At 44.6% G+C, this 64,355-nt stretch overlaps 1 protein-coding gene and 2 pseudogenes across 4 annotated transcripts; 1 reads left to right on the top strand and 2 right to left on the bottom strand.

Moving 5' to 3' along the window:
- The first annotated feature begins 8,407 nt into the window (after positions 1-8,407).
- On the top strand, positions 8,408-56,443 carry LOC147639800 (uncharacterized). Of its 3 annotated transcripts, XR_015262003.1 has the most exons (9): positions 8,408-8,712; positions 8,885-9,022; positions 31,569-31,721; positions 43,940-44,050; positions 45,738-45,791; positions 46,006-46,093; positions 55,804-55,940; positions 56,052-56,113; positions 56,348-56,443. XR_015262003.1 is itself a non-coding variant. In XM_086774186.1 (8 exons), exons 1-7 carry the CDS (start codon positions 8,488-8,490, stop codon positions 55,893-55,895), a joined length of 861 nt encoding a protein of 286 aa, XP_086630312.1. In that variant the 5' UTR covers positions 8,408-8,487; the 3' UTR covers positions 55,896-55,919; positions 56,052-56,443. The 3 variants fall into 3 exon arrangements, 2 of the variants coding, with proteins under 2 accessions (XP_086630312.1, XP_086630298.1); XM_086774186.1 differs by having other exon boundaries at positions 55,804-55,919; positions 56,052-56,443; XM_086774172.1 differs by having other exon boundaries at positions 56,052-56,443.
- On the bottom strand, positions 42,545-43,673 carry LOC147639802 (protein translation factor SUI1 homolog pseudogene; annotated as a pseudogene). Its single transcript, XR_015263261.1, has 3 exons — positions 43,652-43,673; positions 42,765-43,057; positions 42,545-42,640 (listed from the first exon to the last, which is right to left on the bottom strand). The product of XR_015263261.1 is annotated as a protein translation factor SUI1 homolog pseudogene (transcript).
- Positions 47,016-49,695, bottom strand: LOC147639801 (uncharacterized; annotated as a pseudogene).
- Positions 56,444-64,355: the final 7,912 nt, after the last annotated feature.

Raw genomic sequence — 64,355 nt, 5'->3', positions numbered from 1 at the left:
AAAAAGGATCTTAATCCTAATATCATAGCTAATCACCCTAATGGCAGGATCCTTTGCAGAAACTCTGGTTAGGGGGAAAAGAATCTCGCTCATTAATATTAATGGGGCTCATAATCACAAGATTAGGAGTGAGATGTGGAATTGGATTGCTAGCATGAATATCCAAAGTCCCTTGCATTCTTTTGGGAGATTTCAATATGGTTGAAAGGCTAGGGGATAGATGTGGGGGAAGCACTATCTTAATGGGTAAGGAAAAAGGGAAATGGGAGGAATTGAGAGGGGATTTGGACTGGCAGACAGTTGGAACCTTGGGGACTCGAGAGATAACCCTCGACATATGTATTTTAGCTTGAAATATATATCTTCTTCCTCCAGAATTGACAGAATATTTTCCAGTCAACAAGCTTCATGGGTCCCTCACACTATGAGGGTCTCCACCACAGATCCCAACACTGTTATTTATGATCATATGCCTTGGAAATGGAGCTGGGCTGCCACTGATGGGGAGGAGCTTGAACTCTCTCAGTTTTCCACCACAAGGAAGCTGAGAGTTAATAATCTTCTCCTTAAGGATGACGTGTTTGTTGAGTATACAGAGCAAGCCATTCGGAGGCTAAAAAGGAGAGGTGTGGTAGAAGGCTCATGGAGGCAATTCGCCAATGAGATGCAAGGCATTATCAGAGCTCTAGGCAAAGTGAGAGATGAGGAAAGGAGGAGTGAAAGAAGGATGTGGGCAGCTCAATTGGAGAGGTTGCAAATTAAAAGACAAACTTGGAAACTCACTGTAGAGGAGACTAGCCTATACTTTAGGTGCCAATCTGGATTAAAACAAGAAGATGATAGATATGCTAGAGAGGAGAATAATTGGGCCAAATGGAAATCCTTCTATAATAATAGGAAAACAAAAAGCTATCTGTTTAAGCTTGTCAAAGGGAATAATGTTAAAGAAGTGGTGGGGAGTGTTTTGGATGAGGATGGACAACCTCTGGATAACATTGCACTATTGGCCAAGAAATGGGTAGATTTCTTGGGTTCTACTCTAAGTCTAAAAGAGGACTGTTCTCAGAGGAGATTCCAAGTGGAAGATAAATTGCTAGGACTAATGTGGACCCTCGTAAGGCTAGGTGATTAGAGAGGGATGTTGATGTTGATGAGGGCTGCTCTCTTAAAATTGGGAAAGGATAAAGCTCCTGGATGGGATGGGCTTTTTGTAAAATTGTTTATTGCCTTCTGGCCATCTCTGAAGGATATTGTGGGGGAAATATGTAGAAAAGCCTTCAAGTCTGGTAACATGGAGAAGGACTTCAAAGAAGGCCTTATGAAACTAATTCCAAAGCAAGTTGCTTGCAACAGATTTGGGCACTAGAGACCTATCACTCTCTTCACATTTGTTTATAAGATTTTGGCCAAGGTTATTGCCCTCAGGATTACCTCGGTGTTATAAGAAGTTATCTCTAAGAAATAACATGGGTTTATTAAGGGTAGATCAATGTATGATAATATTTTTGCAGCCATGTTGGGAAGAGATATTGCCCTCAAAACTCAGCAAAAATGTATTATGTTGAAATTGAACTTGGAAGAGGCATATGATAGGGTGCATTGGTCCTTTGTGGCTAGAGTAATGGGGCTTTGAGGTAAATAGATATGTTAGACAAGGCTGCCTCCTTGCTCCCCTCCTGTTTGCTTTTGCTTTCCACCATCCTCTGGTGTGGTATCTCTTGAAAATGCCTGTATATGTGGAAGAATTACTGGGTTGAAGCTAAGATACAGTGAGTAGTTGATTATACAGTGTTTTGCTAATGATTCTTTGCTGTTTCTGGAAGTTGAGAATAAGAATGTGAGACTTGCCGCCTTAGCCACTATACAAGAATTTGCTGTTGCTTCTAGCTTCATGTGCAATATAAAAAAAATCCAAAATTATAAGTTTGACTGAAGACCATTTTGACTTATAGAGGTGGGGATGTGAGGTGGTTCAGAAGGGACAAATTGTCAAAATGCTGGGTATCCCTTTTGGAGTTGATGTTACAAATAAAAAAATGACAGATTGGGCAGTTAATAGGTTCTTAGAAAAGCTGAGGAAATGGGAGGGGATCAGAGTGTCTTTCCATAATAGGATTGAAATTTGTAATGCTATGCTGAATGCTTACATAGCGTTTCTTTGCCCAATGATGGATTTTGGAAAGTGTCACTGGAAAAGGATAGTGGAACCCATTAAAATTTTTTATGGAGGAATGGAAGAGCTTCTAGAAGGGTCCCAACGTGGTTGGTGTGGGATAAATTATCTGTTCCAAAAGGGGAAGGGGGCAGTGGAATATTACATACGCCCACTCATACATTGGCAAGGGCTGCCTTGATGCTTCCCAAATGTCTTCACTAGGATGAATCTTGGTCTGTGATGGTAAGGGAACTAGTAGAATTGGCACTAGTACATGCTAAAGGTATGTGGTTGGAAGTGGGATGGAAAGACAAGCTGTTCTCATATGCCCCTCTTAAGTTGATAGGCTTCCCCTTCTGTAGGATGTTATGCAAAAGGTGGAAAGATGGCCTAAGTCTTATGGTCTAGGATGGGGGTTATAGAGTGATTGGTAACTCTATGCTTAGTCTTGGGATATGGTGGACTCATATATTCAATCCTCCCTTGGCATTGCTGGATACTAACTCTACAAAGAAGCTGAATAACAGAGGATTAAAGAGATTGAGTGATTGATGGGATTGGTGGATGGAAAGAATTGGGCGAGCTAACTTTGGAGTTCCACTTGTCTACTAGGGAGAAAGACTTGATGGCCTAGGTGCTTGTGCAGATACAAAGTGGATGAGTCATGTTAGATTAAGGATTGGGCTTGGTTTAATGGGGTTAAGTTGACAAATGGCAAAACTAGAGACCTGTACATTGAACTGAGGAAAGGAGAGAGCAATGTTGAACATTGCAATAGGATTTGGGGAGTGAGTTGGAATTCTAACAGCTAGAAAAAGAGGTGGAAGTTGTTGTGGGAGAGCCAAATTCCTTGCAAGTTTTAGGTGTTTTTGTGTAGAGTATGTATGTGGGCTCTACCTATTGGTTCTAAATTGTTACACAAAAACTTTACTAGTGGATTTTTCCCCAGATGTAAATCTACATTGGAAGATGGTAAACATGCCTTCTGGGATTGCCTAGCCACCATCAGAGGTGCATGGAGCAAGATTGGAAAATGGGTTGAGCAATGTTTAGGAATTCAATGTTACTGGGTTGACTGGATCCTTGGGAAATGGGCTTTCAATGATGAAGCTGTAGAGATACTATTTAATATCATCAGAGCTTGTTGCTTGTGGGAGGCTTGATACAATTCTCAAAATACTTATATCATGAAAGTGGAGCTAGATGCATGAGGGAGAAAGATTGCACCCACTTGAAACCTGTGGAGTTTGGACTCTGGACAATATACTAATAATTTTAAATAAAGTTTAGAGTCAATAATAAAAATGTATTCTAATTTTATAATTATATAATCACATTATATATATATATATATACACACACACACAACTAAACTTTCAAAGTCTATTCTATACACGTGTGAAATGCTCAGAAATGTCTCTCTCCCTCTACGTTAGTGCGATAGGCGGCAAAAGGTGGTCGGTTCTTCCCACCACAGGTTTCACCTGCTTTCTTATTAGAGCATTCAGTTACAAAGTAGTTATAAAGTGGCCACGTGGCGGTAGTGCATGTTACATGAATATTAGAAATGTTAATGCATGTCACACCTCTCCCTGGACACGTGTTGTGGAATTATATGTCCCATGGGATTTTGCATGCATGAGAGTATGAGGGTGACTGATACGACGGAAATGCCTGTTCTCCACCTCCGTTTTGCTGTTGGTCTCCACCTCCGCTGTTGTTGTGGCGAGGCCATGAGACGGCTATTGTTGCGGTGGCGGATTCAATGCTGGTGCTTTGGCAAGAAGGACCCGACTACTACTCCTAGGTCGAGGTCGTGGACTGCTTTTGCGGGTGCTACGGCTGGATCGAGGCGCGCTGTGACAAGATCGTTGACTATTGCTTTCGTTTCGCGACTGCTGGAGCGATGGAGGTAGGGATTCCCTACTTAGTCTCGCTGGGCTTTGCTCCATTGCTGAGAGGACTGAATGGTCATCACCATTGCCACCATGAGATGGCTTCATTCGAATGACATGTGTAGTTGCTTGGTTCCTTTATCATCCCTTTGAAGCAAATAAGTATTGGGCCTGATGCGCTGCAATACTGTATATGGTGTCCAATCCATTTGTGCAGTAATAAGGATTCAGAGTTGTTTTGTTTGCGATTGGGATAATATAAATAAACCTTGGCAGTTGCTTTGTACTGCATTGCTTGCCTGCCATCATCATACCATTTTTTCTATTTGGCTTGAGCTGTTTGTAGATTATTCAAAATGGCTTGTTTGAGCATGGGCTGTCTTTGCTGCATGAGGAGGTACCATTCTGCTACATCTCTGAATCTTGGTGCTAATTGAATTTTGGGAAGATCTGGTGGCAATAAGGGATCCCTGTTATACAAAGCTTTAAATGGGCTAACCCTTGTAGATGCTTGAACAGAGCATCGGTATGCATGTAGGACATAGGGTAAATGTTCATCCCAGTCTTGTCGTAATGGATCCACAAAACTTGTGAGCATCTGTTTTATTGTTTTATTCAGTCTCTTTGTAAGACCATTTGTCTGTGGATGATATGGTGATGTGAACTTTTGAGAAATTCCGAAGCACTGTGTCAAAATCTGTATCACTTTAGATTTGAAATTTGTACCCTGATATGAAAGAATTGCCTAAGGTATTGCCCTATCTTGATTCTGGAAGTGGACCCATAATATCCCATTCCACCATTTCAAATGGTTGAGTGACTGTAATTGGTTCCAAAAATCCAGCCGGTTTCACTGTGGGGCTTTTGATTTGCTGACATTTCGCACATTGAGCTAAAAATGCACTTAATTCTTTTCTCAAGCCATGCCAGAAGCATTTTCTCCTTATAAAACTGAGTGTTTTATGAAAACCCAAATGACCGAAAAAGTGATGAGAATGAAAATAATCCATGTAAATATGGTGCAATGCTTTTGGAACAAAAATCTTGGGATTATCACCATTGGCAAAGTATAACACATTGTCTTGTAAAAAATATTTTATGTGTGCTTCTGTGAGCTGCTTTTTCCTAAGGTCTTGAACAATAAATTGTACTTTTGGATCCCTTTGTTGAAGTGCTGCTATTTTGTCTAGCTGAGTAGGCAAGTCATAAAAATTACCTATTTGAGTATTGCATAGTGTTGGGGATACCACTAGCTGTTGATTTTGGTCCTCTCAAACTTCTTGAAAGGCCATCTACAATGTGATTTGTACGTCATGGGCAATAAGTTATTGTGAACTAGTAATCCTGTAGGGCCAAAATCCACCTCATCAGTCTACCTAGGGGTGCTTTTTGTGCAACAGTCCAATGATGGGTTGATGATCAGTTTGAATGGTAACTTATGTGCCATGAACATAAGGGTGTAATTTTTGCATAGACCACACAACAGCCAAAAGCTCCTTTTCTGTTGTTGAATAATTTTGCTCTACAGAGGATAAGCTACGGCTAATGAAACAAATAGGTAACTAGTCACCAGCTTTCTCCTGTAAAAGTACAGCCCCAACACCTGTATTGGAGGCATCAGCTCTTAAAAGAAATGGCTGTGAAAAATCTAGGTATTGCAGCACCATGGAATGCCGGATAAGCTGTTTGAGCTTATTAAAAGCTTCTTGACATTTCTTATCCCAACAAAATTTGACCCCTTTCTTCATGAGGTGTCTAAATGAGGCAGTGATTTCTGCAACCATGGGGACAAAGCAATTGGAGAAAGTTAGCATGCCTGTAAATTGTTGCAACAACTGCTTGACACTGGGTCAGGAAAATTCTGAATGGCCAAAATTTTGTCGGGATCAATTTTAACCCTTGCACTGGAAATAATAAAGCCCAAAATTTTAAGGCGTGTTCTAGCCCACTTACATTTTTTTGGCTATATCTTCAAATTGAATTATTGTTATCTTCTCATGACCTCAAGCAACACTTCCAAATGCTCAGACCAAGTCTTTGTGTGAATTAGAATATCATCTAAATACATAACTAAAAATGATTGGGCAATTAAGTTTGAAAAGACGTTCAGATGCCCATGGAATGTGAGAGGGCCGGATGACTCCTTTTCCCAACATGTCCTGGACTGCAGCTTCAATAACTGCATTCTCCTTGGGTGATCTATGCCTTTGAGCCATTTTTATGGAAAAGTTTTGTTATGTTCTGATCACATGAAATATTGGTGCAGTAATAACATATGCTTTGGAAGAACTAGGAAGAATTGAAGGAAATTGACTCAATAACTGGATAATATTTTGTTTTCTAACAGCATCATTAATCAGTGGTTCTTGTGTTTGTGCACAAGTGATTGTGGAAGCATGTGTGTGTTGAAAGAGAGGAATACGCAAGCAATTAGGAATACGTGATTAGGAAGCATCATTAATCAGTGGTTCATGTGTTTGTGCACAAGTGATTGTGGAAGCATGTGTGTGTTGAAAGAAAGGAATACGCAATTAGGAAGAATGAGAGTTTGTTGGGCAAAATCTAATCTAGCATGCGAAGAAAGAAACCAATCACAACCTAGGGTGACGTCAAATAACTGTTTTGGGAGCACATAACAAGGAACAAAAAATGTAACATGGCTTACTTGAAAGGGCACATTAGCAACTTGATGAGAATTGTACACATGTTGATGATCTCCAAAAAGAACTAAAATTTCAGGGGCTGGTCTAAGAAGAGACTTAATTGTTTAACTAAGGCATGACTAATGGACGAAAATGAACTACCAGAATCTAAAAGGACTTCTACATCGGTGTTATGAATGAGGGCCAAAATAGTAGAAACAATTTTATTTGAGGAATTTGCAAAGGAGGATTGCACCTGCGGGTGGGATCCCTCCATCACCCACTTAAACGTTTTCCGGAACTACCGCAAGGGTGGCATCACCAACTGTGGAAATTTGAGCATTCTGAATTCATGGTTTAGGCCGCTTCGTGCTCCGCAATGTTTTGCCACATGCCCAAACCAATTTTGCAATTGAAACATCACGGTCTTCCTTGAGCATCGTGAGCAGGAAGGTTCTGGCTCCGTTGCACATTATGGACATCAATGTCCATGGGGATTGGGGCATCTGCATCTTAAAAGTTATTCTGGGAGGGTCTTTGGAAGTGGAAGTGTTTATTGTCTTCCACACCTTGCTTCTGGGAGTATGTAATACATCCATCTCTACCCATTGTGCAATCTCTACCAATGCATGTTGAAATGTTTGCGGACCTTGATCATGAACTCTTCTTGTAATATCATGGCGCATCCTTGGCCAAAGGAAAAACAACTTCATAGCTTCCGGCATGTTAGGGTCGGCCCGCAGAAGCAATTGGTTAACCTATACCCCAAACTGTACAACTGGTTCATTTTCCAATTGTATGCAGTCTGCTATTTGTTGTAAAGCTGACTGTGCAACATTGGTATGTGTAAACCCATGAATTAAACTTTGCTTAATGTCAGTCCATTGACTACGGACCAAATCACTTTGTTGTACATACCATGTCGCTGCTATGCCATCTAATATTGTGCGAACTTCATGTGCCTTCTTGTCATCGTCCCACCCATGATAAGAAGCGACATTCTCAAAATGATATAACCATGTTAAAATGTCTTCAGTTTGGTAATCTTGAAAATACTCGTGGTGGCCTAACCCTGTGATCAGTGGTATGTGATTTTTGTTGTTGAAATTGGTGAGTAGTGAGCAGTGAGACTAAAGCTTGATTGGTATTGTTTACTTGCAGCATCAAGGATTGAAAGGCGTGCAGCAACTGATCGTGAGAAGACAAAGGGGTGTATGCCTGCATAGCTTCTGTACTGAAATCGTCCATGAACCTGTCGTCTCCACCACCAACTAATCCTACGGTGTGAAATGCTCAGATATCTCTCTCTCCTTCTATGTAAGTGCGACAGGCGGCAAAAGGTGGTCGGTTCTTCCCACCACGGGTTTCACCCGCTTTCTTATTAGAGCATTCAGTTACAAAGCAGTTACAAAGTGACCATGTGACGGCATCGCATGTTACATGAATATTAAAAATGTTAATGCATGTCACACACCCAACCTTATTTTAAGGACATTTCAATTTTGAATCCTTATAAAATAAAGAAACCTATTAGTTCTTAAACCTTTAAAAAACCATGGCTTACTTTAATCAAATATTTTTTCTATATGCTAGCTTTTGAGAAATACACTACAGGACGGTTTTTTTTCTAGCATTGCTATTGTGAACAAAAAAAAAACCAAAAAAAAAACCTGGGTTATCCCCAATCAAATCGTTTTTCCTCAGTTAAAAAAAAAAAAAAAGCCTTATCAGCGAACTACACATACGCAGTGCCAAACTGTACACACTGGACACTAGACACCGGGAGAGAAACGCCATGGCTCTCTTATACGCTCCCTCTGCAGCAGCAGTCTTAGCCTCTGCCTGTGCAGATGCTTCTCTTCTAGGCTGTTTCCGCCTGGCGCAAGCGAGGGCATCTCGGGTCCCTTATTCAACCGTTGTGCGAGCGCAGCAGTCCGAGCCCCCCCCTCCAGCCGAACGCTTCGATGTCAGCAGCAACTGCGTTCAACCCGTTTTCCGTTCCGCCCCCATCAACCGCAATGTAAAGCTCCCAATACGCTTGCAAGCTTAGCCGCTCGCTGATCTCAGCTCTTAGTTTAATTAGCTTTATCTCTTGGAACACCTTAAGCTTTAACTGGATAGAGCTTCTCTCTGTGTTTGTTTTATAGGTTCTCTCTGTAATTGTTTCTGACAACATTAACCTTCTATGGCAGAAAGTTTCTACAGATGGCAAAGCAAAGATTTTGTTTTTAAGTGAGAGCAATGTTTGCCGCTCGGTGTATGCAGAGGCATTGTTCACTTCCCTTATCAAGGAGAAGGGTCTACAAGATGTGCTTCAATGCAGTTCCAAGGTTGGCCATGCTTTGTTTCTGTAATTGAGGGAGAGAGAATCACAAGAACAGTGTAATTCCTTTCCTTTGTTTTTTTGGCACGTGACTTGATACATGATACCTTCATGGTCGATGTCATGTTCTAAGCATTTGGGACGTGTCATGTTCTAAACATTTGGGACGGTGCACCTTCCTATGATGTGGGGACTCTTTGTTTTTGATGCATGATTGTGGAGAGTTTGAAAAAGGTTTTGGGTGGGTTGGATCAAGAAAGAACCTACTTGACAACGTTGCCACATGTGGGTTCGTGTGAAGCCATTTCTAGTGGTTTTGTACAAGGGGTAACTGTCTATTACTTATTTTCCTCTGGATTAAAATATTAGCCATAGAAGCATGATGGGCTGCTTGATATTTGTTTGGGTCTGGAAGGGAGAAAATGTGAGTTCCTTTCTTTTGCTGTTGCCTTCAGCTGTGGATTAGACATGGGTAGTCATAAGGTTTGTCATGTGGGACTTCTTCTTTGTAGAAAGGGCCTTTTTTTATTCTTTATTTTCCGGTGCCTCCAGCTTTAGGTTCATGTTGACTTCTTCCTTGTTGCAACTGTTAGAATACGCAGCGGAGATGATGACTAAATCTGGAAACACAAGAGCAAGTGCAAAAAATAGACAGCAATGGAGAGAGAGGCGTATAACTCTACTATATATACACAAGAAGATCTTGAATACAATACAAGAATGGCAAGGGGTTGTGGGGCCATTTTATATGGCCCCAATGATGCAGTCGGCCTGTAGAAGGGTAGCCGATAGGCCCTGATCCTCCACGACCAGCCAAGACAGCCAGTCGGCCAGCTGTCAACAGTTGGCCAGTGCATGTGTGAGGTCGTGGACCTGAAGCATCAGTCGGACAGCTCATGGGCCCTCTTGCCAACACTGGGCATCCACCCAAGCCAAGAAAAATAGGGAAAAATATGGGGAGTGAGGAAAAATGAGAACAACACCTACAAGGGCGGGCACACCCACAACAAAGGCCCTGGTGTCTACATAAAGACAGGAGATGACTTCTATCACCCCCTCGCAGCTCTTGGCTGTGAAACCAACCACAGGGAGCTGGGGTGCCGCCTGAGCAAATCCTGAGATAGCGACTTCGTGAAGAGGTTCACCGTACTGTCCTCCGTCGAACAGAACTGTAGCAAGATATCATCAGCAACGATATGTTCACGAACAAAGTGCCTCTGGATGACCGTGGCTTCCTCCAGTGGAAGCCCAATCCTGCCATGCAACCTCACCACCTCACAAGCAGTATCACAAGCAGCCCGGTACTCTGCCTTTGTCGACGACAAGGCAAAAGATGACTGCCTCTTACTATCCCATAAAACTGCTCTTGGACGTGAAGTAGATCTCCTCGTGTCTGGATCTCCTCCCCAATCTGAGTCACTCCAACCGTGGAGTCGGATTCCATCCATCAACCCCCCTCCTGTGTAAAAGAGTCCATGATCCTTCGCATGCCGCAGAAACCACAAGATACGCAATCCTACCTCCCAAAGAGTTATCTGCAACCATGAGCTCAATTGCCTCATTAGGAAGCTCACGTCCAATCTGGTGTCCATCAACCAAATCAATGAACCATTTTGCTTCCGAGTCAAAGAGGCATCACACTGCTCACAAGGATTAACACCTGTTAACGGTAGAAAGCCAAGTCCTATAAACCTGCTGGAGACCACGCAAGGCCTTCTTAAACCTGTAAAACACCCCCTCTGAATCCGGAACCACAAAGTCTGGAGAGTGCGCAACATCCACCTCCTTGTGCAAGTAATCAACTGCCACCTGCCTGGCTTTCCAAGAGGACCCCGTGGAAAGAACATCCTCATCTACAGGAGTTTCTTTGTCCCAAATACTATGAGACATCAGAGCATAAGTTACCTGTTCAGTTTCCTCTTACTAACGAACGCAGGAACCACTAACATCAGTACTGGAAAGTTCCTGCCAACTGCTGCCATCAACTGGCAAGCTATCCTCCATCTGGTCCCAAAAAGCCTGCACCTGTAGCGTATCCACACTTAAGTGGCCATTACCAGACTGCCACTCATTACGAAACTGAGGACCTGGGGGAGAGAGTGCTGAAAGCTTGTAAACTCCATTCTCCACTCCGCCTTTCCAAACTACTAGGCATGTTGCCTTGTGCTCATCAAACTCCATCTGTACGCCAGTCTTGCAAACCTGATGCACTGACAACAGATGAAAACCAAGGGATGGAACATACAATACCTGGGAGGAATGCTTCCCCCCTCTGCCATCGAGAACTATCTCCAACCTGCCCTCACTGTGAACTGGGATAGTGGAAGTATTCCCAGTAAGAATGTGACCAGAATACCTGCAGAGATCCTGTAAATTTGAACGGGAAGGAGTCATGTGCCTAGAAGCACCACTGTCTAGAACCACTCCCGAGTATCCATTGCGGAGAGTCCTCCAACCTCCTCCATGCCTGAAGAAAATGAAACATCGGTGTCCATCACCTCCAAGTGCACAAAAGCCGGAGTCTTCATGATTGCTATTGAGGAATCTTCACCCTTCTCGGTCTTCCGCTTGGCACACTGCCTCCAATAGTGGCCTTTCTCGCCACAATCATTACAAGTCCTCTCTGCCTTTAGTTTCTCGCAATCATCATTACAAGTCCTCTCTGCCTTTAGTTTCTCGCGATTAGCGTCGGACTTCTTCTTAGAAGACTTCTCTGATGAAGCCTTCCCTTTGCCCGTGTTACGGCCTTTTGACCGTTGGCCAGTTAAGGCCTTCGAACCTCCACCCTGAGGAGGGTTCGTGAATCATTCCTCCTGGTCCAAGACCATGGGCACAAGCTCCTTCCATGTGATGGTGCTGAGCTTGCCACTGGTAATCAAAGATGAGTAAAATGCTGAGTACTGAGAGGGCAAATGCAACAGCAACGTTATGGCCATGTCCTCTGACGATATCTCCTTCCCAGCCTGAAGAACTTCCTGCTGAAGAGCCTGCAACTTGTTAATATGCTCCCGCATCGTCGACGACTTTGTAGGGCTCATAACCCGCATCTGTACTTCCAAGGAAATCCTCTTCATGGGCGATACCCTATTGTAAAGAGAAGCCAAATGCTGCCATATACCTCTGGCCAGCGTCATATGCTTTACATGATTGATTACCTGCGGTGTGCATATGAGGAAGATAAATGAACGGAGCCTGGCGTTGACACGATCCCACAACTGTGCCTGTGCCTCCCAGTCCTTTCGGATCGACGGTAACTCCCCTTCCTCTACTTCCGGCCGTGGAACCTAACAACGATGAAATTAGCAAGGCCGTAAGACTCCAGAACAGATTCCATTATAACCTTCCATATGCCGTAGTTGTTCCCGTCCAACTATCGGTCCATCGGGAACGTGGGGAGTGTAGGGATCTTCACATGCCTCTCAGCCATCTCTAACAAATCTGCCAGTGCGGGGATGTAATCTAAAAAAGGGTGGGTGGGTGGGAACAAAGAAGAACTTACACCTGCAAGTGGTTGTCCAGCAAATTAGCCTGTCGTACTCTTGCTTCTCCTCTTCCCGAACAGTCCCTAACAGTCCACCAATTAGCAACACAATAGTCCTCCTCTTGCTCACACAAATCCCAAGAACTATTAAGAGCCTAGGGCTCTGATACCATGTTAGAATACGCAGCGGAGATGATGACTAAATCTGGAAACACAAGAGCAAGTGCAGAAAATAGACAGCAATGGAGAGAGAGGCGTATAACTCTACTATATATACACAAGAAGATCCCGAATACAATACAAGAATGGCAAGGGGTTGTGGGCCATTTTATATGGCCCCAATAATGTAGTCGGCCTGTAGAAGGGCAGCCGACAAGCCCTGATCCTCCACGACTAGCCAAGACAGCCAGTCGGCCAGCTGTCAACAATCGACCAGTGCATGTGTGAGGCATAGTTGTTACGAGGCGCGCCTCTAACGGTTAGAGGCATTCGAGGCGTATGACTGTCTGATCGAGGTGTCCGCAATTTTTTTTTGGTTGCTGGTTTGAGATTGACGGGGGCTTTAAGGGCCCAAGGCAACCCCTCTCACACACACTCTCTCTCACCCTCATTCTCTCCCTCCCTCCCTTAAGCCTTTCTCAAGACCCAAAGTTCAAACTTCAAACTTCAAACACACTAGGATGATGATGTTTTTTATACCCACTTTTGGAGCTCTCTCTATACTCTACCGGTTCATTTCATTTTACTTTGTACCCTTGAATCTTGATGATGTATCCAGATGATGATGATGGACTATTTTGGTCTCATAGGTCATTTTGGCCTTTCTCTCTCTCTCTCTCTCCCAGCCCCTACACGGCAGGGAATTACTCTCCAGAGAGCAGAGACACTTAGAGCCCGCAGGAGACAGAGGACACCTGGCTTTCGGACACCACGCCTATACCAGAGAGAGATGACAGAGATCAGAGCTCAGTTTCACAGAGAGGGTGCGGAGCGACTGGCTCGCTTCAGAGCACACCCAGGCATGTTCTTCAGGGAGCTGTGGACACCCCCTTCACTGATGTATACCATTTTATACCCCCAGTATGGTACAGGATGGAGCTAGCTAGGTTGCATATCATGATTGTATACTCCATGCATATAGCTTTGCATTCTCCTAGTAATAGAGCTCCATCCCCTGCACACCCAGATTCAGCTTTTTTATTCAGTACTTTTTCATTTTGTTGGGATGACAGAGGATACCCCATACAGGTACTCCGATTTGTCTCATAGGCCGAGTTCGGTCTTTTGGAAGACGTTAATAAAATCTTTCTTTCTCTCTCTCTCTCTCTCTCTCTCTCTCTCTCTCTCTCTCTCTCTCAACTTTCACTATATATATTATATCTATCTATCACTAGATATACATATATACATATAACAGACGCCTCTAACATGCCTCTAACGTCTCTAAAAAACACCAGTCTTTCGAGGCGTGTACCATACTCGCCTCGTACCAAACGCCTCTGATGCCTCTAACAACCTTGGTGTGAGGTTGTGGACCTGAAGCATCAGTCGGCCAGCTCATGGGTCCTCATGCCAACACTGGGCATCCACCCAAGCCAAGAAAAGTAGAAAAAAATACTGGGAGTGAGGAAAAATAAGAAGAACACCTACAAGGGCGGGCACACCCACAGCACAGGCCCTGGTGTCTACATAAAGACAGGAGATGACTTCTAACAGCAACTTACAATCAAAATGAAGGGTATATAAAAAGGTGTTCCCTACTCTTGGATATCATAGGAGATAACACATGCAACTATGGAGGATGAAATATTATTATCATGGTGGAGTGTGTAGAAGAGAGATGAAGCAAGGAGAGAGAAAGGTAGAGAGATACTCAAGCCAAGAGAGCAAGTTTGCACAACTTGTCATGAGAATATATTTTAAGTCCTCTTTAAGAATATTATTTTCCCCTCTTGAGTAATTTGGGGACGCCTAGGTTACTCTTGCGTCATGCCGGCTAGGTTAATATCGTGGGTGATACCACTGTAAATATTAATACGTGCGGTATATGACGTATGCTTGGGGCCGTCTATGATTATTTCAGTTAGGTTTGTATGGCAGGGTGATTCCTGGGGTACTTACGCCTGGTAGTCATGAGTTGGTGATGGTTTGTGCTTGTTTAATATTTGTGGGATTAATTTAATTATTAATTGGGCTTATATTTTCGAGGAACACTTCCTTCTCACCCAATTTATGAGGAACCACCTCTTGTTGAAGGAGAGGAAGAAGTGATTCAAAAGTGCCGTGGAAAAGAAGCTGCCACTGCTGCTGTAGCAAAGAAGAAAAGGATTCCATAAAAATGCAGCTAGAGGAGTTGAGGTGGAAGAAAGGCCCTGGAGCCTACCGGTGGAGGAGCGAAGGGGGAGCCGCAAGACGACTGAGGAAGGCACGAGAGCCTCAGAATGGCTGAGGCGGGTGGCTATAATTGGGTAGTCGTGCAAAAGCGAGCCATGATCAGAAGGTAGATGGTGCTCGTCGGCAACATAGCAGCTATAAAACGCGTTTTTTATAAAAAATACTCGACAGGACGTTTTTTTGGATAAAAAACGTCCTTTTGAAAAAAAACGTGAGGTTTTTTTTTTATTAAAAAATTTGCCAGGCTAACGTTTAACGTTATGCCTGGGCTTTTTTGGGATCCGCGTGCGCTCTGTTGCTTCCCGAACCTGCACGTCCAAGTTCCAACCTCACACGGTACAATACTCTCTCTCTCTCTCTCTCTCTCTCTCTCTCTCTCTCTCTCATCTCTGCTCGTTCGCCCCTGCTCGCCGCTTCCCCTCTTGAAAAAAAACGTGAGGTTTTTTTTAAATTAAAAAATTTGCCAGGCTAACGTTTAACGTTATGCGTGGGCTTTTTTGGGATCCGCGTGCGCTCTGTTGCTTCCCGAACCTGCACGCCCAAGTTCCAACCTCACACGGTACGGTACTCTCTCTCTCTCTCTCTCTCTCTCTCTCTCTCTCTCATCTCTGCTCGTTCGCCCCGGCTCGCCGCTCCCCCTCTCTCCCTTCGTTCGCTTCCTCGCTGTGCTGGTTGCCCCCCACTTCCTCGCTGTGTTGGTTGCCCCCCTTTCCCCATCCACCCTTGCTTTCCCCATCCACCCTTGCTCAGGCCCCCAAGGCAGCAACATAACTCTCTCTCTCTCTCTCTCTCTCTCGATTGAAGATTCGCTCTGTCTTGAGTCTTGACTCTTGTATGTGACATGTCTCGACCAAATGTAATTAAACTAGTGTTTTTTATTTTAGAAAAAACGGCGTTTTTTATTTTGGCCCTACGAAAAAGACATAGAATACGCGTATTATACTTTGCCGTATTATACGTCCCGTCCCGTACCTGGCTGCTATGGTCGGCAACGTGCAGACAGGGTTGAAGCAAATGATGTTAGCAATGGCGACCTTTGCTAACGACGTCAGGTTTGCTTGCTGCTGGTAAAGAGAAACATTGTAGGCGAGTGATGAGAAAAACATGGTAGGATGAAGGAGAAGTACTATAGTTGCATTTTTGTGTGTCGTAGAGGCTAAGGCAAGAGGGTCGCAAGGACCGCATGAGAGCCACAACAAGCGGTAGCAAGGGTGGTGAAGGCTAGCATCAACCAGACTTGCCAGGGTGGCACAACAATGGAGCTTGAGGCTAGGCGGTGAAGGGATCAGGATTTGGTTGAGACTTCAGAGCGTCAAGATGAAATCGCAGGTCATGCTCCAAGATGAAAACACAGAGCTGTTTGAGGTTTCGGAGCACACATGGGAGAGTTCTTGATGTAGAAACGCAGCACCATGGGTGCAAGGTAGCCGTGCATGAACAAGCTCTGATACCTTGTTGGATATCATAGGAGATCACACATGTAGCTATGGAGGATGAAATATCATCATCATTGAAGGCACAAGGGGTGTTAGGGTTAGGGTTTGGAGATGCTGCAAGCAGGCGTGGAGAGCAACAGAGAGAGAACACGATTTAGTGTATTCAGCTTGATAAAAAGTGAAGTACAATAGCCACATAATAGTGACCTAAAGAGATGTGTTCACATGTCCGGCCATAAAATGTGCCGGGTGGACCAAAACACCTATAAACTGAATATAAGTGAAACTAAGCTAAACTGGGGGAAAAAACCTCCACTAACTGAAGTAAAAAGTGCCCCAGTAATCTACTGATGATCACTAGCACTCCTTTGGGTGCATACACAGCATAAAACCCAACAAACCCCCCTGGAGTGATATGTGATCACTGTACATCATCCACCAAAAGGAAACAAATTCAAAGCACTACGGAATGCTTCAAATTTCGGACGTGGTAATGCCTTGGTGAAGATGTCTGCCACATTCTGATCTGTAGGACAGTAGATCAGACTGATATCTCCTGCCTGGAGTCTCTCCCGAACAAAATGATAGTGAATCTCAATGTGTTTCGTGCGAGCATGAAACACAGGATTCCTGGCCACAGCAATGGCACTCTGACTATCAGTATAGATAGGTGTAGGCTCCTCCACTGAAATATCCATATCAGTCATGAGACGACGTAGCCAAACACACTCAACAGTAGTAGTGTAGGCTGCTCTGTACTCTGCCTCACAAGACGAAGTGGCCACTGTGGTCTGTTTCTTGCTTAGCCAAGAAATGCATGAAGAGCCAAGAAAGAAACAATTTCCACTAGTGGAATGTCTGGTATCAAAATCACCAGCCCAATCTGAATCACTGTAAGTGTATAACTGCATGTCACCCCCCTCAGGATAAAGCAATCCAAGAGACAAGGTACCCTGCAAATAACGGAATACACGCTTCACAGCTTGCCAATGTGACAACCGCGGGCTGTGCATGAATCTGCTTAACTGAGAGACTGCATACTGAATATCTGGCCTTGTATTACACAAGTAAATGAGGCACCCAACAGCCTGAGCATATGTAGTGGCATCAAAGGAAATACTGTCATCTTGTAGTGACAGTTTCATCCCAGGCTCCATAGGAGTACTAATAGGTTTGCAATCCTGAAATTTAAACTTCTCCAGAAGTTTAGCAACATACCGTGATTGCAACAACCCAATGCCTCTGTTATCCTGCACAAACTGTATGCCCAAATAGTAATGTACAAGCCCCAAGTCAGACATGTCAAATGTCTGTTGCAGTATCTCCTTAAAAGCTACAATTTTGTCATCATTTGATCCCATGAGCAAGAGATCATCCACATAAAGACTGATGACCAGCAGATCTGTCTCTTCTTTCTTTACATACAGAGTGGCTTCTGATGGACTGTTCACAAATCCCTGAGTGAGTAGGAAAGCATCTATTTTTGCATACCAAGCTTGTGGAGCTTGTTTCAAACCATACAAGCCTTTTTCAGCCTGCATACTCTCCCCTCATGACCATGTTCTGCAAATCCCATGGGCTGAAATACATAAACTTCCTCCTCGAGGTCCCCATGTAGGAATGCAGTCTTTATGTCCAACTGGTGAACAACCCAACCACGATGTGCAGGCTTTATGTCCAACTGGTGAACAACCCAACCACGATGTGCAGGCAATGCAATGACACACCTAAGTGTCGACATACGGGATGTAGGAGCAAATGTCTCCTCATAATCAATGCCCTTCTTCTGTGCATAGCCCTTTGCAACTAGACGGGCTTTGTACCTGTCAATGGATCCATCTGCATGTCTTTTCAACTTATAGACCCATTTAGTACCAATTGCTTTCTTGCCTTTGGGCAGATCAACCAAATCCCATGTTTGATTCCTTTTAATAGAATCAAGCTCATCCTGCATGGCTTTGTTCCAATGCACATTATCTCGTGCATCCACAAATGAATCAGGCTCATCATCATCCTGTAAACTGGCTGCCATAACCAGATTCAAATCCATGATGTGTGCATGCTCATTGGTCCGTGTCTCCCTTCGAGTACAACCAGCAAGAGGACCCTCTAAATGGCTGTCCTGTAATGTCCTCAAATACCATCTAGGTATATGTCTGACCTGTGGTGCTTGCTGCCCCATATTTGGTTCAGCTTCTGGCTCATTTTGTTGCTGAATTTCTGCACCACCTACATCATTTGCTGGCTGTCCTGTACCCTCATGAGTTGGATCACCAACTGTGGAATGAAACTCCATAGGTAGTAGACCTTCAAACACATCATTTTCAGCCTGATTTGCCTCATAACCAGCCATGGATATTTCTGATTTTTCATCAAAAATCACATCCTGACTAGTGAATATCTTCCTGGATAGTGGGTCATATAACTGGTAGCCCTTGCTCTCACGGCTATACCCAACAAAGATGCATTTTGTGGCTTTATCATCCAGCTTCCTCCTCAACTCTTTGGGTATGTGTGCATATGCAAGACACCCAAAGATACGAAAATGTGATACAGAAGGCTTGCGGCCATGCCAAGCCTCAAAAGGAGTAATGGAAACCAATGCCTTTGTGGGACATCGATTCAAAATATGACAAGCACACATAACAGCTTCCACCCAAAAGATATGTGGTAGCCTCTTTGCCTTTAGCATACATCTGGCCATCTCCATGAGTGACCGATTCTTCCTTTCTGCAACCCCATTTTGCTGTGGAGTGTAAGGAGTAGTATACTGATGTTTTATACCTCTACTCCCAAGAAAGGAATTCAGCATATGTGACATATATTCCCCCCCTCGGTCAGAACGAAGAGTCTTGACCTTGCATCCTGACTTTGTCTCAGCAAGTGCTACAAAGGCCAAAAATGCATCATATACCTGTGATTTCTGTGTCAAAGGATAGACCCAGCATATACGAGAGAAGTCATCAATAAACGTTGCAAAATAGAAGCAACCACCTAATGACTTCGTCTGCATGGGACCACAAAGATCACTGTGTATAAGCTGCAACTTTGCAGTTGCTCTTAGAGCCTGATCACGTGGGAAGTAAAACCTGTGCATTTTTCCCAAAATACATCCTTCACAAATGTGATCTGGAGGCTTCTCCATGAGAGGTAGATTTGTAAACATGTTATGTCGCTGCATAAGCATAAGACTACCAAAATTTACATGCCCCATGCGAGCATGCCATAACTCCGCATCAACCATAGCAGCTGGAGTAAGAGTGAATGCATTATAAGCAGACTGATCCACTGGCTGAAATGCATCCAACTGATAAAGTCCATGACATAATGTACCAGTAAGCATCAAGGTCAAGGCATTAGCTTTGTCTCTGACCATGCATTTATCATCATCAAAGTGGACTTGCATACCACAATGTGCTAAAGAAGAAATGGACAACAAATTCTTCTTTATCCCTGGTACATATAAGGCATCTGTAAGGTGGAGAATGGAGCCATCAATGGCTGTGAGCTGAATCTCCCCAATGCCACGAACTGGATATGAAGCATTGTTGGCACACTGAACAGTTTTGCTAACAGGGGCAGGGCCAACATGACTAAACAAATCCCTGCGAGATGTGATATGCTTTGAGGCACCACTATCAAAATACCAAGTACATGCATGCTCTGTCATACTGAGTGCCTGTGAAGACCAAGAGGCATCATAGCTGCATGTATAAAAACAGTAATCCCTGTCCTCAACAAAAGAAGCAGTCTCTGGAGGAGCTTTAGAAGCATCATTAACAGACATCCCAGCTTCCTTTGCCTTCTCTTTGGCAATCCTCTTCCTACATTCAGTGATGTAGTGACCTGGCTTCTTACAGTAATGACATTTGCCCTTCTTCTTGGGCTGTCCATCACCTTTCTTGGTATCTTGTGAAGAACCACCATCACCTGAATTTTGATTTGAACTCTTTGGCTGAGTTTTTCCTTTCCCCTTTTGACCTGTAGTAAATGCTTGTTCAGCATTTGTGTTCATATTCATATTCTTCCTCATTTGCTCTTCTTGTAGCAAGAGAGCAACAAGTTCCTGATATTTGAGGGGTTCAACAGCATTCCTCATGCTGAGGTTCAAAGAGGTATGAAAAGCCAAGTAAGATCTTGGCAAAGAGTGCAAGATGGTGGACACAAGCTGTGTCTCAGGAATAATCTCATCCACATTGATGAGTTGCTCTCTCAAATCCTGTAGCTTGTTTAAGTGGCTAGACATATCATCTCCTTCATTCATTTTCTGATTTTCCAGCTCTCTTTTCAAAAATGAGATCCTAGTCTCATTACGAGCAGCATACATCTGCTCCAAAGTCACCCATGCATTCTGTGAAGAGCCAGCTGAACAAATATGAGGTATAATAGACCTCCGTACTGACAATGCAATGAGTGACAAAGCTTGTGCATCCCTGGCATCCCATGTCTTTTGAGCATTTGGAGCTGCCTCTGTGCAATATAAACAGGAGGGAATGTCACATGCCCTTGTCCTCAGAGGCATATGACAATTAATGAACATCATATTATGTAGCAAGAGGCTTTTACAATGGCAAAACGAGCTAGCAAATGGTGTAGAACATGTGCCTGTCAAATAGGTTAGATGGATGATCAAGTGAATAGAGGAGGTCCCTTTATATAGTGATGTTGGGAAGTTGGCCGACTGTCCCTAGGAGCTGGCCGACAGGAGAAAAATGGATAAATACCCAATAAATGGGCACACCCCCAATACACTAAGATGCACAATTTCTAACATCCCCTCTGCAGCTCAGTGTGTGCAAAAAAGTTTGAGGAAGATGCAACCATGGACACTTTAGTATTGCGCAGTACCGGATACAGCTCTGAAAGAGCACCTGCTAACCTGTTTCCTCGAAACAAAATGCCACCACGAACATCAGGGAACTTTGCTTGTCTCTGAATTCCTACACAAGTGTGCAGTAAACTCCAAGAATAAAATGATGAGCTGCTGGACACACCGCACCCATTATCCCCCAATAGTGGACTGCGAACACATCACGTCCCAAAAAAAAACCTCGAACAATGAACTTGGAACTCATCTAGTCCATGATGTCTGCATCACCAAGCAATAGACGTGGGACACATCTAGTCCATAGCTCCAAAATGAACTTGTCTCGCCAGATATTTTTAATGCTTGGAACTCCGACTCACGGATCCCATGCACCAGAAATGGAGCTACTAACAGCCCCCTCTCCTGCCCACAAGCCTCCTCTGGCTGGAAGCACATGGGGGAGAACTAACGGTATAACTATAGAAGCTGATCATCTAGGTCCTTCTTGTATTAGAGTCATCATCCTGTATATGATCATTGCCTGTCTTTGAAAACTTGGTCCTAGCTTGGGTGTACCTTTGGTCTTGCAAGCCTTGGCCAAATGAACCTACTTTCCAGAATAGTAGTGACACCATCCCGTCTGTTGCTCTGGAGCAAGTGCCTGATCGTGTCCACTAGGAGGGAACCTTAGCTGCTCTTGAGAAACAAGGATAGATGAGGGAACCCATATCCATAGCAATAGCACACCTCTACAAGCAAGCCTTTGTGCCACTGATGAACTGAACACTCCACAATCAGTCTCCAACACTTCTCCAACGGAACAAGGTACGAGGAACAAGTAGCCCCCTCTCAAAGCTGAGAGAGAAAGGGGCTGGACAGTAGCAAACAGTCACCCAAAACTTGCCGGAAAATACCCACAAAGGAGGTAGTTCCATCGAAGAAGAGGCAGGCTGAAGATGCCACAGGTCTGTGGCGCTCCACACGCGAAGAAGAGGACCACCAACAGCTGTCCAGAGATCTACTCCAAACGCCAACACCGCAAAAGCACAAAACCAACAGCCTCCTCTCAAGCGAAGGAAAGGCTGAATCACCACGAGCAAGAGAACCTCCACTGCTGCCCAGGGCTGAAAAGGCAGCCCACGCACCACCACCACCAACGGATGATGGAGAAAGCATAGGAGAGAGAGCTGTGGCCACCACAAAAACGCAGCCACCAAAGCTGAAGCACAGCACCCCAGAAGAAAGCAGCCAAAGGAAAAAACGCAGTAGTAGCTAAGTGGTGAGGAAAATGCAGCCCCCTGGAAACTTGCACAAAACGCAGCCCTTTGCTGCATATGTAGCAAAAACGGCAAGCCTTCTTCTGCTCCCAAAACGCTGAACTTCTTGTAGTAAGGAAACTCACCGCTACCGCCTTGAAGTGCCGGTCACCTACGTGACCGATACCATGATAAAGTTGCAAGCAAAGGAGAGAGAGAGACATCAGACAATGAACATCATATTATGTAGCAAGAGGCTTTTACAATAGCAAAACCAGCTAGCAAATGGTGTAGAACATGTGCTTGTCAAATAGGTTAGATGGATGATCAAGTGAATAGAGGAGGCCCCTAGATTCAGCAAGAAACCAGAATTTTTTTTCTCGCGCTCGTGTGGTTGGTTTTCAGACTCCGGTGGACTACCCTTTTCCGAGTGACTACCGTCCCTCGAAGGACGGTTGGTTTTTAGCCTCCGGAAGTCTCTTGCACACATAGTGGATGGTCAGATTGCGCTCCGGAAAGGAAGTGCGTTTTCCTGCTATGGCGAGCTTCGACGACGAGAGAGACCAAGAACCTTGGGACCAAAGTGCACCATGCAGTCCCGCTAGGGCATCAGGCATGAGCGTTATGGAGATGTTCTAACAGATGATGAGAGCAATCGCAGACCAGAGTACCAAGTTGAAAGAGCAGAAGGTGCAGATATTGGCTCTGGAAAAGAGCGCACCCGTTCTCCAGCGCCGCGTTTTCCATCTCCTCGTCCCTCTCCTTCCTTATCTCAGATTCTAGATCCTCTACACAAGGACCCTCTAGAAGGGTCACGGCCGCCACAGCCGAGTTCGATACTTGAGTTGCAGATGCGTGCATTGGAGATCCGACAACGCGAAGACGAAGCCATGAGACGCGTGGAACATGAGTGTTGCCTTGCGGCTTTGGATGCAAGATTGACACCAGCGACTTCCTCGAATCATTTTCCCGAGGAAATGAACTTCAGTAAGTATAATGGCAAACTCGACCCCACAACTCTTTATTCATGGTTGCATCAGTTTGAAGCTTACTTTGCTGCAGTTAGAAAGAATGATACGGATAGAGTGATCTTAGCTAGTTGGTACTTGGAAGGTGAGGCCATTCCTTGGTGGACCAAGTGGGCTCATGCCCACACCAGATTAGGTATGGCAGCTTATGTTTGGGACGAGTTTGTCCGTGACCTTAAGCATCGGTTTTTACCGCCCTATTACCTTGAGTGACTTGAAGACGAGTTCAGGGGAGCGCGTCTGAATGCGCAACCAGTCCTTTAGTTTGCCAATAGAATTTCGACCTTATGTCAATTAGGCTTATCTGATACGGACAAGAAAGGACAATTTTTGTATGGCCTTAACAGGCAAATCCAGTGGGAGCTGCGTATGTTTAGGCCAGCCACTGCACTCTCGCTTGCGCAGAGTTTTGAAATGAAACACAATGGTGGCAAGTCAAAGACTTCCCAGCCAGCTACTCCCAAGGCTACCGCCTCCGGGGGAAAAGGCCAGAACCAGACGGGGTCTCCCCCAGGACAGAGCACGGGAGCCTTTGGCTCCAAGAACTCGAACAATGCGTCTAAGCTTACTCCAGACCAAAAAGCGGAGGCAGGCAAGGCAGGTGGCAAGTTGAGTGTTGAAGAGATTGCTTAGTACAAGGAGGGTAGGTGTTTCTTTTGTCATACAAAAGGACACACTTCTCGAGAGTGTCCTAAGAAGACTACCGCTCCAAAGACTACCACCTCAGCCTCCTCAGCTTCCGTGGTGAGCACACAGACCCCAGTGGCCGTCCCTAGTTCTTCAAATCCCAATGCTTTAGTTGGAGCAATCATTAGCCGAGAGCTCTATGAAGATAAGTAGAAGGGCGTCCATGACCAGGAGTATGAGCGCAATGAATTGCTCAAGACCTTTGGCTACAGAGGTGGCCAGAGAGTCGTTTTGTTTAACAGTGGCAGCACGGAGGACGTGGTCACGGAACAGGCCGCTCAGCGTGCCCGTTTCGTCCTGACTTCGATGGACAAACAAGTTGAGGGTTTTAGCACATGCATAACAACGAGCGTTAAGTATGAAGCTCTAGGTGCTAAATTCGTTATTCAGGGCATAGAGTTTGTGCTTGATGTTATGGTTGCCCCTCTTGTAGGAGCAGACATAATATTGGGCATTTAGTGGTTTCAGAAGTTCCTTCCTAATGTCAAGTGGGACAAAGCACACTTTCCAGATTAATCGGAATATGTCAAACACCCCAGTGACCATTAAGTGTGAGCCATGAATTCCGAACTTTCCACTCATAAGCCACTTGCAGGCTAAACGAGCAATCAAGAAAGGCGCACATTGTGCGATGATATGCATCCAGACTGCCCAGACGGTGGCCAGTGCTTCCGAGAAGTATTTGGCTCTCCATGAAAAGTTCTAGAAGATTTTTCTTAAGGACAATCTCCCTCCCCAACTCCCCACGTTCAGACCAGAGGACCACAAAATCGATCTCCTCCCAGGCTCGGAACCCTCGAGCAAGTTTCCACATCGCCTTTCCAAGGCAATGGAATCGGAGTTGGACCGCCAACTCCAAGAATTGTTGCAATTTGGCTTCATCCGTCCTAGAGTGTCGCCATTTGCAGCACCGATCTTGTTTATCAAGAAAAAAGATGGGTCTTCTCGTTTGTGTGTCTAGTATCGTGCACTCAATAAGCTGACTATCAAGAGTAGATTCCCGATGCCTCGAATAGATTATATTCTTGAGACGTTGAATGGGGCTCGGGTGTTCTCAAAATTTGATTTAAAGAGTGGGTACAACCAGGTGAGGATTGTGGAGGGGGACATCCCCAAGACAGTCTTCCATACGGAATAGGCCCACTATGAATTTGTGGTCATGCTTTTTGGCTTGACGAACGCCCCAGCCACATTCAACCGCATGATGATGCGTGTGTTCTGGGAATTGATTGAAAAGTGTATGTTTATATTTCTGGACGACATACTAGTATTTTCAGCTACGGTTGATCAGCATGACATTGATGTGGAGAAAGTCTTGAAGTTGCTGGAAAGCAATGAGAAGAAGTTGGAATTTTATTTGTTCGAGATTCATTACCTTGGATATATAATTAGTGCAGAAGGCATTCGACTTGATCCGGCTAAGTTGGCTGCGATTGTTAATTGGGAAGTACCTCAGACTGCTTATGACATCAAATCCTTTGTGGGTATATACCAGGCATACTCTACCCACATAGACAAGTTTTCTGACCTCTCGGCAGATCTCACCGATCTGCTAAAGGGTGTCAAGACAAGAAGGCAACAGATTCAAATGACCCCATGGGCGTTGGAGGCATTCAAGAACCTCAAGGTGGCTTTATTAGAAGCGCCTTGTTTATCACTTGCCTCGTGGGACGAGCCATTTCAGGTGATCACCGATGCGAGTAACATCGCAATTGGAGGTGTATTACAACAGAATGGTCATCCAGTAGCTTATATGTCTCGTAAGTTACTGTCCATAGAGAAGAACGCTCAGTTTACGATCGTGAACTCCTTGCAGTAATACATGCCTTGAAACATTGGAAACATTTTCTTTATGGTCGTGACTTTGAGGTTCGCACTGACCATCAGGCATTACGCTGGATTCAGTGTCATGTGCATCCCGCACTTGGATGCCACGTCGACATATCTGTACAGAAGGTGCAGGACCTGGGATGGTAAACTTGTCCCATGTGAGCCCAGTCCGGGATGAGTCAGCTAGGGATCCATCCCAGTCGTCGGAGATCAGGTGTGCATTGTCCTGCACAGGAGTCCAAGGTCAGGTGTGTAGTGTCCTGCACATGAAGCAGTGCCAGTCCGTGCTGTGAGTCTCCCTTTGGAACGATGTCAGTGATTCTGTGTATCTGGTATGGTACTGGATGCCAGATCATAGTGTAGATAGTTAGGGTTTGCTTATAGGAAAGGGGCCAGCCTATAGGGCTACCCCAAGTCTTAGTGTGGGCATGGGGTTGGTGTGAAACCACCCCCATGAGGGCCAGGAAGGCCCTGGCTGAACCCACCAGCCATGGAGGGGCTGTAGGACAGCCGTAAGGGTAGGCTAGGGGAAGCCTACAGGCTATACAGCCAGTTATGGCTGTAAGGGCAAGTATGGGGCAGCCCATATAGGCTGCCCAGTCCCCAAAACAGTCTAAAACAGTGCCCAGCCCTATCCTAAATCAGGCGCCTGATGCTCAGCCAGCCAAGAAGAGATGCGCAGCATTTATAGTATTTTATTCAGCATTAATACTGAATATTCAGTCGTGGGCAAGAATAGAACTGGCCGCTTGGTTTTAGTACTGGCCGACTGCTGTTTATGAGAAGTATAAATAGGAGAGCCACAATCCCATTGTGTTATCTCATCATTCACCAAGTGCCCAAGCAAACCAGGGCTAGGACAGCCAAGAAGTTGCTAAAGCAAAGGGGTGGAGGACTGTAGGTCAAGGGCAGAGATTTCTCAGCCAAGAAAGGTCAAGATTTTTGTATTTTCTTTTCAGATTTACATCATTCTAATAAAGCAAATACACCATCCGTGGTGGGGGCCCTACAGAGGGTATTTGGGACCCAATACTGTGTCCTCTCCATCTCTTCCTTTCTCTCTCTCTATTTTCTGCACATCTTCATTCAGTTTTGTGTGTTAATTCCGTCGTGAAAAGAGTGCTGATTTCTAAGCATTGAAGTTACCAATCTTCTCCGAAGCTTCTGCATGTTACATTCAGACAATGCCAAGTGCACAGTGGAGTGACCGACAACACCGCTGGAGCCAAATATTCCAGCAATTTGGTGGTATGATTGAGTACCTTCCAAGAAAGGCCAATCCAATCACTAATGCTATGAGCAAGAAGGGACAAGTATTCAGCCACTAGACTTGACCTTGTTGGTACTGGACCAGACGACAGGAAGCACACGTATGCAAATGCCGAGGAATTTGGTACACAGTGGGAACATGCATTGGATGCCACAGGACCATGCCACTTTTTGATACGCGATGGTTGGCTTTTCTACAAAGGCCGACTATGTGTTATGAAGTCGTTCAGGGCAGCTCTTCTCCATGACGCCTATGACGCTATTACTGGTGGTCATAGAGAAATTGGAATGGCAATATTATTGGGCAAAGATGAGGCGAGATGTGTTTTCATATGTGCAACAGTCTGATATTTGTCAAAAGGTGAAAGCTCCTCACGGAAAGAAGATAGGGTTCTTACAGCCCTTGCTAATTCTTGAGAGACCTTTTGAAGATATTTCGATGGACTTTGTCACGAATCTGCCTCCCAGTCCGAGTAAGCGTAATACGCAGTGCTTGACTATAGTTGTTGATAGATTTAGCAAATTTGTTATGCTTATTCCTTGAAGGGCCAATGTGACCGCTAAGGATGTTGCCCAGTTGTTCATTCAGCATTGGTACCTGATTGGCGGGATTCCTAGGACCATAGTGTCAGACCGAGATGCCAAGTTTACCAGTCATTTTTGGAGAGCATTGTTTGATAACTTTGGTACTAAATTGAATTTTTCCAGTGCATTCCACCCACAGATGAACGACCAGACAAAGATATACAACCAATTGGCCTTTGATGTGCTAAAGTGTTATGTCCACGATCAGCAAGGTAAGTGGGAATCTTATTTGCCTTTAGTTCAAGCTGTTTTGAATGATTCTTTTTCTTCAGCTATTGGTAGGACTCCATATGAGGCAGCATTTGGAAGACCTTTCCAGTCATTGTTGACCAGAACCTCGTCTTCAGTACCTTAAGCAAACAGAGTGACGGAGTCTTACCAGGAGATTTAAGAGTCAGTAAAAGACAGGTTGGCTAAAGCGCAAGAGGCCTACACTCGACAGGCCAATAAAGACCAAAGGGATATGAAGATTTTGGAAGGGGATTGGGTGTATCTTCGGATTATGAAGCAAAGGTTGAAGCAGGTGGACAAGCAATGTCCAAAGTTGTCATTCAGGAGCTTTGGACCTTTTCCCATCCCAAAAAAGATTAACGAGGTTTCAATGCAGTTGAAGCTACCTCCGAGTTGGACGATGCACGATGTGTTCCATGTCAGTTGGTTAAAACCATATGTAGGTCCGATCTCTTCAGAAGTTAAAGATGAGGCAGAACTAGATATCATTGATGAAGCTGAAGTTATGGTTCCAGAACAGATCCTTTTGCACCGCTTTAAGCATGGCTCACGCTGAAGACAAAGACAGTTCCTCACAAAGCTTCAGGACCGAGGGACCCACGAAGCGATATGTCTTGACAAAGAGTTTTCGACGATTATCCGGTGTTATTGACGGATTATTTGGAGGCTATGCAGCTTCCGTCAAGTTAAGCAGCAGAAGCGGATGTCACGTGCATCCCGCACTTGGATGCCACGTAGACATATGTGTACTGAAGGTGCAGGACGTGGGGTGGAAAACTGGTCCCATGTGAGCCCAGTCCGGGACAAGTCAGCCAGGGTTCCACTTCATCCAAGGTCAGGTGTGCATTGTCCTGCACATGCGTCCAAGGTCAAGTGTGCATTGTCCTGCACATGAAACAGTGCCAGTACGTCTCCCTTTGGAACGATGTCAATGGTTCTGTGTATCTGGTATGATATTGGATGCCAGACCACTGTGTAGACAGTTACGGTTTGCATATAGGAAAGGGGCCAGCCCATAGCGCTACCCCAAGGACAGATGTGGGCATGGGGGAGCTGTAGAACCACCCCCATAGGGGCCGGGAAGGCCTTGGCTGTGCCCACCAGCCATGGGATGGCCATGGAAGGGCTGTAGGACAGCCCTAGGGCTCTTGGACAGGCAGCCGACAGGGTAACTAACCCCTAGAGGGCTGTAGGCTAGGTGTGGGGCAGCCCACACAGGCTGTCCAGCAGAGCCAGAAGCTTATGCGCATGGTGGCCAGCACTTTTTAAGTGATGCACGGCATTTTTAGCATTTAATGCTGAATTTACAGGTTGTGAGGCTTTTATAAACAGCCGACTGGTTTTAATCCAGCCAACCAGCATCAGTAAGGGGTATAAATACCCATTGCATAATTCAGTTCCATTCATCTCATATTTCACCAAGTGCTGAAGCTGATCAAAGGGCCAGGACAACCAAGGATAAGCTAATGCAGAAGGGGTGAAGGTCAAGGGCAGAGGATTCTCCTAAGCCAAGAAGGTTCAGGTTCAGTCTTTTATTTCAGTTTTGCATCATTCTAATAAAAGCAAATACACCATTCGTGGTGGGGGCCCTAGAGAGGGTATTTGGGACCCAATAATGTGTCCTCTTCTCCCTCTCTCTCTCTCTCTCTCTCTCTCTCTTTTTCTGCACATCTACATTCAGTTTTGTGCGTTAATTTTGTCGCGACAAGTGTGCTGTTTTTTTGAGCATTGAAGTTACCAATCTCCCCTGAAGCTTCCGCATGTTAGAATTAGGGTAAGAGTAAACAGAGTGTTGGCCATATATAAGCCCTACTTGAAAAAGGGAACGGAGGCCCATATTGATTGTGGGGACCATGGATGCACACAAGTATGTTAGGCACATGCATACAAGTCCTTGAGGAATTTTCATGTGAGAATTACAGGCTGGGAACAGAAGCAACAACGAATGGACAACAAAGAAGGGGAAGGCTTGAGCATGGACAAGAGTGGAGGTTTATGGCATGTTTTGTAGTGTAAAGGCGGATCCAAACCAACCCCAGCGAGAGGTCCCAGGCCCAGCCTAAAGCTGGGCATGTGAGAAGGTTCATTGAGGGGCAAAAAGGTGGAATGTCCTGGTTTGTGGGTCCCTGTAGTAGGCTGGCAAGATGACCTGCCTGATGGGGGAAAATTCCCTCTCTCCCCCATAAGAGAGGCATATTGCATATTCATTTCTCCAGCTGAAATCAGCGGGAGAGCAATGTCTAGGATCAGCCCCAGAACTCTGCAACTTAGTAGCAGATCTTCGGGGTGTTTATATTTGCAAAGGTACTTGGAGCTTGGAGGTAAAGATTTTGCTCTGGTCTCTGCCGCATTTGCGTAGGGAGCATATGAACTTAGCTAGTATACAGTTTTTTATCCATTGCTTTGTATTTTTCATCCTCATTATGTGTGCTACCACAAATTCAATGGTCCATCTAATTAAATAAGACGAGTTTGGAAAGGAAGCTTCGTTTATTGATAGAATATTTGATTGGGGTTTTAATAATAAGTCAAAGATTTGGAAAACATTTCATCTGCATTCTCCTCTTGGATTGAATATTGGCCAAGGACGATAGCTCCTGAATGCCATAGCCATCATTCTGAAAACCAAGCAGCTTCTGCAGCCTCCCACCAGGCAGCCCCTCAGTGCTTGGCATGGTGGGAATCGCTTTGGAGTGGTGGGTGAGACATGCAAAGAGACCCATTTTATCACATTAGTCAACATTATAATTGCATTATCATATTGTAAACATCATAGTTACTAACATGCAGCCCCTCAGTGCTTGGCATGGTGGGAATCGCTTTGGAGTGGTGGGTGACACATGCAAAGAGACGTTTTTTGACTACAAGAATTTCTCTTGAACCCAAAGGGGATTCGGATATATGTGAAAATGTTCCTAAGCAGCATTCAAAATGACTATGTAAGTCTTTGGAAAGGACTAATGACCATGAATAGGGAAAGTACGGAGGCTTGAAGGTAAGATTTTCAAACTCCAACCTTCAGGGGGGAAGTATGCTACATTCTTCAGGTAGTTTGCTTGGATTAATTGGAGTTGTGCAGTCAATTGTTGGGAACTTGATAAATAATTCCATAAATTTAGGTTTACTTACAGGGATAATATTCTTATGTATGTGCACGCACGAACACTCTCAGACACATTTATGTGTTAGTGATTTTACTCAAAACCACATCCACGTGTCTGGGCCTTGTGGATGATGCATCGGACATCCCCTGACTTCATGCCAGGCCCCACGTGATGAAATGGGCATTGTGTGAAGTTTGAACAGATGTAATACCTTGTTGTGCTGCTGTGTGACCAATCCCTATCCTGAACCTCTAGCAAATATAGCATGTTATTGTCTAGTATGGAGCTTTGTGTTGTTTTTCTCTTGCCATTTAACTCAATACTTCATTTCCAAGGTGTTTAGTAAAGTTGAAAGGCAGGTGGTTTTGTCAGGTTTTCATCTTGTTTTGATGTTTCATTGACGCTTTTCATTTTTTTTCATGCCAATGCATTTTCTTTTGAGCAGGGAACAAGGGATTACAATGTAGGAGAGCGACCAGATGACCGTGTTGTAGAGGTTGCCGAGGACTTTGGCTTGGATATAAAAAACCATATTGCAAGACTTTTTGATTGTGCCAATGATGTTGTGGAGTATGATTTACTTGTGGTCATGGATAAGGTATGTAGTCGAATACCTCATCATTCTTTAATCTTGTATTTCAGTATTCTTTCTACCATTTTTGAGGGTCTTTAACCCCAACGATATATTCTTGGTCTCCTTTGCATTGTTATGGACTCCTTTCTTGGAATCCCTTGGACTCTTAAACGTTGGGAATCAAGGCCTTACCTGCGTATGAACCCACTCTTATGAGTGTGGTAGTGTATTTGTGTGTGAATCACCTCTTAGAGGGGTATGAATAATATCTAGATATTTGTGTGTGCAATGACATAGGCAATAATGTTAGGAGGCGAACCTTTGTAACCTATAAAGGTACTTGTACTTCATTGAATTAATCAAACAACAGTCACTTCATTCAATCGTGTACTTTATTCTCTCGCTAAGAGCATTGTTCTGGTGCTTGACTTAAAGCCACCTTAGATTCATTTACATCATTTGGTATTAGAAGGGGAATGTTAAGCTGGAGGCACAGTTGCGACCTCTCCTCGACTGTGTGTGGTGCTGCCAACAGCCACCTGTACGCCGGAATGTTAAGCTGGAGGCACAGTTGCGGCCTCTCCTCGACTGTGTGTGGTGACTGCACCTAGCTCGTCGACCTACAGGTGCCGAAGAGCACTGCTCTGCGTTGCCCAACTTCAACAAACTGCCGAGAAGCTGCCCTAATCAGTACCGCCTCTGTTTCGTCTTTCTGCCAGTAGACTGTCCACATGCTCTGTTGCAGGTGCTACCCGGCCATTGCAACCCACCTACTGTGCCTGTTGCACATACATCTCACCTGCCAGCCCGTCTATTGCTCTCTGTAGACACTCCTCCCTCGACACTAGGTGAGGTTAAAGAAAGATGTAGAACTGTATGTCTTCCGGAGATCCAAGGTACACGGGTGAAGATGGGAGCCGACCTGATGCGCGATGAAGTAAGGGGGGGAGAGGCTAATGGAGCAAGTGCACGGTGCTGCGACTAGTCTGGGGTACAACCAGAATAAAAAAAATTAGGGATGCTGCAAAAAAATTTGTGTTAAACTGCAAAAATTAGGGGTGTTGCAAAAAGTTTGCATTAAACTGCAGGGAGGGAGGGCTGGAAAAAAGAAAATGCTGGCTGATATTTCGTGTAGAGTGTAGAAGCAAGAGCTTGAGAACCTCAGCGCTCTGAAACCATGAGAGAATGGTTGAAGGCAGCAAGCAGAGGAGAGACTAGGAGGATCCAACACTTCAACAAAATAATGAATGAATTAAATGGCAAAAAGCATGCTCTTATTTACAACACAAATAGCCAAGTCAGCGAGTAGAAACCCACGATTGGGAAAAGTGCCTAAAAATGTGGGAAAAAATATCCATGACTAAGTAAAATACATTAGATAAATATGCTGCATAAATGGTTCAATAAATGGGATAAATGCTGGAGATGAACTGAGTCCAACAACTCTGTCGTCCACTCCGCAATCAACACTAACCAGAAACTCACCTTCAAGGCAACATGCCACACCTCTCCAACTGCTGTACCTTGCTTCCTTATTATCTTGATGTGGACGGGTTTACCCCTGGTCTACGTACACACCTCTCATAAAGCTCAGCAATTTGAGTTTTAGGTTCAGCGGACCACATTCTAGTGGGATTTCATTGTCTCCCCTCTTTTAGGGTGTGACATGATCCTCATGATCTAGTGGTTTTGACAATATGCACCTATTCTCGATGCGGCGGATGGTTGGTCTTTTGTCTCAATACAGCAACATCATGCTGGGGGACGACCTCCCACCCAATCTCCTGCCCAGTAGACCTGAGAACCATCGCATAGAGTTGGGTCTTGGTTCAGAACCTCAAAGCAAGTTCCCCTACCGCCTTTCTAAGGCATTGGAGAGCGAGTTGGAGCAGTAGTTAGTCTAGCTACTCCAGTCCGGATTTATCTGACCGTCCTCCTTACCTTTTGCTGCTCCCATTCTGTTTGTCCAAAAAAGGATAAGTCCGCACGCTTATGTGTAGATTACAGGGCATTCAATAAGCTAACAATGAAGATTAGATTTCCCATGTCCATAATAGAGTACATCCTAGAATGACTCAATGGTGCAAAAATTTTCACTAAGATAGATCTTAAGAGTGGCTACCAGCAAGTTCGGATCTTCGAGACCGACATTCCAAAAACCGCCTTTAGGACGGAGCGTGGCTACTACGAATTTGTGGTGATGCCCTTTGGCCTCACCAATGATCTAGTGACGTTCAACAAAATGATGTCTCGGGTTTTTCGGGATCTCATTGGCAAATGCGTCTTCATTTTCTTAGATGACATTCTCGTCTTCTCAAGGACTGCAGAGGAGCATGAGATGTGGCACAGGTTTTGCAACTCTTGCAAGACAATGAATTGTTTATTAATGCCAAGAAGAGTGAGTTTAGAGTACAAGAAATCCATGACCTGGGTTACATCATCAGTTCATCATGTATTAGCTTCGACCTTGAAAAGGTACAGGCCATTCTCAATTGGGATGTTCCCACTACAGCCCAGGAAATCCGCTCATTTGTGGGTCTTTGTCAGGCCTACAGCACACATGGACAAGTTTTCTGACCTTGCAGCACCTCTCAGTGACTTGCTAAAGGGCGTGAAGACTCGTTGTCAAAAAGTGTCCGTTATGGGCAAGGCTTTAGAGGCATTCCAGGCAATGAAGAAAGTTGCGTCTGAGTCACCAGTTCTGAAGTTGGCATCATGGGACGATCCCTTCGAGGTAATTACTGATGCCAGTAACCTTGCCATTGGAGCTGTTTTCTAGCAAGATGATAGGCCAGTGGCTTATTATAGGTGCAAATTGAATGACGCCGAAAAGAATTATCCAGTGTATGACAAAGAGCCCTTGGGGTGATGACCGCTCTTAAGCATTGGAAGCACTTCCTTTATGGGAGGGACTTTACAGTTAAGACAGATCACCAGGCACTTAAATGGTTGCAAACCATGCCCAGTGCCCAATGGAGTGACAGGCAATCCAGATGGAGTCAATTGTTCCAACAATTTGGGGGAATGATTGAATACGTCTCGGGCAAAAATAATCCCGTTGTCGCGATGCTCTTAGTCGAAAGGGCACTATTCAGACATTGCAAGAGTCCACTGTGCTAGAAATTCAAGGCAAAGACTTGGACAGTATGAAGGCACAATATCCGGATTCGGAAGAGTTCGGGACTCAATATCAGTTGGCCCTCAATTAAGAACAAGGCCACTACTATACAGGATGGTTCGTTGTTTTTCAAGAACCGTCTTTGTGTACTCAAAGACAAGCGCAAGTCCCTTCTCTACGATGTCCATTATTCTCTTGTTGGAGGTCATAGGGGTATCAACAGTACCTTGGAGAAGTTAGAGAGGTCATTCTGTTGGCCTAAGATGCGATGGGATGTGTACCAACATGTCCAATCATGCCAGATATGTCAAAAAGTGAAAGTTTCTCATACCAAACAGGTAGGGTTACTTCAGCCTTTGTCTATTCCTGAGGAACCCTTTCACGACATCAGAATGGACTTCGTAGGCCCTCTTCCCACCTCAGCTGGATCTTGAAACACACGGTGTATGACAATTGTTGACAGATTTAGTAAGTTTTGTATGCTCATTCCATGCAAGTAGACAGCCACAGCTGAGGACATAGCTTGCTTGTTCATTCGGTTTTGGTACCCCATTGGTGGTTTGCAACGGACTATCACATTAGATAGAGATCCAAAGTTTACATTTCATTTTTGGAGAGCATTGTTTGACAATTTTGGGACTAAATTGGAGTTGTCTAGCGCATTCCATCCTCAAACAGATGGCCAAACAGAAATAAACAATCAATTGGCCTTCGACGTTCTCAAATCATACTGCCATGACCAATAGTTGAAATGGGAACAATATCTTCCTTTGGTTCACGCAATCCTAAACGATACTCACTCATTGAGTATTGTCCGGACGTCGTATGAGGCAGCATTTGGTCGCTGGTTCTCATCTCTTTTGACAAGACAAGTGTCACCATCTCTTGAGGCCAATAAAACCACTAAGACATTCTCGAAAATCATGGAGTCAGTTAAGGAGCACCTTGCCAAAGCTCAGGAAGCATATACCCGGCAAGCCAACAAATCCAAGTGAGATGTCAACTTTAAGGAAGGAGATTGGGTATATCTCCGCATCATGAAACAACGGCTAAAGCAAGTGGGCAAGCGTTGTCCTTGATGGTTAGTGTCCAGAGTGTAGCCACACAATAGTGAGGAGAAGAGGAAGAGATGATAATTAACAAGATGATCAACTCAACACTAAAGGGATTGTGAGAGTACAAGATGTAGTGGAAAGCATAAATTCATTATACAAGTAGGTCCTTTTTATAGGAGAGACCTCATTACATATTCTAAGCATATGCTTGATTTGATGCCACCACATATGCTGAATAAGATTCCATTAAATATTCTAAGTATGATGCCACCACATGTGCCAAATATGATGCCACCACATATGCCTTTTAAGAGGTTGCTCCTACCCAAGAGACGAATACATACTAGTGGTTGTTCACACACATTGGAACCGCTTTATGTAAGGCTTACATTTAGTGCTAGTTTACTCAACCACCTAGCACTTGTTTATTCCCACATTAATCACTATTAATATTTACTATTCGCCCCTCCATAATGATAATGTGGCTAGAAAGCCCTATCATCTTGGACTAGGTTTACTTTATCTTTTGGTTGCTGCTTCTTGTCGTCGGAGGTAGAAGAAGTGGAATTTGCAGAGTCTTCATCAGCCTTCAGCTTTGCAAGCCTCTTCGGACACTCTTCGATGTAGTGTCCTGGCTTGTGGCAGTAGTGACACTTTCCTTTCTTCTTCTTGGTGTCACCCTGGGACGAGTCCACTTTGCCTTTGTCCTTGGAGAAGTAGGCTTCGTCTCCTTTGCTTGCATCACCCCTAGATCTGTTCTTCCTTGTTTGCTCCTCTTGGAGAAGTAATCCAACCAACTCCTTGAAGGATACTTGATTGATTGATGATCAGTCAATACTACAAACTTGGAGCCATATAAATAATGTCTCCAAACCTTGAGAGCGTGAATGACAGCATAAAGCTCTTTCTCAAACGTTGGCCAACGAGATTGAGTGTCGTCTAGCTTTCTACTCTCGAAAGCAACAGGTTTTCCATCTTGGAATAGAGCAGCCCCGATTGCATAGTCACTGGCATTAGTCTCAAGAACACAAGGCACTACTAGGATCGGGTAGTGCTAAGATAGATGCTTCCTTGACTTTAACTTTCAAAAGTCTGAAGGCCATATCCAGATCGTTATTCCAAGTGATAGGCTGATTTGACTTACGTCCACAACCTTTCAACAAGTTGGTCATTGGTAGTGTGAGCTGAGAGTACTCCCGCACAGATGTTCGAAGAAAAACAACAAAACCGAGAAAAGAACGAAGTTGTCTCACAGTTTGCGATATAGGCCAAGCCAGAACCTTCTGAACTCGGTCATAGTCAATGCTCAACCCGTCTCTAGTGATCTCGTGTCCCAAGTAAATGATCTGCTCAGCCAAGGCCGGCAGCAGTCTCGAGGCCCGCGAGGGTAGCTTCGTGGTGTTATGGGACGTCACGAGGTAGAGATTGGTCGGTACGTCCAGCTAGTTAGCTCAGCCTGCCTAGCTCTAAGCTTCCCCAAGCCTAGAAGCTAGTCTTGTATACGTATAGCACACGGTAGATACACACTGTGCACATGACAGGCTCTGATACCAAATGATGGTTAGTGTCTAGAGTGCATGCACACAATAGTGAGGAGAAGAGGGAGAGATGATAAATAAAAAGATGATCAACTCAACACTAAAGGGATTGTGAGAGTACAAGATGTAGTGGAAAGCATAAATTCATTATACAAGTAGGTCCTTTTTATAGGAGAGACCTCATTACATATTCTAAGCATATGCTTGATTTGATGCCACCACATATGCTAAATAAGATTCCACTAAATATTCTAAGTATGATGCCACCACATATGCCTTTCAAGAGGCTGCTCCTACACAAGAGATTTATACATACTAGTGGTTGTTCACACATTGGAACCGCTTTATTTAAGGCTTACATTGAGTGTTAGTTTACTCAACCACCTAGCACTTGTTTATTCCCACATTAATCACTATTAATATTTAACCATTCCGAAGTATCGGCCCATTTCCAATCATTCAGAAGTTAAGTGATGTCGCTTTAAAGTTAAAGTTACCGGAAAGTTGGACTACGCACATTGTCTTCATGTTTCTTGGTTGAAGCCATATGTAGGTCCAGCATTGTAGGAGGATATATCAGAAGAGCAACAACCAGATATGATAGACAAAGCTGAAGAGCTAGAGCAAATTCTCCTCCATAGATGGAAGCATGGTTCGGATTGAAGAATACGACAGTTCTACACAAAGTTTAAAGACCGCGGAACCCATGAAGCAGTTTGGCTGGATAAAGAGTTCTTTTAGGAGTACCCCCAGTTGTTGGCGGACTACTTGGAAGGCCTGAACCTGTTGCCAAGTTAAGCAGGAGGGAATGTCACGTGCACCTTACACTGGGGTACACAGTGACACTGGCATGATCATACAAAAGTAGCACCTTTTTTTAGGAATATTTGTTGTACGCTGTGAGCCCATTGTGAGCCCTCAGTCCAGGGACAGTCATGCATGAGCTACGTAGGCCAGTCTCTTTAGTCTTAGAGGTCAGTCAATTGCCAGTCCTCTTAACCCACTTGGAGAATTCATCATACAGGAGCATGTAGGTATCAGCCATAGCCTTAGATGCATTATTAGGCATTGTTAGGATCATCTCACATAGAAGGGGCCAGCCCTAAGGCCAGCTCCAAGGCAGCCCAATGTGGGCTAGCCTTGCAAAGGGTATCCAAACCCTTGCCAAGTAGTCGGCTAGTCCTTTGGTGGCTTAGGTGATTAGTCGGCCACAAGGTTGCTGCCGTACGCACGTACGGATCCGTATAGCACGGTACAGTCGTACGGTACGGTACCGTAATGTACAGATCCGTACGGAATCATTTAAAAAAATAAAAAATATGTGGCGTGTGGCGAGGCGCGTGTGTGGCGATCAAGCGATTGTAGATAAGCGACCAAAATTTGGGCATTTTGTGTGTACTTGCAAAATCAAGTGTCCTGTGTGTACCTGCAAAACTTTGCAGAGCAAATTTCCTCGCTCTCTCTCCCGCCCAGACTTCATCATGCCGCGCAAGACTAACCCGAACTGGGCGATCCACACCAATGTCCTGAGGGTTGTTAACACCCCTTCTCAGCAAGGGTCAGGTACTCGGCTATGGGCATGCAAGTATTGCAGGGAGTAGTACACTAGCACTATAACTCGCGTCATCAAGCACATGACAGGTATCGGGTGCACCAATCAATGTGTTCCATGTGATAAAATACCACAAGCTTTGAGGGACCAATTGATTGCGGAGAATTGTCCTGCAATGGGTGATGCAAGCAGTGTTAGAGGTGGTGAAAGTACGCAAGATGCTCTCCATGATGCTTTTATTGGAGATGTTACAGGTTCAGGTACACTAGATGAGGGTGAAAGTCTTTTAGCTTCAGCCCAATCCACCACAGGCAGGAGGAGGGCACGTATTGCCGATGATGAGGACCTCTTGCCACAAGATGCGAGAGGTACAGGGGAGGCATCAAAGCAATCCACTATGCGTTCTTGTATCTCATCACAAGCTTGGGTAAAGGAGCGGCAAAGGGTGGCAGAAATGGAGATTTGTCGTACTCTTATTGAGTGTAATATATTCTTCAATGTGTTAAGGACAGACCAATGGAAAAGAATGGTGAAAGCAATTGCGCAGGTAGGGCCTACTGAGACGTGGACAGGTCTTGAGTATACGAAGATGTGTACATCCATGTTGGATGAGCAGAAGGCCTTGATAAACAAGGCGCTCACTCCTGTGAAAGCAGGTTGGCAGGAGTTTGGATGCACTATTATTTCAGATGGGTGGGCAGACATTCGCAAGAGGTACATAATCAATATCCTTGTGTCATCTTGCTTGGGCACCTATTTCTTGCGTGCCGTGGATGCAGGGAGAGCAGGGGACAGGATCACAGGGGAGTTCATTTATGGCCACATTCGACAGGCTATCCTTGAGGCTGGGGAGGACAATGTTGTGCAGGTGGTGATCGACAACGCCTCTAACTGCAAGGCAATGGGTCAAATGGTCGAGGCAGAGTTTCCACATATAGTGTGGACTCCATGTGCTGCCCATTGTCTTGATTTACTTATGGAAGACATTGGGAAGCTTGTTTGGGTGGAGCCCATTGTTGTAGATGCTGTAAAGATCACCACCTTCTTCCGCAAGAAGCATCAGGCTCTTGCCATCTTTCGGAGCCATAGCCCTTTGGATATGGTGAGACCCTCCAAGACCAGGTTTGCCTACATATTCTTGGTCTTGGATAGGCTCTACAAGATAAGAGATTCACTATCATCAACAGTTGTGGATCCAAGGTGGCGACAGATGCATCATTCAGAGGATGAGCGTACAAAATACTTGCAGAGGCGGATCCTGGATGATGATTTTTGGCAGCAAGTTCATAGCCTTTCAGTTGCACTTAAGCCCGTGTATGTCCTTCTCCGACTTACAGACATGGAGGGCTCAACTTTGGGGTTGGTCTTTCATTTGTTTATGCAAATGAAAGACCATGTTGCTCAGTGCTCCATGATGACTGCTCAACGGTAAGCAATAGTTCTAATTTCTTCCTCTTTCTTTGATTTTTATGACTTCTCGATTCTCGATTCTCATGACATGTCAAGACTGACATGTGTCACTTAGCACTATAACCTAAGACATGTATTTTCAATCTCTCATTTTCAGCCGAGGTGAGATCTTGGACATTGTAGACAAACGGTGGACATTCATGAGCCGTCCCATCCATGCGATGGCTACCATGCTCCATCCTCTCTACAGATCGCCAGAGCTATGGAATAATACTGCTTTGAGCATGAAGCAGTCAGAGTATGTTGGAAGGATGTTCTCAGAGGAGGAGCAACTTCAGATCGATAGAGAGTTCACCACGTACATGAGTGGTATTGGTGCTTCATTTGCGAGACCTGTGTCATTGAGGAAGGAAGCCATGAAATTCCCTTTGACACTCTAAGAACAAAAATGTTTTACTCTTCTTAAGTGTTTTCCTCCCTATAGTGGGCATTGTGTTCTCCTCCGGTTGGTCTTCCAAACCTTTCACGCTTTGCTCTTCGTGTTCTATCTCAGGTAACTTGTAATTAATCTCTAAAACTTGATGTTTTAGCATTAAAAGATTTACAAATTTGCTCGCATTGCACTCATTTTTGCACAGGATTGCTCAGCTGGAGAAGATGAGCGGAACTGGAGCTCATACTCTCTTATACACACCAAGATTCGGAATCGCCTTAGTACTTCTCAATTAGAGAAGTTGGTGTATTGCAGAGCTAACATGAGGCTCGTGCGAAGCTACCATGCTTTGGGGTCACCGAAGTAGGTATAAATTGGAATTTGGACTCAAGAAGAGCTTAGAAGTAGAAATTTTTTTCTAGTTCAATGAATATCCAATATGCAATTTATGGCATGTTTAAACAGGTTGATCCAACACTACTCAAATTGGTAGATGAACCCAGTCCGGAGCTTGTGGATCGGTAGATTAGAGATGAGCAAGATGAGATTTTGAGAGCTTTACATAGAGAGCTTGAGAGCGTGGATCGTTGTGTGACCCGCTCACGTGCACGATCTCTCAGCATTCCTCTACGCCAAGCAGCTCCAGATCCAGGCTCTGCGAGACGAGAGAGCATTCGCAGTGGAAAGCTTCTAGTTCGTCGCACCCAGCAGAGGCGTGCAAATGAGGCTTTCGAACTCATTCACACTCAGATTCCCGAGGCACATGACGAGGATGCACTGGAGCTTGTTGTTGCTGAGCCAGAGTTCGATGAAGAGGGCAATGGTATCAATGATGGAGGCATGCTCTCTTCAGAAGATTCATCATCTTCATCTGATGATGAGATTTGAGACTCTTGCGTCTAGACTCTAGAGTCTAGACAACTATAGTGTTTCATTGTTTTGCTTTTTGCACTTGTGGACCAGGACATGTGCTGTAGACATGATATTTGTACTCTCTTTTATCATCTATGACTTTCATGGTTCTTGCTTATATCACTATGACTGTTGACATGAGGTATTGTGTAATGGGCTTGGTAACTGATAATTGATTTAAACTTTAAGTAATGAGGTTCAGTCTTTATTTTAAGTATTTTGGTTGCTATGTCTACAAAATATTCAGGTTTCTAGGACTGTTTACAAATGGTACGTACTGTTTACGTACCTTAAAATTTGTTCCATACAGAAGTACGTTCCGTACGTACTGATAGCGTGCCGTTTACTACGTACCTTTCCACCTTGGTCGGCCAGTAGCCGACCAGCCCTACAGCCCGACTGGCAGCCAACTGGCATTTGTGCTAGTCGTGGGCATTTACAGCAGCCAACAGGGTTGTACGCCGCGGACTGAAGCATTTAATGCAGTTGTGTGTAATTCTTGCAGCCAACTGAGCATTTGCAGGAGCCGACTGTCATTTAATGTAGTCGTGGGAAATTACAGCAGGCTGACAGCCTTCTCAGGCAGCCGACCAGCAGTAGGAGGCCATATAAAAGCATGTGCCTCAATCCCACTTCAACATTCAGGTATTCAGCATAAAGTGCGGAAGCAGGTCAGCATCCAGTCGACTCTGGGAGCTCCTCTTCACATTCAGCCAGCATATGTGCAGTCCTGCAGCTATTTGGACTTGATCAGTGGCCAGAAGAGTCTTTAGGAACTCAACCGACGTACGGACTTCCTCATCCTTGTGTTGGGCATTCATATCACTTGTTATTTAAGCATTGAAAAAAAAAAGTACATGACAGGCTTCACCTGCACAAGAAATTGGGAAACGTTCTTCCTTTGGTCGCCTTGAAGCTGGATCACCTGCAGTTCAGAAAGCATATGATGAAACCAAGCAGCTCAAAGCATAGTTTAAGAGCCCAGGTTAGGGAGGTGATTAATCACAAACTCGGGCAGCTTAATGATCCAGCAAAATTAGATAATCTACCTGACCCAATTCGGGATCCTGCACGACCGTCCCATTACAGCAGAACTCCTTCTTGAAGTCCTTGAGGATCTTGTTGTAGTTGAACTCCTTCTTCAGGCCCTGCACTGTTGTCAGGCTCTTCCTTCCATTGCGCTGCTGGATGCGAATGTGCACGTTGTCTTTCGATCCTGTCCCCAGCGCATTCGCATCAGAAGCAAATACAGGGCCCCCCTTCAGTGGGTATTTGGGACCCAATATTGTGTCGTCTTCTACATTCTCATTCTCTTTTCTCTCTCTACTCTCTAAATTGGATGCTAAAGATTCTTACCACATAAAGGTATAAAGAAGGCCTTGTTGTGCGTTATAGCGGTCAAGCTCAGTGCATTTAACAAAGCTTGTACATGATATTTTTCCCTTGGGTAATAAAATACTCCAAAAGGGGGGGGGGGTCGGGGGGTCGGTCCATTCCGGCCTCTATGTGGTGTCTGTTGTGCACATCTCTCTTTTACAGTTCTGTGGATTAAGTGGCATATGTGTAAGGTTGTGGGTGGCTGATTTCAGTGTTTAATTGCATTAATGGTCAAGTGTTTAGCGAAACCCGTGGGCCCCTCCAGAAGTTACAATCCCCCTCACATCCATACCACAGTGATCAGCCCCATGAGTGTGGATCCCCCGACATCGATCAGCTTGGCTGTGTAACCTTTTGAGGCTTTGACATACGGAAGCTTCAGTGAGTATCCTTATCTATTGGGAAGACTTGTGCCATGATTTGCTTAGGATTCAATGGATGAACTATGAATCTCCCACCACAGCACTCACACATATTGTATCATCATTGGTCTCATGGGCTGTTTCACTCCCTTGCATACTTACTTTCTTTCTCTCATGAGTGTGCCACAGGTGCATACAAATTTTGCCAACAATACTCATATCTTGTGTATTTTTTTGTGTGCGCCAAGAAGGGCTTCTTTACCTAAGAGTCCTAGCTTCAGAATTAGGGAACTCGTGTGAGCAGTGGTCTACCTTATTTGTTGAAACATCCTTAGCTAATAAATTGCCATAGCCTTGTGATTGAACACTGAAGTCAAAGCATTGTGAAAGCATGATATTGATTGCTCTAGTTCTTTTACTTGTCTTTTCAATTGTCTTGGATAAAATTTTTACTTATCAATTTTTTATTTTGACCTGGTCTGTAGTTCACGGCATCTGATGCATTGAAGGATGTAACTATCTATGAAGCGATTGATAAGAACAGCAGCTATTCGTGGAAGGTTCGGCGATTGGGAGAATTTAGTACAGAGAGGAAGGTGCATACTTTCTTATGAGGTGTCGAAGGGTTGAATCATTTAATTTCTGCGTTGCATCTTTGTATATTAACATGTTTTAAAGCTATCTTAAGGGGATGCATTGGAGATCTATTTATAACTTTCTCTGCGTAGGTGGAAATGTTTCTTAAGGCAACCTTGCAGCCAAATCTGAGAACTACCTGAACAAAAAGCACCTTGCTTAGTATTCCTTATACAGTGAGTGAGGGGGAAGCCGCTTGCCATCACCTGCTATGCATTGGCATCTTATCTCTTCATGTGTGTGGTGGAGGCAACAACAGCTACGTGGTGTCACCAAATCCATGTTTAGAGCCTTCTAAAGTATGGGGGAGCTGCTATAGTGACAAAGGGGCCTATTGAGAGGGTAAGATGGAGAAAGTTGATTGTTTCACATTAACAATAGAGGTCTTTTGCCTTGCCTCAGGAGCACGCATGAATTAGAGGGAATCTTGTGGCTTCTGGGTTTACACCAACGCCCACACACCAAACTTGCATCCAAAAAAAGCCCTGTTGGGGCACAGAAAGGGGAAATGGGCCCAGGCATGCCACTGTCAAACCTTGTAGTTCCCATGTCAGTGGATGTCACACTGGTATATCAGCTACCCCCCTTCTTACAAGTATTTGCACGAATTGATGTATTGGAGGCTGGAGTCATGGCTAACCAGGTGCTACTTGCCACGATATGGTAAATCATGTTTTGTTAGTCCTCATAATCTCGCGTTTGGTAGGTGGTTTGAAATATCTATGACCTTGAGGAGATGACAACAAGAACATCAGAGCTAAAGTTGCTGGGGACACCCTCACTCTCCTTGAACATGGGGGGATTTCAGCATTGTGAATTTAGGACATGAGAGGTGGGTCTTTTTTGCAAACCAGTGGGTTTTTGTCAGGGAGGAAACCTTATAAAGTGTTCGTTACTTCTGGATGTACACGCAAGCTAGGGACCCTTGGTTGCAGGGACTGGAAGTTGCAAAGCGGCAGCAACCAGGCTCCTCAGCCTGGTGATTTGCTACAAGGACCTCCATGCCTGGTGGTCCTCCCTTGATGAAAGGGAGTTTTGACACCCGGTAAAATGGGATAAAGCCCGATTCCATCAACATGATTGTACCATGCTTTGAAAGCTTATCTCATCCCATAAAGTGCGTTTTACAATCGAGTTTACAATTGCGAAACATTGTCATGTGGTGGTTGAGCCACCTATTCCATAGTCACAGGAAACGGTAGTTTCAGTCCTTAGAAACACGTTTCTTTGTTTCAGGATCCCAACAGTTTCTATAACCATTTGTCATTTCCCAAATGATATTGTCACAGGAAATGGTCGTTCCCACCCCTAAAAACTCGTTTTCTCGTTTCCATTCTTCGAACTTTCCATTCCCATTTCTCGTTTTTGGTGACTATGACCTATTCCTACCCCTCAATGCGTGTGCTGAGAAATGGTCATGTGAGATCCTGAGTCAAAATCCAACTTATGTACAAAGGTGGAGTATTGATTTTTAACACCTTTCTTGTTTTTTAAAAAGAAATGCAAGATCTTTCTTACGAGTTTTTTGTTGTTGTTGGCAGTACAGAAATCAGTTTGTACATAGTTCTTGTTGTAGAAAGATAGGGTTCTTGTTGCTTGCTTTTACTCTTCACTGACGTATGCTTATAAACATATGCTTCTTTACAGATTGAAGATATCGATGATCCTTTATATGGAAATATTGGTGGCGCAGAAGAATTGGTAGTTGCTGAATGCCAAGCCTCATTCATTCAAGTGTCTTTTTTGAGAGAGTAATATATCATGTTAGGTGTTGGACTTCCAACTCATGCCCCAAAATGGAGATGGTTCGATAGCTACTCAGAGCTGGGTCCACCAACACATTATTCAAGCGTTTTTACATTATTATTTGAATTTGACTTTTTCATCTACATCCTAATAATTGCTGGCTTCACAGGAAGAATTGCATCGAGTTGCTTTGGACATCCGTGATTCTTGCAATGGCTTAATGAAATTTTTGACTGAGGTTCGTTCAGACCTTCAAGGTAAGCTACTCATCCAGGTTTTTTTTCAGATGATGTAGATGTGAAAATGGAGTCTCAATAGGTCAGACATCCTACTATGGTGGCACATGGCTGTTTGTGGGGGGAGGCTAAGTTATTTTATGTGATCATGGCATAGGCATCTTGTCATTAAGGGCCTAAGTAACGTCTTTGTTAGACATGGACTTAGCCGAGCACCATATCTTTGTAGCATCTTCAGGATTTTCTCCCGTCAGCTGATAAGTATACTAATGTTTCACTTTCGATGTGGCATTGCACATGCATTTAACTTTGTTTGTAAATCATCCACTGAGAGAAGGCATGTTTAGGGACCTAGGAATCAAGGCCTTTATAAGCCATGCGTTGGTAGCTGGAGCCTGGGAACCAAGAGCCTAGGCACCACTTTTGGTTGGGAACCCGATATTGGAAATCCTTGATAGAAGGTGGTGTGTAGATGGACAACAATGAAGGTCTAGTGTACAGAAATGCCCAACTTGAGGCTTCCTTTAGGCCTGGTCAGCATTTGAGCAAGAGTGTATTGTGGGGCAGTCATAGGTTGGGCTATTTAAGAAGAGAGTTTGGCTGGGATGAATTTGCTTTTGTCAAATCCTCTGGAAATATATCAACATATTCACTCAACTACTTGGGCTTTTTAGAATTTGACTTCTTGCCAACATAGTTGTCAGGTACGAAACGAAGGTACGAAAAAACGGTACCGGTACGGGACTTTTAAATTTTGAAAATAAGTTCGATTGAGGTATGATCTAATTTAAAAAACACTTGAAAAAAAGATATTTGTACACATTTAGAGATGCAAAGTCTAGAGAAGTTGTAATTTGTCATATGACATAAACTAGGACAAAAACTCAAGAGTCATGAACAATGAACACTAAACATGCCATAAATAAGAGTCGTGGCCCATGACCTACAATAGGAAATAAAAAAAAAGTGTGTTGTGACCACGGACTAGTCACAACACTAAGTACAAAATGTCCAAAGTCTAGACTCTAGAGACTAGAGTCTAGACTCTAGTCCTCCTCAGAGAAATCACTAGGGGAAGGAATACCCTCGCTAGAGGTGCTTCCATCATCAGAGGCCAACCTAAAACTGCCCTCGCTAACGACATTGTCCTCGTCATCATACTCAGGCTCTCTGATGCCTGCAATAGGAGCGTCCTCTTCTTCAGCAACAGGTGCTAAAGTGCTCCTCGAAGTCGGGCCGGAGCCACGCCTCACATATGTAGCCACCAGGGTCGAAGTAGGGCGCTGAACAGTGCATCCGCGACCTCCTACCTGTGTGCCACCTCTAGCTACGCGACCTCTACGAGTACGAGAAACTCAACGGTCAATCTCCTCTAGCTCCATATAGAGATCGGCATATATGGCCTCCTCATGTGGATCTCGCTCCTTGTGGAAACTCTTAAGCGTGTCCACTGTCAACTTGAACTCGTCGACATTCACGTGAAAGCAAAGTTCAAACATTTATAAATTATTAGACTGTAGTCATGCATTTATAAATTATTATTAATGAGTTGAACTTTGAACTCTGGAGATCTCTACCTGTTTGGAGATCTCCAGGTCATGCATCTTCTCCATCATGCGCATGTTAGTACGGCAATATACAAGCCGCTCTAACTGCATGGTGCTGAGACGGTTTCGTATCTTTGTGTGTACAAGTGAGTAGGAACTCCAGTTCCTACTCACATGCCTCCGAAGAGCAATCCTATGAAAAATAAGAGAGTTAGAAATTAGAATGTAAGAACTAGTTAGTAGTTATGACTCTAGAGACTAGAGTATACACCATATATTCAATAGTCACCTGTGACAAGACTCTCAAAGCCACTTTTTGTACGTGAGCCATTTGATAACCAAATGACTCCCACCAAAAAAGTGGCCGGACCATTGACTCCCTACTCGAGCAAAGTGGCTTCGTGAAAGCGGCTCCCCTCTGATCATTATACCGAATGAGCTCTTGGAGGAAGTCTCTTTGCTCGTGGATGGGAAGTATCCTTGGCAAGTAGGCATCCCGATCGGAAAGTAGCTCCTCATCGGCGAAGAGCCTTGGTACTTTGTAAGCGGAATGCAACAAGGCCGCAAGACCATGGATAGGTCTATGCATCCATCGCCACCTCCTCTCCACAAGCGCCACGATCGAATCGCGTCGTGGAGTGAGTGGAGGCTCAGTGGGATCCCTAGAATGCAAAAATTTCACTTTAAGGTTAAGTCTTTAAGGAACAAGAAAGAGATGTGAAAACGAGATTTGAAAACATGGGACATGGGTTTACTAATCCCCTCCATAGGAGTGTCGGGGTCCTCCTCATCAAGCATGGTGGTCGCACGAATCTCCGCTAGAGCCTCTTGCATGAAGTGGGTGAGTAGCCCCAATGTGGAGCCCTCCATGTCGGCCATGCACAAAACCCTATACAAGGGAGTCACCGCAATGACAATGGCACGTACCTCGCGCCAAAGGACTCTCTCATGCATAGCCGTTGAACGGCTCGGGACTCGTCCGCACTAGTCACCAACTCCTCCCTTAGCCATGCGACGAAATCCGGGGAGACCACGGTCAACTGGAGCTTCGGTCGCACGTCGTATAGCCGCTCCAAGAGAAGCCACATGTAGGCAAACCGCGTGGAAGAGGGCTTCTTAAGCTCCAAGTCGCTTTGCTCGCGAAACATAGCGAGCACCTTTATCTTCTTTGTGAAGAAATTCACAATGGATAGGCATTGTGCAACCACCCTCTTCACCCACTCTAGCTTCCCCACATCCTCCATGAGTAGGTCTAGACAATGGAAGGCACAAGGAGTCCATACAATGGATGGGAACTCCGCCTCTACCAAGCGTCCCATTTTGCGGCAATTGGATGCATTGTCCGTGATGACTTGAATGACATTTTCATGTCCGACCTACAAGTAACACAATGGCAATTTGTTAAATGCAATGACATTCTTAGAAGTTAGAAGCTTGTGCATCTCATAGTAGGTGATACCATGCCATTCACCATGGGATGGCCCCACCTCCGCAATGGCCTTCACCATTTTGTGCCATTGTGGAACCTTGAGCACATTGAAGGAGAGATTGCAATCTATCTAGTATCACCGTGCGTGCAATGTCCTCATTCGCAGCTTTCATCTTCGCCTTCACATAGGTGAGGTTGTTAATGTTTGCATCGATGGCGGTTTGCCTCAAAACCGGAGAGCTCTCCTCCCTTGGCCTCTTTGATTGGACGTTGGAACTGCCTGAGACAGAGCTGGAGCCGGATGGGATGGGCGAAGGAGTCACGGATGCGGAGGTACCGGACATGGAAGCTCCCTCACGTCCACCTTTGCCTTGGTCGCGGATGAGCGAGTACTTCTTCACTATACGAGCCGCATATTCTTCGGGAATCTCCTTGCACGGCGCCACTTCCCCACCAAGCTTGGACACATGTGCAAGGAGCCTTGTGACGCTACTTGTGTAACCCTTCCTGCAAAGTTACATGTCCATTTCCATGATCCCAAATTACCGAAACTGTGAAAGTACTGAGCTAGTGGGGAGGTGTGATGGATGAAGCACTACTGCTAGAGGCTCAGTATGCAACCTATATGCGTAGGGTATACAAGAATGCAATGCATATCTGTCTAGCTCCAACCAGGACCATAATGGGGGTGTAATATGTGATACATAGGCGATGGCGAGGCAAAAATACCTCGGAGCATGATCTTTGGGTGTGAGTGTAAGTGAGCTAGCCGCTCCTAAATATTGTGTTGATGTCGAGCCCGTATCTCTGTGATCTCCCTCTGATGTAGTCTGAGAGTCTGGTAGCCTGGTGCTCTCGGTCTCCGTCTGGCTCGGAGGTCCACAGCGCGCTGAAGTGTAACCCTCTCCTGTGTCAGGGTAGGCACTGGGATAGATCTCTTGAAGAAATCAGTGAGCTAGAGCTGTCGCCCACCTCTCCCTGTGGTACAAGTTCGTAGCAGTGTCTCTGTGGCGCTGTGTCTCTAGCAAGAGCTGGCCAAATCTGCACTGGTCTACGGACTCCATGATATGGCGGAGTGAGGGATGTCCACTGAAGATGGTGGTGTATCTCTCTCTAATGACACTATATGCTCTGCATCTACATACATAATGTTCCTCACTCTCAACCTTCTCCTAGCATAGTCTGCATATCCTCTCTGCTCTGGGGATCCGTGCTGCCCTACCTGCCTCAATCTCAAGCTGGTGTGATGACACTCTGAGCTGGCCAATCACCACTCGGGCACTGTGAGGCATGTACACATCCATGTATCCAGGTCTCTGTATGAATCCATCAGCTGAGATATGCATAAACTGATCTCTGTAGTATAGCATCTTGAGCGTGAGCCTTGAAAGTTGAGGTTTGAGCCTTGAGAAAGAGAGAGAGCTTGCCGCTTGAGGCTTGAGCCTTAAGGCTTAAGCCTTGAGAGAGAGAGGGAGAGAGAGAGAGAGCTTGAGCTTGAGCCTTGAATGATGAGAGAGGGAGAGACCTTGAGAGCTCTTATACAAGGGCCAAGGCTCTAGCATGGAGGTGAAAGCCTAGGCCCTAAAGGGATCCAAGGGCCAAGGCCATGTGGCCCATGGCACATGTGATACACACGAAAAAATGGCTACAACAAACGGGAGACACACGTGAAAAAACGGGCACAAAAAAACGATCAAAAACGGGCAAAAAGAAAACGGTAAAAAACGGGCATTTTTTTCAGGTCCGTTTCGTTGACGTCCGGTACGAAACAGTACGGCGGTACGGCATCCGGTTCGTTTCGCTGGACCGAAACATCTGTCGGCGTGAAAAACGTTTCGCATCAGTTTCGCACTGCTCGTTTTGAACCGTCCCATACTTTACGTGCCTGTGTTGCGGCGCGTCCCGCAGACAACTATGCTTGCCAACTAGATTAAGCTTGACAATGTAAATTGCTTGCTTCTTTCTGAGGCTCTTACGCATTCTAGGTGCCCTCACAAGTTGTAAGTTGCTCCTTGTTCCGGTGGATGTGCATAAAGGTAATGGTCCGTTTGTGGCAGGCCGGATTTTGGGTGAGCCAATCCATTCCTAGAATACCATCATATAATTCTACAGGCAAGACTTAGAATCTACATTCAATTTCATTGCCATCCAGAGAAAACGGGATGTTGTATGTCTCATGGTGGGTGAGAAGCATCTTCCCACTAGCCAATTCAACTTGTATTGGTTTACCACTTCTCTTGTCTAGATTCAACTTTCGCAAGGAGCCAAGCGATATGAATGAATGAGTACTACGAGAATCAATTAGAAGCTTAAATTGTTTACCTTGGTAGTCCGCTGGTGCTTGGATAATGGAGAATTGTTGATTCCAACCTTGATGCTCAATATTCACATGAATTCTTTCTGCTGCTGCCTGCTTCTTTTAAGTCTGGACATAGTAGATTGAGTTTGGAAGTTCCTTCTCTAATTTCAATAGTTCTGGGGTGGGGGTCCTTCATTGCTTTGCACCGAAGCTGTTGGTCTTCGAAAGCGAGTTCCTATGGTAGTTTGAGTAGGATGGGCCTAGGCTGGTGCATGGGGACATTCACTCATGATATGTCTAGGTTGCTGGTGCCGAAAACATCTTCTCATTTCAAAGTTGCTACAACGACCCATCCGTTACTCGGGACTCATCTCTTCGCGGACGCGTACTCGGAGAACCCTGGTTGGATCCTCTGCTTTTGCTTTGCTTAGATTTCGGCATCTCTTAATTTTCAGACGGAGTGAAGCTCTCTTAATTCCTCCGCCATTCTAGCTACTTCTCCAATAGAATTTGGCTTCGCATTCTTTACAAGAGTATCTACAAGAGGGTAAAGATTTTTGATAAATCTTTTCAAAAGAGCAGCTTCGTCCATCATCGGCAGGGCAAAAGGGATGAGGCCCGTGTATGTCTAGTGGTACGCTTCGATCGACTTTCCTTCTTGACCAACCTCCAAGATCTTATCCCAGAATCTTCGTCGATAGAAGGTGGTCTTCATATCATCGCATTTAAGCTGATCCTGATTGAGATGATTTGCTTCTATATGATTCTCCCAACTAGATCGGGCTGTCCCAGTAATCTTCAAACATGCTAAGGCTATCTTGCTGCGTTTATTATAGCTGGCTTCGCATTCTTTACAAGAGTATCTACGAGAGGGTAAAGATTTCTGATAAATCTTTTCAAAAGAGCAACTTTGTCCATCATCGGCAGGGCAAAAGGGATGAGGCCCGTGTATGTCTAGTGGTACGCTTCGATCGACTTTCCTTCTTGACCAAGCTCCAAGAACTCATTCATCTTATCCCAGAATCTTCAATAGAAGGTGGTCTTCATATCATCCCATTTAAGCTGATCTTGATTGAGATGATTGGCTTCTATATGATTCTCCCAACTAGATCGGGCTGTCCCAGTAATCTTCAAACATGCTAAGGCTATCTTGCTGCGTTTATTATAGCTTGTTATGTAGAAATATTGATCCATTTGAATTCCATGCACATGAGTGGCACATTGACCCACCACCGGCCAAGGTTGCCAGGGAGAGACTCTGGTGTTTATGGATTTGGGAGATCCGGCCCATCATGCGCCTCTAGTGGGACCCGGGGGAGTGAACTTGGTGTGATCCTACAGATAGGGAGGGGATTCTAGGTACCCCATTTTTTGCATACACCACATGGCTTGGCCGTAGGATCTAGATGCCTGAGGTTGAGGGCACTCCGGCAGCAGCAGGACATTGGCAGTCTCAGGATCTCTCATTGCGCTTTCTCTCAGATTTCTAGAAGAGGCTCTAGGGCAGTTTTTGACGACGTAAGATCGCTCTCTTTTTGTGGTTGCTTGCACATAGGAGTTTGGCGGTTGGCACGTGGTTGGCCATTGGAGGTAGACCAGCAGCATGCCCGAGATGTGGACATCCCCAAGACTCTCAGCGACGTCTTTGGGATTGCCTGAATGCTCAACATGTTTGGCATGCAGAGAATTGTCTTTGGGATTGCCCGAAGGCTCAGCAGGTTTGACAATGGATTCTCTGCATCTTCACTATGGATAGGGTCTCTTCCCGAACTATTACATGGGGCATTGTCTCTTGGGCCACTGAGGCCCAGGTTGTCATGGCTTATGAGGGGGAAGGCGGGGGGCTAGCCCTTCAGGTCTTTCACCTTCGTATCTTAGCAGTGCCAGTGCCAGTGCCAGTCCCAGACCCATCTACTAGTCTCACTGGACTCTTGGTTCGAGTCAGAGATGCGAGATTCGTAGCAGCTCGATGCAGCGAAACCATCGAAGGCACCCGTGCGGAGTCCATCAAGAGCATTTGGCTTGACATCATTCATACCCTCCGCTTCCAATTGGGGAAGCTTCAGGGCAGTTCTGACCGTATGTGGAAGCGTCAGGAGGCCTTCCTGAGGCTTTGGTGACCTGATCCTTTTCTCACAGATAGTGGTGGTGAGCCCACTTGGCACTACAAACCACCTATGTGGTTATCCCCCCCAATCCTTGTATGAGATAGCCTTCTCCCCATAGAGCGGCCAGCCGGAGGAGAAGTGCATTCCTCCCCCCCTTTTTATCATCTTTGATCCTCACTCCGTTCATGGAGGCAAGTATGTATATAGCCTTTTGAGGCTGTTTTTCTGTTAACTAATAGAAGGATCTTGTTTCCGAAAAGAAAAAAAAATCATCCATAGCGTCAATCCAATTCGGTACAGCTTCAGCAAGATTGTTCCCTTCGCCAAGAAATGGGGCTGGTTGCAATTTATGCAAGGCTTCACGAATATCATTGTCTAATTCTTCAACAACAGACACGGGCAAATTTCCCTGATCGTCTCATGGTTGTTCTGCAGAAAAGATAAATTTTCTCAGAATTTGTACAACCATTTTAAAGCTTTGAAAATTTGACAACTTAATGAAGAAATTAATATCTTTATTTCATTTAAAAGCTTTATTACATCATTGGGGAATTTTTTGAACTCCTAAACAAACGGAACTGTCTATTTGGTCCCACAATTGCAGACTTCTGGTGGTCCCTTGGCTGTCTTGGCCCTGGAGACTCTATGCACTTGGAGAGGAATGAGATGAATAATTATGCTGCCTATTGCTTATATGTGACATCACACAACTGGTGGTTGGTTTGCATTAGTAGCTGTCCGGATTATTCACCATTAAATAAGGGCCTTTTCACATGTGACTTATGGGGCTGGCCGACTGGAGTTTGTGCCCCTTAAGGGCTGCTGACTTGCTGCCCAGCCCCCTATGGGCTGGTTGCTTGGGCATGGGGGCCTCCATGGTCCCTAGGGTAGCCTCTAATGGCTGCCCACTGTGTAGGCAAGGCCTCTAAAGCCTTATGGGGTGGCCCATAGGGCTGCCCCTTAGCCTACATGCCCACATCCAATATGTATGCAAACACAAAGGTTCTTGATACGTAAATCTGGTGTCCCAGGCAAAGTAACTCTACATCATTCTAGAGGGCGACACCTGAGTGCAAGACATGCACTAAGTATGACCATGTACGGGACTTGGACAACTGACCATGGACTCTAAAGTGGATCCTTGGCTGACTTTTCCTGGACTATGGTTCACAAGGGGCCAATTACCACTCTATGTCCTACTCCTGCACCTGCTCTACAGATATGGCCAAGTGGCATCCAAATTGCGGGATGCACATGACAGCAGCAGCTGCCACAGCCCCCCTCCCCCCCCCCCCCCCCCCCCCCCCCCCCCCCGCATCCTCTTCCTCTGCACCTCGGCTGCCCCCTCTAGCTCGTGGCCTTCCTCTCCCTTCCCGCCATGCCCCACTCCTGCTTTTGTTTATGTGTCTGTCAGTCCTGCTGCCCTGCCCGTGCCTTCCTCCCCGCTATTGCGGCCTCCTGTTTCCTTCTTCCTCGACCTCCCCTGATCGTCACACTTTCAGGTTCTAGCCTGCTTGCCTGTGCTCTCTATTTTACATTTGAGTGCCACCCTTGCTTCCTTTCTATCTAGAGGATACAATGGTAGCCACACCACCTACCCTAGCTGAGGCCACTTTCAAATGCCCATTTTTGTATGTGAACCTCCAGCTCGTCATCTTCGGTAGCCTTCTTGCAAGCTCGTTGGAAGTAGGCCGGCATGGGGGGAGATTTGGGATCTCCTGCAAGCGGTTGCACCACGCATGCATCGGAGGAAGAATGGCATGGGCGCGACAAGGAGTGTGGGAGAAGGGCGACATTGAGCTCTCCAAACGTGAGGGTGAGGCTCTTGAGCTTGGCTAATTGGTAAGTTGCCTTCGACCCTGTGTGAACAAATAAACACTGAGGGGTGCTCTCCATGGGAGCCATGGTTGGGTGTTGAGCATGCCAGCTCTAATTATGACGGTCTTTATGCTTTGTGTGTGTTTGGTCTGAGTATCTTAGTCGCAGCTTGGGGATAACAAACTTCAGAGTCTTGTATGATAAGGTGCAAATAGAGAAGATCAATGTTGCAGTCACCAAATTCACTTTATGCAGTCTGTGTTTATTAGCTACATGGTGGTACTGTTCTTTGATCTCTTATTAGAGAAACACGTCTTGTGTTTCTGCTGTGGCATATAATGTCTGCAATTGGATCATTGTCTTGTAACAAGCTTGTGTGGCTTCTACCAGCAACTGTTTATTTAATGATACTTTTCTGCCTGCCCTTACATTTTCTGGAAAGCCCATGATTTGATAAAACCTCAGAGGTTATCGGCTGACACTCAGATGAGAGGTTTTCAATGTTCCCAACTTTGTTTCTTGTCATGCAGAATCAGAAAATCTGAAGCAAGCTATTGCTCGCTCCATGGGTTATATGGCACCAACGGAGTGGCTTGTGCCTCCGATGCTGCAGCGTTCTTGAGCAGATGCGGAGAGTTTAGTGCAGGTCCTACCTGCAGATTTTGATGTATGACCCTTAAGGATCGTAAATTGATTAGAAGCAATACCTTTCCAAATTCCTCATTTTTGCAGCTTTCTAAGAGACGATCCTCTGTTTTGTGCTGGCATTTTATTGCAGTGCGCTGGTTTTGTTGGGTCTTACTTGGGGTCATACTATCATCAAAAGATCCCGGTATGATGGTAATTCTCTTTAAGCATAGTCAGCCCCCCACCACCCCCCCCCCCCCCCCCCCAACACACACACACACACAGACACACACCGCCCCCACACACAGACACATCCCACCAGAAGACTCAGTTTTCTATACACATGCTGTAGTAATGTGGCTTTTCATCTCTCTCTCTCTCTCTCTCTCTCTCTCTCTCTCTCTCTCGTTTATGCTTAACGGATATTTTTCTCTACCATTTTGGTAGATGACGAGTTCCATGTTCTTCAGTCGTCCTCCATTGTAGCAAACCACCATGTACACATTATTTATGAGCCTGTTATGATTTATTTTAAGTTCTAAAGTCTCTCTCTATGTTTTCTAAGGTCCTCATCCTCTCTTGCTTCACAACATGATTATTACAAGTAGTATGATCTAGGAAATCAAGCGTGAAAATTAACCATTGGTATACCTTCAATGCTGTGGACATGAGAGTATATATTGCCATGGCTTTTAAGGTCAAGTTTTCAAGGGTACATCCTCCTTGTCTTGGGATCTATAGCTCCTTGCAAATCTAGTCTATGCTATATTGTATGATGGAGTCCATGATTGGAGCTTTGTGTAATGTTTATCAACGAAGATTTGTGTACTAAGGTGACATGTCTTTATGCATAGTCTTGGGCGTGGATGATGTGAGTGGGTTGCCATAGCATATAGTCTATGTTATGCATGATGGAGTTATGATTTGAAGCTTTGAGAGTAGAGACCCTTAGGGAGTCAAGATTGAATTTTGGGAAATAACTTGAACTGCCCATTGCATGTATTCTTTCGTTCAAGTGCTAAAGCATCCAAAATCCTTCAATGCCTTGACATAGATTTTGCATGGAAATCATATCTTGCCAAATGTTTCCGGTCAAATCTCACAAAGTATGATCTTATGCTTGCTTAGAAAGTGGGAGGATAGTTGACTTGGCTATGCTATGATTTAGAAATGAGGCTACTTGGATAGTTCTTTTATTATACATCTTTTTCTTTGTTATCAAAGTGCCCAAGCCATCGCAATGACTGATGATCTTAGGATGGAGTTTCAACAAGAGAAACATTCTCGAGTAGGCTTGATAATTGTTAGCTGAAAATTTGTGAGCTTATAATAAGAATTAGTTCATTATTGAATATTTTTACTTCAAAAAATATGAATGGCTATAGAGAAAGTTTAACAACTTTTAATTTTGCTTAGAAATGTGCCAGTATCTGTTACATAGTTTACATATTCGTTAAAGTAGTCTTATTAATGAAAAGACTACCCTAGGGATTAGGTTCGTTTTTTTTCCATAGAAACGTGTTAGCATCTGTTACATATTTTATACATTCGTTAAAGTAGTCTCGTTAACGAAAAGACTAGCCAAGGGATTAGGTCCGTTTTTTTCCCATCTGTTACATAGTTTATATATTCGTTAAAGTAGTCCCAATAATGAAAAGACTAGCCTAGGGATAAGGTTCGATTTTTTCCATTCTAAGCTATTGGGATTACCGATATTGTCCAATGTTTATTAGGAGGCCGAATTATAAAGAACATACGGTTTTCAAGCACTGGATGTGTTTGTTGGATGCTTTTGATTTTTCTTTGAAGTCTATTTGCATTAGAGCATTCTATTTTCATTTATTGGTAGGGCAAAACCTTGGTTCTAATTTGTATGAAATTGAATCCGAAGGGACTTAGATTTTATTGTTTTGATCTAAGGATTAACTTTAGCAATTGTGATTAAGAGTGGAATACACTATGTAAACATGAACATTGAGCTCTATTAGGATGAATTAGAGTTAGATAGTTTATTTTTGTTCATGGATTTCATAAATTTTCGTGCATACAAGCATGCTAAAATATCTAAAAATATTTACTTGCATCACAATCCTTAACTAGGATTAGGGTCAATCACATCACATCACTTTTGAGTAGGAGAAGAGTGTTGGAATTCATGCCCAAAGAGACAAGAGTCTAGAGACATGAGCTTGTAGACAAGAACTTAGATACATGAGTCTAGAGGTAGGTATACCTAACATTATCCTTATCAATCATTACTATTATAAAGACTCATATACAATATATACCAGCTACAAATTCCAAGAAAATTTCTTTTCTTTCGTTATTCTTAAAAAATTAAAGTACAACTTTGTTGTAGGTCTAGTTCTCAGATTCTCGTGCCTTTTTATACAAGGAAAGTACGTAAGCCGAGTTTATTTAAAAAAGATGCAAGTTCGTAGATGTGAGAAAAGCTTGGAGATGTGAGTCTAGAGGCGAGAACCTAGACATATGAACCTACACACGTGAACTTGCATGCGTGAACTTGTAGACACGAGCTTGCACATGTGAGCATGGAGACATGAGCCTAACTAACGAAAAAAATGTTGGAAACCATTCTCAGATTTATTCCACAAGCACCAGGGACCTTTGTTGATGCGAACCCGATCTAGACTAATTGTTGGAAACGATAAATAATCAATAATAGCGTATCAAACCATACCTCCTCAAATCCACCAAGCCTTGGGTCTCAACAAATGATGACCATCACTCAACAGAGTGCTCTCTTATTGTGAGACTCCTTCGTATCCACCTCCAACATAGCAAGGAGCTTTGGGAAGAAATGAGCCAACGAAATACAAACATGAGTAAAGGAATAATGAACACATGGAAATACGAGCTACCTTTGAGTTCTGGATTCACCAATTGGCTCCATTAATAGCATCTTAAATTTTATGAAGAAGATATTTAATAGTCCAATCTTTGGCACAACTCCAATGAAGAAGTGAGAGCTGCTTGGAACCATAAGTTTCCTTCGCACAGAGAGCGATCAAACTATGTTTGAAGCCACAATGTTTTAAATATTTGGTGTCGAGAACTTGAATTGGGTTTAGATCGTAATAAGTAATCCAACAACTACAGTTTACAACAAACGAGACACATCTCTTTTGTTGTACAACTAGGGATAGATATTCCGCTGTACACACAATAGCAAGTGTACACACTGCAAGTAGGAGTTCGGGTACCCAAAGGAGCCCATTATAGTAGTGCCTTTACTATGGAACGAAGTTCTAGTTCTTCTCCATTTGGACGAGGAACAGAGAACACGCGGAGAGATAAGGAACTAATGTCAAGGACTACTCTATCATAAAGAGATCCAGAAGAGCAATCTTATAACATGTCCTCAGCTGCTAGCCTCAAAGCCAAGTCGTCGGAGGACAAGTACCATTGGAAAATGCACATCCCAATGTCCTAGGAAAAGAGATTATGTACCTTGAAATAGAGGGTTTTGTGCAACCACCTCCTTACGTTCCCCTAGCATGTGAATAGATAGAAAAATGGCATTTGAAATGGGAAGGGGGGTGGCCACCAATATAGCACCTAGAGGCTCAGAGTTGGGCAAAACCAAGCCAATGCACATCTCAAGAATGATAATAAAATTTGTTGGAAATGGAGATCCGATTTAATACCTAAAGAAGCTCGATCAAATTTGTGAGACCCTGGGATGGATCAAATCTGTTCATGTGGACTTTGCCTTGGCTAGTGGTTTAGATCACAAAAGGATATCTACAAGGTGTTGAGACACACCTTCGTTGTGGGATTCTCACCCAATGGAGTCAAATAGAGCCCGATTGCACAAATATATAACCTCAAGCATGAGAGAGAAACCATGGAGGATTACATTATGAGAACCAAGTATCTCTATTTGAAATGCAACACCCACGCAAAAGACTAGATAATCTATTACTCATCAATCGATTTTTGATTTATCTTAAGAGCAAGAGGCTTCAGGACCATCTCTTCATGTCCAAGCAGTATATATTTGATGAGTGTTGCCTCGCAAGGCAACACACTTGGTAGATAATCTACATGACAAGGATGTAAAAGTTCTCCACCTGAACTAAGAGATAGGGAATGCATCGTCCAACCAAGGGTGCCCAACCAACATCATTAGAGTCCTAGTCAAGGACATAAACATGGTTGAGTTAGGAGAGAATATGCTAACTATATAGGCCAGTAGTGTAAGGCTAGTCTTAAGGGAAACCTCAAGCCCCAACCACTACCACAAGTATGACACCCACATGGTTGAGTTGGGAGAGAATATGCTAACTATATAGGCCAGTAGTGCAAGGCTAGTCTTAAGGGAAACCTCAAGCCCCAACCACTACCACAAGTATGACACCCACATCTATTTTCACGAAGAGATATGGTTTGGTGTGATTTGTCAATGTGGAAACCATATAAGCACGGAGTGTCCCATATGCTGAGGCCTAGACAACAACATTTTTGTGCTCATTACCAAAGCCACGGGAACCTTGATATAACCCATTTTTGGTACCAGGGAAACCCATCACCTAAATCTATGCTCTCAGCGCTAAAGGAACCACTAGCCTTATTAGCCCCAATAGTCAGTTCTCAACATGTAAGCTCCATGACCTACATATCAAAACCCCTTACTGTGAGGTATGTATAGAGCCCCACGAATGCCATACCAACCTCTAGTATTACAAGCCCAAACAGTTCTTCTTAGACTTGCAAGAGTGCGATAGTACTCATATCCCAACTTCGTATTGAAGAAAGAGAAAAAGAAACAAGCCCAAGAACTTGTAAGGAAGGTGCATGTTGAATTAGAGCTAGTATTGAGCAAGTGGTTGGGTACGAACCATTGAGCCCACTCGAGTAGATCCTTGACCCCATTATAAAGCCAATCATAGAACCAATGAGGGAACTTCGAATGTCTTTATTGAAACCATAACCATTTTTAAGAGGCCACAAAAAGAGCAAGTTTGAGAGCCTCTACCTTAAGAACCAATTTGATCACATCCCGCATTGCTAGATGAAGAGAAGGAGGACTCACTGGGAGGTGAAAGTTGGCCTTCTATGGGTCATCATAGTCACCTAAAAATTTTCTTCGATGTGATAGGTGATGATTTCTTTTCAACCCCATCAAAGGCACTGCCTTTGATCAGTGCACATCCCCACATTGGTAGGCCCAAGGCTACCTCTGAGTAAGTATGAGCTAAGTGAGCGCAATATCATACGAGGAACATAGCAAGCCTCATAACCTTCCTATCCTTAAAAGTCTAAGTCATGATAAGTTCTCTTTTATGAGGAAATACTTAACTTTAGAGAGACTTATCCGATTGAATGAATGGAAATTTAAGGGCCCACATAGTTGAACCTAAACCAGAAGAGGAGGATGAGCTATGCTATAGTGAGCTCTCTTATACCCAAGACAAAATGACAGCCAAAATTTCCCATGAACAAGCTAGGACACTATTTTGAAAGTGATGAGATAGATGAATGTTAATTTACCTGTCATTTTTATAAAGGAACAACGGTCTCCGTAATCTTAGATGGTGGTGTTAGTGTCATCATAATCACCAAGGATTACTGGGAAGCCTCAAGAAGCCCCCCACTTGTAGACACAAGACTCGCAGTCAAGATTTTACCGATGGGAACACCGCTAAATGTTTTAGCGTCCTTCAGAATGCAAAGATTAAGACCTTTGAGCTAAGCTTCCCCCCACATTCGCGGTGATGGATTTTCTAAAAAGAGGGTTATATATCTCGATTCTTGGAAGGCCTTACATGAGAGACACAAGGCTGGTTCACGATTGGGAAAACTTAAATACACAAGGCGGGTTCACGATTGGGAAAACCAATCATATTTAAATACACAAAGGTAACCACTCCTTGAAAATTACCTTAAAAACATGGAAGACTCATCCCATGGATCGAGGTCATGGATCGAGGTAGTCTTGTGAATTAGTCTGACACACAACTGCTCAAACCACTTCCAGTGAGCATGTAATGCAAATGCTCACACCATGTGGATTGATATTAGTAGAGCTTGTAATAAGATGTTGGGGACCAAGAATATGAGCCCCTCTTTGATCCTGTTGATTCCAAGGAATGGATTCGCGTTTTGGCAAGCATGGACACTCTTCCTTAGAAGCTCAGGACAAGGTTTACACAATTGGACGGTGCCGAAAGCACATCCATGTTCGTGATCAACGTAATTGAAATAGAACCAGTAGTCAAACCCGCGAGCCTTGAGCTCGAGGTCCCCCAAGAAGACCATAGTTGCATAGCCCACCTTGGTTGACACTGGGCTGGTCACATAAAACGTGCTGTCTTGGGAGACGTGGACCTCGTTAGGCCACCCACCCCTCACATTTTTGCAACAACCTGTTAACCCATGACGGACATTGAGACGTACTATGTTTTACGTTATTAATTTAAATATTCTGAGTCATGGGCCGGGCTTGTCGGCACCATATGTTAAGGATAAAGGGATTGGGTGATCGCCGATGAGAGGCGCACCTTGAATATCAGCAGGGTAAGGGTTAGGATCGGCCGGCCATGCATGGGCGCCCAGGTGTGAACGGCCAAGTCACCTATAAGAGTCAAATGTAACCCTAAAACCCTCATTCTCATGTGTTGTGAATACAAGAGTGCTCTTGCCTTATCTCCTTGGTTTCCTTCTCCTGCGTGTGTGTGAGAGAGAGAGAGAGAGAGAGAGAGTGAGAGAGCGATCGAGCACTGTGTAGCGGCACGGCGACGGAGAGGCGGTAGAGCGGCGACGATGGCTCCTTCTTCACTGCGACGCGGGAATCCTTCAAGGCGGCGGTTGAGCGGTGAGTGACACACCTTTTGCATTCTGTTTGAGCTTGCTTTCCTGGTTGTATGCTTGCAGCCATTCGTGGCTCGCATACAGTGTTCGGCAAGTCCCCAGCTACGACCTGTGCGGCAAAAGCGCACATTTTTGGCGCCGCTGCCGGGGAGATGCCCTGCACCAAGCTCCAGTTTGCAGCTCGGGCTGCTGCGTGAAGTGAAATTTACACTGTAGGAAAGGCATCTGTGTGTTTGTTGTTGAGGTGTTTCTGTGTTTTGTAATCTGTTTCTACAATTTGTCTTCTGCATCTCTGTTTCTTTTGTTATTTTTCTGCTCCGCGTGTGGGCGAACGTTCTGTTATCTGGTTTTCTGCGTAAGGGAGGATTTCTGAATCCCCAAGCCTGCGCTGTGTGCGAACTGCGCCGCGACAAAGTCTGAACCCCAGAAAGAAACCCTGGAAAACTTATCCCAAACAAATAATAATAATAATAATAATTAAATTTTAAAAAAATTAATAAAAAAATAAAAAAAATTTAAAAGAAAAAAAACTAAACGTGTGGAGGAAAGATTTTTGATTTGGAGAAAAAAAATTTGAAAAGAAAAACCCCCAATTGACTCCGACCCCGGTCTCGGTCTCGGTCTTTTGATATATATATATAGGAGAGTGAGCCTCCATAGCTTTCTTTCAAGTGAGAGCTTATGGGAAGTTGTGCCCTATATGTAGCCCACTTCCCAAGGAGTAAAGTGAGCATGTGGGATAAAGCCCTCACCCTTTCCTCCACAAGCAAATAGGCTTTCGCCCCTTCCCCCACAAGAAAACAGACTGTTTTGAGGACTACAGGAGCTCTGGATAGACGAATACGGTGCTGTAAAGCACACTAGGACCCTTTGAACGATACACTCATTTCGAGCTATCACACGCCCTAGTCCAGGTTCGACCATAAGTAAGGGGGTCAAAAACGGGTTAAAAACAATCTAAAAACAAGTAAAAACGGGGTGCGAAATACCCAAGAAACCGTGTGGGCTTCAAAGGTAGTCACCAACGCCCGTAGGGTACCCACGTCATATGCATCTATGCTCTGGTCGGGTACTAGAGCCTGAGCCACTAGAAAGCGTTTCAGTTTACGCAGGCTCACACCATCCCTCCACGTTGGCATCTTGGTCTTCGGCTGGAACCCAAGGGAGTGCAACCCAAGATCCACGAATAGGGGATAGTGACTCGTCCTCTGACTCAGAAGCCATGGAAGGGCACCTTACCAAGAACCCTGAGGAGACAAGCCAAAACATGCCAGGTTGGGCCCCACAACCCGGATCTAGCATGTTTAGTCGTCTAATAGAGACCTTTAGTAGAGCTACACGCTCTGAACATGCGACAAGCGAAGTAAATGAAGAAGGAGGGGTGGTAGATTCGCCATTCACATCTTATGTAGACCCTACCCTCCCAAAGAGTGTCCATGTGGATATTCTACCTACTTCGTTTGATGAGGGCCCTACTAAGCTACCACCTTCCGACGCACCTCCTAAAGTAGAGGTCCCTAGAAGCCAATCCATAAGAAGTGACATTGCGTCCACTTCAAGAGAACTGTTTGGCACACCAAGTCTGGATGGGATATTTCTCAATGAAAATTGGGAATATGAT

This window comes from Cibotium barometz, chromosome 3 (genome assembly GCF_041138505.1).
Source record: "Cibotium barometz isolate CiBa-2024 chromosome 3, ASM4113850v1, whole genome shotgun sequence".
Lineage (NCBI taxonomy): Eukaryota > Viridiplantae > Streptophyta > Polypodiopsida > Cyatheales > Cibotiaceae > Cibotium > Cibotium barometz.
The sequence above is the reverse complement of the archived record's forward strand: the minus strand, read 5'-3'. Positions and strand labels throughout refer to the sequence as shown.

Excerpts from the sequence above, each read along its gene's own strand:
- LOC147639800 (XM_086774186.1), top strand. The coding sequence starts at position 8,488 with ATGGCTCTCTTATACGCTCCCTCTGCAGCAGCAGTCTTAGCCTCTGCC. Across the intron at positions 31,722-43,939 it reads TACTTGTGGTCATGGATAAG|TTCACGGCATCTGATGCATT; the intron begins GTATGTAGTCGA and ends CCTGGTCTGTAG. Across the intron at positions 45,792-46,005 it reads TTGGTGGCGCAGAAGAATTG|GAAGAATTGCATCGAGTTGC; the intron begins GTAGTTGCTGAA and ends CTGGCTTCACAG.